Source organism: Megascapheus bottae, chromosome 30, assembly GCF_031878675.1.
Source record: "Megascapheus bottae isolate mThoBot1 chromosome 30, mThoBot2.hap1, whole genome shotgun sequence".
NCBI lineage: Eukaryota > Metazoa > Chordata > Mammalia > Rodentia > Geomyidae > Megascapheus > Megascapheus bottae.
In genome coordinates this window covers 13,015,485-13,084,021 of record NC_143538.1, presented here as the reverse complement: position 1 = coordinate 13,084,021, position 68,537 = coordinate 13,015,485, and the positions used below count along the sequence as shown (strand labels likewise).

The 68,537-nt window shown below is 56.9% G+C and overlaps 3 protein-coding genes across 4 annotated transcripts in view; 2 read left to right on the top strand and 1 right to left on the bottom strand.

Moving 5' to 3' along the window:
• Nucleotides 1–8,026: 8,026 nt before the first annotated feature.
• On the top strand, nt 8,027–17,189 carry Idh2 (isocitrate dehydrogenase (NADP(+)) 2). Its single transcript, XM_090321338.1, has 11 exons — nt 8,027–8,188; nt 12,854–12,945; nt 13,806–13,971; nt 14,129–14,289; nt 14,367–14,510; nt 15,027–15,163; nt 15,294–15,445; nt 16,024–16,136; nt 16,226–16,323; nt 16,409–16,501; nt 16,864–17,189. Exons 1-11 carry the CDS (start codon nt 8,074–8,076, stop codon nt 16,949–16,951), a joined length of 1,359 nt encoding a protein of 452 aa, XP_090177464.1. The 5' UTR covers nt 8,027–8,073; the 3' UTR covers nt 16,952–17,189.
• Nucleotides 17,190–19,092: 1,903 nt separating this feature from the next.
• Znf710 (zinc finger protein 710) lies at nt 19,093–53,701 on the bottom strand. 2 transcript variants are annotated; one of them, XM_090321844.1, is made up of 5 exons: nt 53,339–53,701; nt 25,625–27,098; nt 24,894–25,085; nt 23,681–23,855; nt 19,093–21,225 (listed from the first exon to the last, which is right to left on the bottom strand). In XM_090321844.1, exons 2-5 carry the CDS (start codon nt 27,068–27,070, stop codon nt 21,056–21,058), a joined length of 1,983 nt encoding a protein of 660 aa, XP_090177970.1. In that variant the 5' UTR covers nt 27,071–27,098; nt 53,339–53,701; the 3' UTR covers nt 19,093–21,055. The 2 variants fall into 2 exon arrangements, with proteins under 2 accessions (XP_090177970.1, XP_090177971.1); XM_090321845.1 differs by lacking the exon at nt 53,339–53,701 and adding an exon at nt 51,796–52,007.
• Nucleotides 53,702–66,957: 13,256 nt separating this feature from the next.
• Nucleotides 66,958–68,537, top strand: part of Arpin (actin related protein 2/3 complex inhibitor) — a 3,124-nt gene continuing 1,544 nt past the window's right edge. The window contains exons 1-3 of the mRNA XM_090321660.1: nt 66,958–67,154; nt 67,309–67,384; nt 67,764–67,896. Coding sequence (XP_090177786.1) covers nt 67,063–67,154; nt 67,309–67,384; nt 67,764–67,896 — 301 coding nt within the window. The 5' untranslated portion in view covers nt 66,958–67,062. The remainder of the gene's footprint in view (nt 67,155–67,308; nt 67,385–67,763; nt 67,897–68,537) is intronic.

Below are 68,537 nucleotides of genomic sequence, written 5' to 3'. Positions count from 1 at the left end.
AGAAAGAAAGAAAGAAAGAAAGAAAGAAAGAAAGAAAGAAAGAAAGAAAGAGAAAAAAAGAGACTACATGTATGAAAGCTGAGAACAGAGCACAGATCATTTAAGCTGAGGTGAGCCTCACCAGTAGAGTAAAGAGGCTCTAGCCTCATCCCCAGTCCTGGGGCTTGAAGTCAGGGTCTGGGCTCTGTTCCGGAGCTTCTTTTGCTCAAGCCTACCATGCTACTGCTTGAGCCACACAGCATTACTTCTGGCTCTTTCTGTGTACATGGTTGAGGAACCAAACCCAGGGTTTCATGCATGTTAGGCAAGCACTGTACCACTAAGCCACATTCCAAGCTCCAGAACCACATTTAAAGAAGGAAAAAAAAATAACCAGGTACAATGGTTCTTACCTTAATCCTAAGTACTCAGAAGGCTGAAGTCCAGAGGTCTGAAGTTCAGAGACAGCCAAAAGTCTCCATGATTCCAACTCCAAAATGACCAGCAAAAAGCTGGGATGGAGGCGTGGCTCAAGTGGTAGTGTCCCTGCCTATCAGGTTATAGCTTGACAGTGGAATGCTTGTCCAGCATATGCAAGGCCCTGGGGTTCCACTTCCACACTAAAAGTATAATGTGAGGGGGGCAAGTTCGTATCTCACAGTGAAGATGTGGAAAAAGATGTTTCGGTGTTTTCAACGCCACAGCAAGCATTTCAGGCTTTTGTTCCTTAAGACTTAACTTCTCAAGTCAGAAGGATGAGGTATCTGACTATTGTTATTCAAGTTCATTGCCAGCTCTGTACCAGCGCTGGTAAATGTTCCATAGAAGTTAGATCCCACCTTGTCCTTGCGTCTGATTCAAACTGCCTTGCCCACGGGCTTTGGACACTGTGCCACCACAAAATGCTTGTGCCAGGCCAAGGGTCTAACGTTGCCGATGGCAATCTATCTACTGGCATTGCTATTTGTCAGGCTATGACTGTATTTGCACCTTTGCAGTTGCTGCTGGCCTGGAGCTGGTATCAGAGGAGGAAGGGGAAGAGGAAGGGGAGGAGGAAGGGGAGGAGGAAGGGGAGGAGGAAGGGGAGGAGGAAGGGGAGGAGGAAGGGGAGGAGGAAGGGGAGGAGAAGACACCCAGGTAGAGGAGAAAGGAGATGACTGGGCTTCAAGACCCAGAGGCAGGTCCTTATCTCAGGGACTTTTCACACCTTGCACACAACATACACATAGGATACAACCTGCAAACCATTACAACACTGCTGCAGTCTGCAACTAAACCATCATGAAAACAACAGTGGTTGTTAGAGGTGGACAAGGGCTGCAGGCCTGAAGGGGGCTGCAGGCCTTCCGGAAGAAGCCCTCAGTCGAAGAGACACCAGAGCTGGGCATCAGTGTTCACGTCTGCAATTCCAGCTACTCGGGAGGCTGAGTTCTGAGGATCAAGGTTCAAAGCCAGACCAGGTAGAAAAGCTGTGATGATCTTATCTGTATCCAGACAAAAGCTGGAATTGGAGCTGTGGCTCACATGAGTGAAAAAGCTGAAGGATAGCATAGGCCCCGAGTTCAAGCTCCAGTGCCAGCACACGTACATGTACACGTACACACACACACACACACACAAGCAATGAAAGCCTGGGCAGGAAAACATAGAGACAATCCAGCAAGGGGAAGACAAGGTGAGGAAAACAGCATGTCACCCGCTAGCTGGCCTGCGTGCCGCGCTGGGAGCTGCTGCGGTGGCTCTTGTCATTTCCCTCTGGACACGAGCTGTGGGAGCAGCATCTTGTACAACTACAGAACTGACTCATACAGACCCCAACACAGGACACAAGACCCCATGCCCGGAGCACCGCCGCAGAGCCAGTCCAGCCATCCCCCCTCTCCACCAGGGTTGTTGGGGGTGGGGTGAGAACAGGGGAGCACTTGATGCATTTTAAAACACAAGTCAGGGGGTAGCATGGCCTCGCATGCATGAAGCCCAGGGTTTGGTTCCTCCGTGCCATAAACAGAGAAGTCAGAAGTGGCGCTGTGGCTCACGTGGCAGAGTACTAGCCTTGAGCAAAAAGTGTCCAAGGACAGTGCCCAGGCCCTGAGTTCAAGCTCCAGGACTGGCAAACACAAAAACATCCAGCAAAACAAACAAACAAACAAACAAAAACCAAGCTGCAGCCAGGCATCCGTGGCTCATGCCTGCCAGGCCGTCTGCTCAGGAGGCTGAGATCTGAAGACTGCAGTTCTGCAGTTCAAAGCCAGCCTGGGCAAGAAAGTCCACGAGACTCTAACTCTAATGAACCACCAGAAATCAGGTGTGGGACTGTGGTTCAAAGTGGTGGAGCCTTGAGTTAAACAGCTCAGGAGCCAGGCGCCATGGCTCACGCCTGCCATCCTCGCCAGTAAAGAATAAGACTCTTGGGCCGGGAGTGTGGCCTAGTGGTTAAAAGTGCTTGCCTAGCATGCACGAAGACCCGGGTTCAATTCCTTGGTACCACATACACAGAAAAAAGCCGGAAGTGGTGCTGAGGCTCAAGTGGTAGAGCTCTAGCCTTGAGAAAGTCCAAGGACAGTGCTAAGTCCCTGAGCTCAAGCACAGGACTGGCAAAAAAAAAAAAAAAAAAAGAATAAGACTCTTACCTCCAATTCACCACCAGAAAACGGGGAGTGGGGCTGTGGCTCCAGGGATAGGGTGGTGGCCTTGAGGGGAAGAGCTCAGGGACAGCACCCAGGCCCAAGTTCAAGCCCCAAAACTCACAATAAATAAATAATAAATAATAAATAAATAAACAAACACTGGACACACAGGCAGGCTTAGACTTGACCAGTCGACCCCAGAGCCACCCCGCCCTGGGCGCTGAGGACACCCGCCACCCTGGGCCCCAGCCAACCCGCGCCCGAGAAGAGCGGATCACCAAACGTGTGCCACCCCCCACCCCACACACACGTGTGCACACACCACACACGTCATACATACCACACACATGCACCCCACACCCCACACACGCACACACACAGCGTGCACACACATCATACACACCACGCACATGCACACATGCATACCACACATCACACTCGTCATACACATGCACACATGCATACCACACACCACCACCCTCCCCCACACATGTGTGCACACACCACACAGTACACACAGGCCATGCATGCACACATGGCACACACCATACACCACACACACATGTACATGCACACATGCATACTGCACAGTACACACATACCACCTACACACACACACACGGACGTGTGCATTACCACACGCGATGCAGACATGCCACACATGCATACACACATGCACACATGTATACCCCCCCACACACAGTGAGTGCCCGGGCTGGGGCTTGAATTCCGAGCCCTGGGCTCTTGCGTCACTCTGCCACTACACCACTCCAGCCACAAGTCCACTTCTGACTGCTTGCTGATTAATTACTCATGAGATCTTGTGGACTTTTCTGTCCAGGCTGGCCTCGAACCCTGATCTTCAGATTTCTGCCTGAGGTGCTAGAGTCACAGCCCCTGGTGCTCAGTGGATCCAGGGCTTTAAACTGCTGAGGGCAGCGGAGGGGTGGAGGGGTGGGGCCTGGAGACTGAGGTGCAGAGCAGGGGCAGCCCTTCCCCCCCGCCCCCCCACTGGCCATCGGGCTCGCTGACCTCCCTCGGCTTGTCCTCGGGACACCTGACAGGGTGGATGAGCCAGGGGCTGGCCACAATGAGCCACAAACTTGTCCAGCGCAGTCCAGGACAGGCTGCTCCGTGGGCACAGGTGCAGGTGGATCAGAGTTCAGGACGGCCTGGAGTTAGGCCCCTGCAGTGGCCCTGGGGTCGTCCTGCCAAGAGAGGGCCTGCGGGGCTATGGAGCACGGGGGCTCAAGAGAGACCAAGAACTTTGCAAACCAAGTGTTCGGTGCAGAACTGTGAGGCACTACGGGATGGCCTCACGTGGGCCAGGAGTGGGAGCTCACCTACAGCCCAGCGGCTCCAGCTGCCGAGACTCGGACGTGGCTGTGCAGGGCTCAATTGGAGATTCGGGTCCCATTCTCGGACTTTCCTGGGCTTCTGATCTTGAACCTCAGTCCTCAGAGCTCAGCCTTCTGAGTAGGTAGGATTACAGACAGCCTTGTTGCTGGGCTTGCAATAAGTAACCCCCCCCCCACGAGGAGGTATTTGTTGAATGAACCTTGGACACTGCTAAGTGAAATGATTCACTATGGCTTGGGTAAGGTGACAGGAAATCGGAAGAATACATCAAAAACAGTGTTCAGGAGCAGAGAGGAAACCAGGAAAGAATGCTGAAAAACTACTAATCACAGCCAGGAGTGTGGCCTAGTGGTAGAGTGCCTGCCTAGCATGCACGAAGCCCTGCACTGATTCCTCAGTACCACCTATATAGAAAAAGCCGGAAGTGGTGCTGAGGCTCAAGGGGTAGAGCTCCAGCCTTGAGAAAGTCCAAGGACAGTGCTCAGGCCCTGAGCTCAAGCCCAGGACTGGCAGAAAAAAGAAAAAAAAAAAAAAAGAAATGAAGTCACAATTCAAAAATGTAAGGACCTGCATAATCCTAACAGTCTCTTTCATGTGTTAAGTGAGATGTGCAGGACTGACTACAGAGAGCGGCCAGTTTCGCTAGTTGCTGGTGCCTCATCTCTGTAATCCTAGCTGCTCGGGAAGCTGAGATCTCAGGATTGAGGTGGGAAACCAACCGGCCCAGGGAGGACCATGTGAGACTCTTATCTCCAATTAACTGCCCAAAAGTTGGAAGTGGAATTGTGTTCCGCCACAGTTATACTTAAATTACACACAAGCTACCATCACTTCACCCCCCCAAAAAGACAGGCCAAGAGGATACTTTTTTTCTGTAACAAAATGTATAAGAGATGATAGTTTTCCTAGTTTTAATGTGGGAACTGAAACAGTATCAAAAAGCTTTTCAATCATGGTTACATTGAAATCTACTTTGTTGCTTTTCTGGTGCTAGGGCTCAAGTCCAAACTCTGAGAATAGAGCTCAAGCCAGGGTTTAAAGTTCCACCACCAAGCTACAAGGCCAGACTTCCTCAAATCTGGAGTGTGTGTGTGTGCGCGCACACATGCTTTTTCCCTTTAGACTGGCACTGCAGGCACAGAAATGGAAGGAAAAGGATGAACAAATCCAGTAACAGTACTCACTGGACACTGTTGAAAATAAACCACACTGACCCTGCTCTGGTGGCTCACGCCTGTATTCCCAGCTCTGGAGGAGGCTAGGATCTGAGGATCAGGGGTCAAAGTCAGCCCAAGCAGAAAAGTGCCCACGAGGCTCTAATCAACCACTCAAAACACTAAAATGGAACTGTGGTGCAAACTGGTAGCGCACTTGCCTTGAGCAAGACAGCTCAGGGACAGCACCCAGGCCCCGAGTTCAAGCCTCAGGACTGGCCAAAAAGAAAAAAAGGAAAAAGAAACGAAACGAAAATAAATAATACTGACCTGGAGCCTCACTACGTAGCCCAGCTGGCCTCGAACTTGCTGCTCTCGCCTTAGCCTCCCAAGTGTTAGGGTTAGGGTTGTACCCTCTCTCCCAACAAGGAAATACAAATCTGGACAGCACCCAGACCCTGAGTTCCTAATGCTGGCACCTGCGTGCGTGTGTGCGTGCATGCGTGTGCGTGCGCGTGCGTGTGCGAGCGTGTGTGTGTGCGCGCGTGCGCACACACACAAAAGCAAAATAAATCCAGAACCGAGACTCAGATCCCGGTCCATCAGAAAGTGGAGCTGCAGGGGGCGGCTCGGTGCAGGGTTCTTGAGGGAAATACAAGAGGACGGTGATAAGATGAGGCCATGGATGGCACATGGGACCCTGGTTTTCCAGTGCCACCCAGTGGGGAGCTGCTGGCCATGTCTGAGCTGCAGAGTGACTGTAGAGGACTCTGCTGTGGCAGGAAGAGGCTAAGGAAAGTGGCAGGGTGAATCAGGTTGGGGCCCGGGAGCAGTGAGCTGGCGGGAAGTCAGGAGGGAGATGCCCATAAATAGCTCTCCCGTTTTCCCATTTCTAATAATGGCATCGCCATTCTTCCAGCGCTGGGGTGAGGGCTGAGTCACTGCTCTCCGCTGTGCCTGTGTCCTGGCCGCTGCCACAGGACCTCTGCAGTCAGTCAGGCCCACAGGCTCTGTCCCCATCCCCTCACTGCCAAATTCCACTCTCTGCTTACAGACACTCCACAAAATGAACGTTTGAGTACTGGTGCACACACACACACACACGCACACACACACACACACACACACACGCACGCACGCACACACACACGCACACACACACACACGCACACACACACACACACGCACACACACACACACACTCCCCTTGAGTCCTTTCTCTACACATGTGAACACTGAGGTCTGTCTAATGGCCTCATATCACCATATTTCCAGGCCCGTGTGAAAGTCCAAGGTGAAGACTTTCCTGGTATCTACCAGTGCATCTTTGTTTTTATGGTGGGGCCTACACCCTGGTCCTAAACCCCTTTGTTCAAGGCTAATGCTCACCACTTCGAGCCACAATGCCTCTTCCAACTTCCTGGTGGCTCCTTGGAAGGTAAGTCTTGTGAACGTTCTGCCCAGGCTGCCTTTGAACTGCTATCCTTAGATCTCAGCCTCTGGAGCAGCTAGGATTACAGGCCCGAGCCCCCAGCCCCCAGCTCACCAGTGTGTTTGTCTGACTCTCTCCCCACCTGAACTCTGCCTCCCGCCCTTCCACAGTGTGTTGAGAGAGAGAATGGAGAAAAGAGTGAAAGGGAAAAGGCGTGGTGTAAAACACTGCTCCAGACCAGGACCTGGACGGACAGAAGGCTTTGGACCTGCAGGGTCCGAGCACAGCCTCCACTTATGTCCTCTGGACTCCAGAGCCAAAGCAGTAGTTCTGCCGGCCTGATGGATGTGGGGGAAGCTTTGAAGTTGGTAGTTCAAGGTCACCTTCCTGGGTCAGTTCCATCTGGCAGTGTGCAGTGCGAGGCTGTGTGTGTGTGTGCGCGTGTGCATGTGTGCCTGGGTGTGCATGTGCCTGTGTGTGTGTGTGTGTGCATGTGCGTGTGTGCGCCTGTGTGTGCGCGCCTGTATGTGTGCATGTGCATCTGTGTGCGCGCCTGTGTGTGTGTCCATGTGTGCGTGTCCATGTGCACGCCTGTGTGTGTGTCCATGTGCGCACCTGTGTGTGCACGCCTGTGTGTGTGTCCGTGTGTGCGCCTCTGTGTGCGCGCCTGTGTGTGTGTCCATGTGTGTGCCTGTGTGTGCGCGCCTGTGTGTGTGTCCATGTGTGCGCCTGTGTGTGCGCCTGTGTGTGTGCGCCTGTGTGTGTGCGCCTGTGTGTGCACGCCTGTGTGTGTGTCCATGTGTGCGTGTCCATGTGTGCGCCTGTGTGTGTGTCCATGTGTGTGCCTGTGTGTGCGCGCGCGCCTGCGTGTGGGGTCCGTGGCGCACAGGCAGAAAGGGTGCTCCCGTTTGGACTGAATCTGCAGCTGGGCGCGGGTCGGGTTGTCGGGTGTCTGTGTTTGGAGGCGGCAGGTCGGCCTCGCCTCGCCGGCGCTCGGGTCCGGCCCTTCAGGCCCTTCAAAGGCGCAGCCCTGAAGATGGACAGGGCAGCTGCGCGGGCCTCGCTGCCACGCGGAGCGGTGGCCCTGCCGCCCTCCCCTCCCTGCCACCCTGCCACCCTCCCCCCTCCTCCCCTCCCCCTTCCCCCCTCCATGCCGCCCTCCCCTCTCCTCCCTCCCCTGCCTCGGGGAGAATGTCCACAGGGCAGGCAGGATCTGGAGCTGACTTCCGCGGGCCCAGGCTCCAGGATGCGGACCCCGCAGCGGCCGCGGGGGTCCCCGGGGGCCCGGCTCCCGCGGAGGCGCGAACCCCGCGGCGGGCCGGAGGAGGGGGGCGGAGGGGGGGCGGGGCGGGCCGGGGCGGAGGATGGGGGGGCGGAGAACGGGGAGGGCGGGCCGGCCCCGCCTCCGCCGCTGAGGCCCAATGAGGCCGCGGCCCGGCCCCGCCCGGCCTCCGCGAGCGCGCGCTCGGCGCCCGGGTCCGGCTGTCGGATCTCGGCCCTCGCCTCGCGCTCGCCCGTCGGGATGGCCGGCTGCCTGCGCGTCCTCCGCTCCCTGCGCTGGGCCCCGGGCCCCGGGCCGGCCTGGGCGCCGGCGGCGCTGACCGCCCCCCGCCTGCCGGAGCCGCCGCGGCGCCACTGTGAGTGCCACGCGGGCGCGGGGACGGGCGGCGCGGGCGGGACGGGCGGGACGGGCCCCGGGCCCCTCGGCCCCGCTCTCCGCCCTCCCCGCCCGCCGTGCTGGAGCCCTCGCTGCACAGCTGGCCTGCGGTCCGCCCCGGTTTGGCGGCCACTCCCCCGGCCCGCTCCTGCCCGCGCCCCCTCCCCTCCCCGCCCCCTCGTCCTTCCGAGCTGGGTCCACCCCGGCCCCCGCCGGGTCCCCGGCCGCCCCGACCCCTCGCCCGGCCGCGCTGCCCTGCTGCCGGGCCCTGGGCCTCTCCCGTGCGTGTTCCTCCTTCCCGGGACTCCCGCCCGGCCCTGGCCGCGGGCCCTCGGTGGGGGGGGGGCGGGAAGCGGGTGGGGCCGGAGGAGGGGGGGCGGCCTCGCCAAGGAGAAAGGGACCTTGGATCGCGTCCCCGCGGTGGCACCCGGGCTTCACGTCCCGGTCCCCTTGGCACCAGCTCAATGACTTTCCTCCGCGTCCCCTGCTCATTTAGCGCGGTCCGGGCCTGACCCAGCGCCTTCCTCCTGCCTTTCTTTATTTATCTCTCGGGTCCAGGCTGGGACTCGCTGCCCCCGCGCCCTGTGCGCCCTGTGTGCCCTGTGCGCCCTGTGCGCTCGAGGCCAGCGCCCTGCCTTCCTCTGAGAGTTCCCTGGAGGCCAGAGTCCTCTTCCGCTCCCACTGGCTCCACACTGGGGTCCCGAGGCCTCAGCCTCCCGAGTGGCCAGGCCTGAGCCACAGCTTCCTCGGTGCAGCTCTTCCTCGCGCGGTGGCCACAGGGACAAAGAAACCACAGCTCACACGAACCGCAAAGCAAGGTCCTCCGAGCCGGGACTTGGGCTTCACAGGAGCCACGCAGTCAGCTGCAGCTTCTCCAAGTCCCCAGGGCTGTGATGGGCGCCGGGAGGGGGGTCACCGCTACTTGGCACTGCCGTCGCCGTGGAGACGGAATACTTGGCATTCCTCTCTCTGACGAGGAAAGACTATTTTTTTTGGCTAACCTAGTCCTGTGACTTTGCCGCAGGTCAAATTCCAGCCAGGTCTCTTTCTAACCATGCAGGAGTTTCTGATAAGCTCGAGCTCTGGGCTGTGAACCTCTGCTCAACTCCTTATGCTGCCCCTGCCTTTATCCTAGAGCAGAATAAAGCAGTGGCGGCGATGGCTTCCTGAAGGTTCAGATGCCTGCTCCCTGCTCTGTCTGAAGAGGAGCCCCCCCACCCCCCAGGCTGGTTGTGCTCTGGGTGAAGACTGTTCCCCAGGGGGCTAAACCTGGAAGACAAATCAGGAATGGGGTTCATACTACAGATGAGGCTGTATTAGGAATGAGCTCAGGGTCTGAGCACGGTCCCCGAGGTTCCTCAAGGCTAGCACCCTACTTAAGCCACAGTGCCACTTGTGGCTTTTTTAGTTTATGTGGTACTGACGAATTGAACTCGTGGCTTACTGGGCAGGCCCTCTGCCATTAAGCCACATTCCCAGCCCAGCCCTTTGGCACTTTGAGGCAGGGTCTCCTAAGTTGCTCAGGCAGGACTTTTAACCAGTGAGTAGCTGGGCTGGCACAGGCATGCATCTGGCTGCTTTTTCTGCTTTGGGAGCTGAAGATCCAGCCCAGACAGACCCTCTGGTATGCTGGGAAAACTCGAGCACAGAGTCACCCCCCCAGAGTAGACAGCAGAAGGGAATCCGCTAGGGCTGTCTCCTTCTCTGGGCAATGAGCCGTTTCCTGGCAGGGCCGTGCTGTCCCTCTGGTACATTCTGCTGGCCAGAATGCTCAGCCTCTGTGTGGTGATGGCCCCAGCAGGGACAGTTGGTAGGAGAGGTGGCAGCATGTTCAGTGGAAACCAATCGGGCATCGCTTCATTCATGCCTTTCACAGATGTTGTGCACCTCCCCCCCTTTTCCAGATGCTGTGCAAAATGCTGGGGCTAGAGCAGGGAACTTGTGCAGGCCTGATTCCACCCGTGGAGCTTCAGTTCTTACAGGAGAGGCGGCTGTGTGCTGCCCTGCAATCCCAGCTGCGCCAGCCTCTTGGCTGCTGGACGAGCCAGAGTTTGAGGCCAGCAGGAGTGAAAAGTTAGTGAAATCTTATATCAAAAAGGAAACACAAATGCTAACCAGTTGCCAGTGGCTCATACTCATCATCCTAGCTACTCAACGCCAGCCCAGGCGGGCTTTGGAAACTCCATGTGACTCTTTTTCCAATTGGTCACCAAAAAGCTGGAAGTGGCACTATGGCTCAAATGGTAGAGTGCTAGCCTTGAGTGATAAAGCTAAGGGATAGCGCCCAGGATCTGAGTTCAGCGCCATTACAGACTCACACAAAACAAAACCAACAAGAATGCAAGGGCTGGGGGTTGGGGGGGGAGAACGCTGGGGGAGGGGCTCTGATCAAGATGGAGAATATCCATAACTCCTGGAGGACTGTACAAATGCCAAGTACAAGCTCTACCCCTGCGCTGCCAGCCCGGGCTCCGGTTCTGAGGACTATGATCTCTATTCTGAGTAGGAAAGGAGGCTTTGCAGGGCTTGGGGAAGTGTGTGTGACTTACATTTGAACAAGTGTGTTCTGGTTTGGGGGGCGGGACTAGAGATGCTATCTGGCTCAGCAGGGAGGGGGCTGGCTTGGATCTGAGTGGCTGAGTTCTGTGTACGCTTTGAAAGGAGAGCCAATAGCTTTTGTCTGGTCTGGCTGTGGGAGGAGAGCCCCGCCCCCCCCAGCCTTAGTCCTTGGCTGGAATCTGTGCTGGAAAGAATGTGAGGCCTTTGGAGGAGGCCTGGGGCCTCTTGTGACTGGTGTCCTTCCGTCTTGCTGGTGGCTGTCCTCTTATAAGTTTCCAGGGCCCTGTCACCTTGGTCTTTTTTCTCTTTCTGTGCTACTGAGGAGTCAAATCCAGGGCTTCATGCATGCTAGGGAAGCACTCTACCACTATGCCACATTCCCAGCCTCTGCTATCCTTTTGAAAGGGGCCTAACACACACACACACACACACACGCACACACACACACACTGTTTTCTTGTGCCAGTGCTAAGGCTTGAACTCAAGATTAAGCCTCTTGCTTATTCTTGCTTCCCTCCCTCTCCCCAGCTCAAGTTCCTGTTTAAATTTTTACCCTTTCTCTACTGGCAGGAAATAACATTTACCATATTAACCTTTTTAAGTGTGTCATTCACTAGTTTAGTGTAGCCAGCAGCGCCAGCCATCTCCAGAGCTTTCTCATCTTACAAAATTGAAACTGTATCTGTCTATGCAGCAGTAACTCCCCACCCCACCCCTTCCGGCCTGCTGCCCCACAACCCTTCTTCTACTTCTCTTTGTGCATTTGCCTCCTCTAGGTGTCTTACTTAGTGGAATTGTATAACATTTGTCTTTGCACTGAGTCTGTGTAACAACTAATGCTCCATGGCTTTCCCCTCTACAAAAGACTTTGTTTAGTGTACAGGTACTGGGGCTTGAACTCAGGGCCTGGGTGCTGTCCCTTAAGCTTTTCTGCTCCAGGGTGGCACTTGGCCACTCGAGTCACACTTCCACTTCTGGCTTTTTTTTAGTGGTTAATGAAGATAACGAGTCTCATAGATTTTTTCTGCCCAGGTGAGCTTTCCCCCACAATCCTCAGATCTCAGCCATCTGAATAGCTGGGAGTCTAGGGACGTGGCTTTGTTTATGCTACAGTAGTAGGAATTGAACTCAGGGCCTCAGAACGCTAGACATGTCTTCCACCGTGGAGCTGAGCTGTGTCCCCAGCCCGAAGCCTGTGTGTCGTAGGCTTCCGTCCATCTGGCAGTTCCTCGTCAACATCTTCCGACTGCTTTCAACCCTTGTCTGGTCTGCGCTGTACCAGGGCATGCAGTCTCCGAGCCGTGGCTGCAGAGGTGCTGCTTTGGGAGAGGCCTGGTTCTCCACTGGGTGGTTCCTGGCTGGTGTCAGTGTGTGTGGCACTGCCCCATCTGAGGCTTGTTGTCGTGTTGTCCCAGGCCGTGAGCGGAGGACTGAGCTGCTTTCCTGTCTGTACTGATGCATTAACTAGATATTTCCCCTGGGTTTCCTTTGGAATTCTCTTCCTGGACTCAGTTTCCCTCACAAGTCAGACTTTGCTTGAGGGGTTCTTTGGTGCCTGGTCCCCTCTACTGTCTCTGGACCACCTGTTGGCCTTTGAGCTGTAGGACTGACTCATGCGAGGTGGCTTGAGTCAGGGCTCAGCTCCCAGGGGCCATGAGTCTGGTCCTGGCATCCCATTCATGCCATATTCAAGCTGTCACTTTCCAGTGACAAACTGAGTCTAATTTCTCTACCTGGAGAGAATTTTATCCGAAGGCTGCAGAGTCGCCGAGAGAATTAATTACAAGGAGGTAAAGTGAGGATTGGATAAGTAGGACTCTGGATCCGGAGGATCGGGGGGTGGGGGGCAGTGGAACCCTGGATTGACTTTCCCTAGTGTCGTCCTGGACAAGGACCCTGGCTAGGTCCTTTCCATCTCTACTGGTCACTGCATGCTCCTGGGGTGAGGACCTGAGGGTGCGGGCTTGTCTCTTTGGGGGCCTGGGGCACAAGCAGGCAGCTGCTTGTGTAGGAGAGGGGCCGCTCCAGCCCCTGGGACGAGAGCCTCCCCCCTCCTGCCCGTGTGACGTGCCGTGCCTGGTTCTAGATGCGGACAAGAGGATCAAGGTGGAGAAGCCAGTGGTGGAGATGGATGGTGACGAGATGACCCGAATCATCTGGCAGTTTATTAAGGAGAAGGTGCGGCTCTGTCGGAAGGGCTGAGGGCTCACTACCATGGGGTCCTCGGGCACCCAGGACTCCCCGCTTTCTGCTAGGCTGCAGTGCTTTTAACCTTCTGGCCATGCTTCTATTTTTTTGCCTGTCCTGGGGACTGAACTCAGGGCCTGAGCACTGTCCCTGGGCTTTCTCAAAGCTAACGCACTTCCACTTGAGCCACAGCACCACTTCCCACTTTTTCTATGAGTGTGGTGTTGAGGAATTGAACCCCAGTCTTTGTGCATGCTAGGCAAACACCCTCACCACTAGGCCACACTCCTGGCCAACGCGCTTCTTTCTTGTGCAGAGAATGAACTGGTGTGTGTGTGTGTGTGTGTGTGTGTGTGTGTGGCTTGAACTCAATGCTTATGCGCTTGCTCGGCTTGTCTGCCATGCCTGTACTTTGGCTTTTTGCTGGTTAGCTGGAGATAGAAAGTCTTTTTGAGACAGGGTAGCCAAGCCGTCGGATCCCCTCACACGGCTCGGGTGTGGAGACCTCCTCCTCTCACTGTGAAGGTCTCTGAGCACGTGGCAGATGCAGGCATCTCATGGCTTAGGGAAATCAGGGCGGGCCGACGCTGGGAGGTGACATGGCTGGCTTGTTGGGCCACAATGGATGGCCCAGGCAGGGGTTTGGCCTGTGCTAGGGCCAGCGTGATGCGCTCAGCTCTCCCTGGAGGCCAAACCTCTGCCGCACAAAGGAAGGGCAGTCTCATTCCTCTCCTGGGTCCCTCCAGGGGTCTTCCCTTGTCCTCGTCCTCAGCGGGTATTTCTGGCCAGGCCAGAGTTGGCGTCTGCCCCTCCTCAGAAGCCAGGACTAACGCGCCGCCCTGCCTCCCCAGCTCATCCTGCCCCACGTGGAGGTCCAGCTCAAGTATTTCGATCTCGGCCTCCCGAACCGCGACCAGACCAATGACCAGGTCACCATCGACTCTGCGCTGGCCACGCAGAAGTACAATGTTGCCGTCAAGTGTGCCACCATCACCCCCGATGAGGCCCGCGTGGAAGGTGCCAGGGCAGGGGAGGGGGGGTTGGGGTTCATCCGACAGCTGGCTCTTTACCTCGTGGTGACCTGGAGGCACCGGCCAGGCTGTGCTCCAGGCATGTCGGGCAAAGGCGCAGGCGTGAGCCTCACCATGACCCCACGTTGCCTCTGTCCCCGCAGAGTTCAAGCTGAAGAAGATGTGGAAGAGCCCAAATGGAACCATCCGGAACATCCTGGGCGGGACCGTGTTCCGGGAGCCCATCATTTGCAGCAACATCCCCCGCCTCGTGCCCGGCTGGACCAAGCCCATCACCATTGGCAGGCACGCCCACGGCGATCAGGTAGGCCGCCCGGGGTCGGGGTCTGGGGTCCGGCCCCGTGGGGGTCCCCCGGCCTGAGCCCTCTCTCTGCTCTGCAGTACAAGTGCACCGACTTCGTGGTGGACCGGGCTGGCACATTCAAGATGGTCTTCACCCCGAAGGATGGCAGCGGCGCCAAGGAGTGGGAGGTGTACAACTTCCCTGCGGGCGGTGTGGGCCTGGGCATGTACAACACGGACGAGGTGAGGCCGCCTCCCCCCACCCCTGCCCGCCTTTCCTCTCCTCTGTGCCCGCAGGGCCGCCCACCTGGCTACTTTTATCTGAGGAGAATGCCCACTTCTGGGCTTGGGTCCCTGAGCCTGGCTGGCTAAGTGGATTGGCTAGGACAGCAGGCAGGTGAACTGGCGGTGTGGCCCTACCCCCAGCTGCCTGGTCCAGGAGCCGAGGAGGAGAGAGCCTCCCAAAGCCAAGCTGATGTCTGTGGGGAGATCCTCGCCCAGCCGTGGCTGCAGGCCCCCACTCCCATGCTGGCCGTGGGGAGATCCTCGCCCAGCCGTGGCTGCAGGCCCCCACTCCCATGCTGGCCGTGGGGAGATCCTCGCCCAGCCGTGGCTGCAGGCCCCCACTCCCATGCTGGCCGTGGTTCTGGGAGGCAAGGATGGCTGCCGTGCTGTGGAGGCCTGGCGCGGGAACATGGAGGAAAGCGGGCAGTGGCCGGGCGGGGATGCCATGGCATCTTGTACCTGCTCTTCCTGCAGTCCATCTCGGGCTTCGCCCACAGCTGCTTCCAGTACGCCATCCAGAAGAAGTGGCCGCTGTACATGAGCACCAAGAACACCATCCTGAAGGCCTATGACGGGCGGTTCAAGGACCTCTTCCAGGAGATCTTTGACAAGTAACGGCCTCTCCCTTGGCTGCTTCCCGTGTGGGGAGGGCACTGCCCAGGCAGGTGGCTGAGGCTTGGAGAGGGCGCCCTCACCCGCCAGCCTCCCTGCTCCCCTCGCAACAGGCATTTTTGCTCCCAGGCACTATAAGACCGACTTTGACAAGAACAAGATCTGGTACGAGCACCGGCTCATCGACGACATGGTGGCTCAGGTGCTCAAGTCCTCGGGTGGCTTTGTGTGGGCCTGTAAGAACTACGACGGAGACGTGCAGTCCGACATCTTGGCGCAGGGTACGCCGGGAAGACCCCGGGCCCCCCATCCGCTCTAGCAAACCTGAGCTGCTGTGACCGCGGCTCCACTGAGAACCACGGCGCCAGACCCAGTCGCAGGACCAAGCAAACGCAGACATTCAAAGTGCAGTCATGTTCCTGTGCGCAGCCCGCGTGCCCTCGTGGGGTCTGCAGAGTCCTTGTTTCAGTGCCGAGGCCTCAGATTCCTTGCTTGCAGAAAAGGTCTTGTGAAGTGACCTCTGGGTTTGAGAAATTTTGGAAATGAATGGCAGAAACTTGCAGGTGGCCCCAAATCAGCCGAGATGTCAGGAATCAGACAATGTTCTGGGTTTTTTTTCTTCTTCTTCTTGAAATGGCCTTGTGGGAGCTACAGGAGGGTAGGGTCTAAGACCTTGGGGGTCTCAAGTTCTGGGGTGCTTAGATGTAGGGGTGTTAGCATGCTGGTGACAGCCACCTCAGAGGGGCGCTGGACAGCCTCTGTAGTCCCTTACGGCTACCCTGGGCTGGGGCGGGGCGCTGAGCTGAGCGAGGGGGGGTGGGGAGGTCTGGGCTGATCGAGGGGTCTTCCTGCTCGTCAGGCTTTGGCTCTCTTGGCCTGATGACGTCTGTGCTTGTCTGCCCGGATGGGAAAACAATCGAGGCCGAGGCTGCTCACGGGACGGTCACTCGCCACTATCGGGAGCACCAGAAGGTGAGTGGGGGCCACACGGGATGGCCGCCACCCCAGAGCCCAGTGCCCCTGGTCCCCAGGACGGCTGGTGACTCGTGACCCATCTCCAGGGCCGGCCTACCAGCACCAACCCCATCGCCAGCATCTTCGCCTGGACGCGGGGCCTGGAGCACCGGGGCAAGCTCGATGGGAACCCGGAGCTCATCAGGTTGGTGAGGCAGTGGAGGGCCAGGCCCGGGCGAGGGGTCTGCGCCCACCTCTGCAGGGTCTCAGCCTGCCCGCCGCCCCTACAGGTTTGCCCAGACCCTGGAGAAGGTGTGCGTGGAGACGGTGGAGGGCGGAGCCATGACCAAGGACCTGGCTGGCTGCATCCATGGCCTCAGCAAGTGCGTGGTGTGGGGCACGGGGCAGGCTGAGCTCAGCATGTGGGAGCAAGCTAGGGCCCCCGTTGGGGACAAGAGCAGCTGCCAGGGGCCTGGGGCAGAGCCAGCGTGACGGGCTGGGGTCTGGTGATGGGTTCCCTTTGGCCGCTGCACGGGTGCTCTTCCATCCCCACTGTAACTGTGGCCCAGCTTTTCTCAGGACAGCTGGCATCAGGTGCTGGTGGCCTAGAGAGAAGACACCTTCCCAGGTGCCTGTGAGTCAAGGCAGCGCCCCCTGCCCTTTGGTAGTGAGCCGCAGCTCCCCGTGGCCCAGGCTCTGCCCTGTGGGAAGATGTACTGACCATGTCCTGGCATTCCCTTGGCAGCGTGAAGCTGAACGAACACTACCTGAACACCACAGACTTCCTGGACGCCATCCAGAACAACCTGGACAGAGCTCTGGGACGGGCGTAGGCGAGGCCCTGCCCGGCTGCACATGAACCAGCCCCCGCCCGCCCTGGGCCCCCCTCGTGGGCTGGGCTGAGCCCCCCCCCCCCGCCTTCTCAGCCGAAGGCTCGTTTTTAATGAGATATTTTCCAAAATACGAGTGCCTTCCTCCCTGTGTACATTACCTCACCGGTCAGTGTGGCGCTTCGTTCTCACTGCCTTGAACACAGGGGTCCCTTCAGCAACTAAAAAGCTCTCCACAAAACCGGCTGATGTGTCTGTTCCTGAGGGGAGCGGGCAGCTGGGGCAGAGGCCCTCACGGGACAGATTAGGGCGCCCTGTCCACAGGGGTGACGGTGGGGACCAGGCAGCCCGAGGAGTGGGTGGGACTTTGGGGGCAAAGCTGTTCCCCCCCCTTCCTCCCAGCAAGGTCTCTTAACTTCTGGCTTTCCACTTAGGGACCCCACCTCCCAGTGATTTGGCCACAGTCTCTGTGGTGTGGCTGAAGCCTGATGCACTCAGGTAACCTTTCCACTCAAGGCCACCACTTGAGCCACAGCTCCACTTCTGGCCTTTTATTTTTTTGATGGTTGATTTGAGGTAAGAGTCACACGGACTTGCCTGCCCAGGCTGGCTTTGAACCATGATCCTCAGATCTCAGCCTCATGAGTTGCTAGGGTTACAATCCCGCACTGGTGCCCGGATCTGGGTACTGATGTTTCTCTGTGTTAATGCAAACCTAAATGTCTCTGGGCCTCTATTTGCCCATTTCTCTATACTGAAATCAGGTTCTCCCAGTGCCTGCTTTGCAAGGATACTGGGTTTGGCACTGCCTGGGTGAGAAGGGGAGGTGATAAAACAGTTGTTTCAAGCAGTGAATCCCAAACTTGGATTCAATTTCCACATGCTTCAGCAACACTAGCGAAGTAAGATGATAAAAAGTCATTCAAAGTCACATGCTGGCCTGGGAATGTGGCTTAGTGGTAGAGCATGCGTGAAGCCCTGGGTTCCATTCCTCACTACCACATAAAACTAAAACAAAAGTAGATGCTGAGTTAAAATGTCCTGGCAAGCAACACTAAGAGCCTTTGCACATCCCAGGCGGGTACTGTTCTACTGAGCTACTTCCAAGCCCAGCCATCTTTCCACACGCACACGCATGCACGCCCTGTGCCCTCAGGTCCACCGACTTCAGACTGAAAGGATTTGTAAAGAACCAGACGGGGGGCGGGGGGGGGGGGCGGGAGTTTGGCCTAGTGGTTAAAGTGCTTGCCTAGCATGCATGAAGACCCAGGTTCGATTCCTCGGTACCACATACATAGAAAAAAGCCAGAAGTGGTGCTGAGGCTCAAGTGGTAGAGCTCTAGCCTTGAGAAAGTCCAAGGACAGTGCTCAGGCCCTGAGCTCAAGCCCAGGACTGGCAAAAAAAAAAAAAAAAAGAACCAGACGGGGTGGCTGCGGTCTCCACACTTAGTAGACAGAGGCTCAAGTGATAGAGCACTCGTGTTGAGCTGAAGAGTTCAGGGACAGCGCCTAGGCCCAGAGTTCAAGCCCCACTACCAACAAAACAAAACACCCTAAGTGGAGCTGTGGCTCAGTAGGTAAAGTGCTAGCCTTGAGCACTTTAGCTCAAGAGACAGCACCTAGGCCTAGAGTTCAAGCCCCAGGATTGGCAAAATAACAAAACCTCCTCCTCCGGTGTCATTATTCCCAAGCAGTATGGGTTCCCACGAGCAGACAGGATGGCTGTGGGGTACAACTCCTGCCTACCAAACTTCAATCTGACTTCATTCTCCCAAGCCATAGGACAGCACACGCAGGTTCTATTCGGTTCTATTCTGCTGGGTACCTGGTCACCTGTGGGTTGTGGGGGGGTTAACAGCCAGTCTCCCCTAAATACTGAGGGACTACTTAGCAAGGCAAAGTGTACCGATGCTTCAGTGTTCTGGCACAGGCTCCTCTACTCCCTCAGGGCTGCAGGAAAAGCTGGGGCTTATTTGGGATGAAAGGCGTGGAGCATGGGGTCTTAAGTCTGTACCCTACTCTTGGGCTTGGAGTCAGTGCTTGCAGGGTTCTGCAGCTGCCACAGGGACCCCTTCCAATGACACAGAAACCTTCCTTCTGGGGCAGGGGCCCTCAAAAGTAGCAGAAAGGAGCACTCTCGCTAAAGAATATTCCATTTATTTATAATTATTGCTAAGTAAACTTCTCTTTTCAACAGGAACATAAAAACACAGTAGGGCTTTGCACAAGAGGAATCTAAACAGTTGGTTTGTATACACGTCAAAATAAGTTAGAATGGAATTCGTCCAGGAGTTTCCCTGGGGCCACGCCTCTCCCTCGGAGGCCAGGGAGGGAGGGCGGGAGCCTCACCAAGACCACCAGGCTCCAACTGTGCGTGTGCCATCTGCCCCTCTGCAATGCCCAGGTACCAGGCAAGGGGGCAGGGGGCCTTCAAGTGTGGAACCTCACGGAGGGCCGCTGCTGATTTTGGAGGTGACCCCAACCCCCACCTGGGCCAGATTTCCCCCTTCGGCTCCCAAGACCAAGGCCACTGTGCTGGCAGGAGGGGGGAGGAGTTTCGGGGTGCTTTTTGGTACCAGGGGGGAGAAAGATGCTGTGGGAAGAGGTAGTTTACAGGGGGGAGGCCTTCTGCTCAGCAGGGGAAAAATGTCTTGTGCAGGGACACCGGGGTCCCTGCCACCTGAGGGGCATCGTGGCAGGCACGGGGAGGGCCTTGGAGTCCAGGGGAGCCACTGTGCACGGCCACCCATGCCCGGCGGCCTGGCCCACTCCTTCACTTAAGGAGCTGGGGTGGAAGGGGGCAGCTACTGCATGCCAAGCTCGTCCTGGGGGCGAGGCCCCCCCGGGGCCCCATCCCCGATGGAAGCCTGCAGGGGCCTGGTGCCAGGAGTTCCTGAATATGCCATTTCCCTGCCCAGCCCGTCAGCAATGCTTCCCAGGCACAGGGCCGTCGCCAGTGGAGTGGCCAGCGCTCTCCTGCCAGCCTTCCGGCCCGGCTCCCCCAGGGCCCCTCGGCAGGCCAGGGACAGACAGACCGCACACAGCTTTCCCCAAAGAAACCGCATCTCGTCACACCTGTCATTCTAGCTACTCAGGAAGTGAGATCGGAGGAGCGTGGTTCAAAGCCAGCCTGGGCAGGGAACGTCCATGAGATTCTCATCTCCAATTATTTGCCAAAAATGCCGGAAGTGGAGCTGTGGCTCAAGTGGTAGAGCACCACCCTTGAGCAAAAAAGCTCAGGGATAGTGCCCAGGCCCTGAGTTCAAGCCCTAGCACTAGCAGGGAGGGGGGGGAATCATTTCCCACATGGGGGAGAGTGAGGAAGGGCGAGAGGGGAACAAATGACAACCGATTTGGAAAGGAAATAATAAATTATCTTCAAAATACCCTTTTGCAAAAAAAAAAGTTCTTCTATGGTCTTCATTTTAAGAAGGTCGCCCTTTTCTGGAAGCCTGCGGACCGACGGACCCCATCCCCCACGCCCCTACTTGCTTATGAGAAACTGAGGCAGGCCCTTCTCCCGGCAGGTGCCCTGGGCCTCCTGAGGGCACCCCCAGCGGTCCCCAGAGACGCTTCACGGAGTGACCGGAGAGCCTCAGAGCGGGGGCTGGGAGAACCAAGTGACATTCATCCCGCTCCACTTAAGGGGACTCTCCCAAATGGGGGGCCAGAGGGCAGGGCCCCAGGCTGATGGGAGGACGCTGGCTGGGGGCCGGGCAGGCCCAGGAGGTAGACGGCAGTGTCTGCCTGGTGTTCAGTGACGGGCGGAGAAGGGGCTTGTGGACCTGGGTGGGGGGCAGTGCTGGCCAGCACGGGAGTTCAGCCCCACTCCCCCCGCCCCCCGAGGCAGGGGTTGGCCTGGAGGAGAAACAAGGCTTGGCTCAATTGTGGGGACCCGTGGTTTGGGTCCTTGGCTCCACCAGCATTCCCACCCACAGCAGCAGGGCAGGAGGCCGCGGCCGGGCCTCTGGTCCGCACCCCACCAGGACGAGACCAGCGGCACAGTCTCCATTTGGTCTGAAGGTCCCTAGGAGGGCAAATGGCTCGGAGGGGGGCTGGGGACGTTGGGGCAGTAGCTTGTGCTCTGGGGTGGGGCCCCTCCACGCGCTATAGCACATTATAGTAAGCCATCTCCTTCATGGCCTGCTCCGTGAGCTCGCTGGCCTCGGTGCCGCCGTCCACGCCAGCAAAGGCATAGCCATTGTCCTCGAAGTCCTCCATCTCCTGCTGGCTGTCGAGCTCGGAGGGGTCGGGGCCCGTCAGCTCCATCATGGGGTCTGCAAGACAAGGGTGGAGTTAGGCTTGGCTAGAGGCTGGTCCCGAGGCCTGAACTCCCCGGTCTCGCATCCTTGCTTAGCTGTTTCACTCAAGGATGGAACTCTAGCTCTTGAGCCACGCCTCCTCCTGTCCAGTGTTTTCTTGGGGAGGGGGAGCGGTTAAGTGACTTCGAACCATGATCCATACACAGATCTCAGCTTTCGGAGCAGCTAGGATTACAGGTGTGAGCACTAAGGGGTCTGGGCCTGGACTTGGGGGAGGCCCACCCCCCCGCCCACTCCCCAAGTTCCGTACCCACTGTTTGCCAAACCCTTTCCATACCAGCATCCAGCAAGCAAGCAAACCCGTGGGGTAAATCAAAAGGCAGAGAGGTTAATCAGTTTGTCCAAGGCCACCCAGCCAGTGCTCGTTTCCAACCACGGCTGCTCCGCCAGAAGGTGCTGGGGGGGAGTGGTCTGTCCTCTGACCTCCTGCCAGCACTCAGTTCCACCCAGAGTCCATTCCCGGCCTCGCCCGGGACATGAGTACACAGCCAAGCCAGCTCCAGAGCCACTGGAGGCCGCCTGCCGTCTTATCAAACTGAAATCTGCTTTAAAGCTTTGACTGAACAACAGCCAAATGGAGGTGTTCCGGGGGGGCTGGGGACCTGGCTTGGGTGGCAGAGCACTTGCCTAGGAAGCTGGAGGCTCAGGAGGCCAGCAGGCAGAGGCTCACCCAGAGAGGTTGGTTGGCAGGGACTCCAGCGTACTCTGCCCTTCTACGGAGAATACGTGTGGGTCTGGCCCTGGTAAGTACCCGGGGCTGCTGACCTGGTAGGATTAGCACCCGGGCCATAATTCTTCCTCCTGTTTATTGCAAGGTGCTCTGGGGGTATTTCTGGTCTCTACCCAGTAGACTGCAGTTCTACCAGCCCAGGTACAACACCCAGGGGGCAAGCTCCCTGATCTAATCTGACTGGTCTTGAGAGGACTGCTTGTCAGTTTCTAGGACCTGCTGATGATTTTCAAAGCTCCAAAGGAAACAGGCTCTGCACTAGTTCACTCATATGAGCACTGGCAGCCATCCTGGGACCAGGAGGAAATTTGCAGCTGGTGCTGTGGGTGGAGAGAGGGACCTAATGGGTCACCGCAGACACGCTGCGACTGGCTTCCAGCTGTTTCCCGACGCTCAAGCCTGTCTCACTGTGTTAGCTAGACCTACAGCATCTGCCTCATGGGGCCTGCATGACCTGCAGGACTCGGCCAACGTTCCCAACTCCCACAGCCTGGCCTGGCTCCGTCCCCTGCCACCTGCTGGTTGTATGACAGCCACAAGTGCAGAGGCCACTGCACCTAGAATGTGCCAGTACCTGAGGTGACAGGTGACAGGCCAGCTGCCCCTCCCCAGTACCAGTGCAGTGCCCTCTGGTGGCTCTGGGGAGCTGTGGACCCTAAGGGTCGCTAGTGGTCGACATGGCGCGTGCAGACTGTGGTCTGGCCGTCGTGGCACCAGATGTGCAGGCAAGATGGCTCCAACCTCTCCCCTGGTGACTTGGTCAAGCGTTCTCAGAAAGTGAGGTCCTTAATTAGCAGTCTGGTGGGGGCCTGGCACTGTCGGAGATTCCCCTCCTCCCACTGGCCCCGTGCAGCCGAAGCCGTGGGGTACTGTATACAGACAGTCACCCCGCCATGTCAGAGGTGACAGATCAATGGCCCGCTGTGCAGGATGGGAGTCTCCTGACCTGGCTCAAGGGAGAGGCCACCGTGAATGCCAGGGGAGGTGCCATCACAGCCAGCCGTGGAAGGATGGTGTTCTCCGAGACGTTCTCCGATCTTAACGGCAGGCGCACGCATACCTCTTGTGAGCACAGGGCGCCTTCTTGGGCCGCCTCTGTGTGGAGCGCACTATGTGCCGCTCTTGGCCTCGGTGGCTGGGAAACTCAGCGCTGCCCTCCGCGTGCTCATCGCACACCCTGGGGTGTGGCCTCTCCCTTACCTTCCCCCTCTGGCCATCCTTCCCTACTCCTGTCCTTTCCAGTCTCTCCAGCGTCATCTTGCGATGACGAAGCGGCTCCTCACGGCCTCCTGGGAGCTGTGATTCTGCGTGAGTCCCCATCCCCTGGGCCCTTTCGTGTCTGCCTGTGTGAGGGGCGGCGGCAGAGCCAGGGCCAACCCCCTGTGCGAGCACCACCAGTCACACAGCACTCGAGATATATGTATACATATATATATACATGTAAGTTATTACTTTTATTATTATAATGATAATTATCGTGACCTCCCGTCACGCCCAGGAAGCAGACATAAATACCCTGCCGTTATCACCAGCACGTCCCCTGGGTCTCCCCCCTCCTCCAGCTTGAAGCCCACCCCACCGGGGCCTCGACCTTGGCCAGCCTCCCCGCTGGCCGGGTGGCTCCCGCCGGTGGCACGCCTCGGTCACTCGCGCTCTGTCCTCTGCGCACAGCCCACCCACCTTGGCTGTCCAGGCCGAGGTCCATGACGCCGTGCTTCACCTTCATGTGCCGGCTCAGGTTGCCCTTGAGGTTGAACTTGCTGGAGCAGTAGGGGCACTTGAAGGGCTTGCTGCCCGCGTGCAGGTGCATGTGGCCCAGCAGGTTGTACATGCGATTGAAGGACTTTCCGCACACCTGGAACACAGCGGCCGTGAGCCCTTGGCACCCAGCCCTGCCGTCCACGCCTCTCCCCCGGTACACTCAGGGTCTTGGGCTCCTGCTTAGCTTTAGAGCCACAGCTCCACTTCCAGCTTTTTTTTTTTTTTTTTTTTTTTTTTTTTTGCCAGTCCTGGGCTTGAGCTCCGGGCCTGAGCACTGTCCTTGGGCTTTCTCAAGGCTAGTGCTACTACCACTTGAGCCATAGCACCATTTCTAGCTTTTTTCTGTGTATGTGGTACTAGGGAATTGAACCTGGGTCTTTGTGCATGCTAGGCAAGCACTCTGCCACTAGGCCACACTCCCAGCCCCACTTCCAGGTTTTTTTTAACTAGGGACCTGGGCACTGCCCCTGAGCTCTTTTGCTCAAGGCTAGTGCTCTACCGCTTTGAGCCACAGTGCCACCTCTGGTTTTCTGGTGGTTCACTGGAGGCGAGTCTCATGGGACTTTTCTGCCCAGGAAGGCTGTGAATGGAGATCCTCAGATTTCAGCCTCCTGAGTCGCTAGGACGACAGGCGTGAGCCCCCAGTTTCTGGTTCACTTCTGGTTTTTTGCTGGTTAATTAAGGGTCTGTCCAGGCTGGCTTTGAACTGCAGCCCACAAGTCTCAGCCTCCTAAATAGCTAGGCTGACAGGCATCGGCCACTGGCAAGGAGCCAAAGTGCCTTCTTTCCCTCTACCGCTTGCGCCACAGCGCCACTTCTGGTTTTCTGGTGGTTCACTGGGGAGAAGAATTCATGGATTTCTGTGCCTGGGCTGGCTCTGAACCTCGATCCTCGGATCTCAGGGTCCTGAGGAGCTAGGATGGCAGGAGAAAGCCACGGGCGCCCGGCCCAAGGTCCCCCTGCTCTGTGGACTGCCCAGAGCCTGCCCCTGCTGTGGCTGCACCAGGACTTTCACCTGGGTCCCAGCTCTCCAAAAGCACAACTTCAGCTTCCATGATGTGGACCTCATTTGGCCACCCGACCTGTCCACCCCCCAAGCCAGGTGGGGCACCACCCAGGGCACCCCCAGCACCTTGCACTTGAACGGCTTCACGGGCGAGTGTACAATCATGTGTGTCTTGAGGGTCTGCTTTTGCACAAAGGTCTTGAAGCAGATGTGGCACTGGTAGGGCCGGACGCTGGTGTGGATCAGCATGTGCCGCTTCATGTTGGCCTGCAGCGTGAACTCGCGGCCGCACACCTCGCACTTGAACTCCTTCACGCCCTGTGCGGGAGACAAGGAGAAGCCCATCACGGTCCGGCCCCGCCTCCCACGGGCTCCCAATCTGGCCCATTGCTGAAGGAGCAAGAGCGCCCTTGGCACCTCCCCCGCCGTGTCCCTGCCCCAGGCTGTCCTGGTCTCACTCAGGCCTCAGCCTCCCCTTCACAAGAGAGAAGAGAGCGATTCTCAAACAGCGCTCTGCGGGTTCTGCAGGGGTCCTATAAGCATTTCATTCAAAAAATAATTTTCCTGGCTAGGAATGTGGCTGACAGGCTGGGGTTTGAAGATTGTGATTCAAAGCCAGCCTAGACAGAAAAGTCCATGAGACTCTGTCTCTCCAATCACCGCCCCCCCCCAAAAAAAAGCCAGAAGTGGAGCTTCTGGCTCCAGTGGAGATGAGAATCTCATGCTCTTACCTGGCCAGGCCGGCTTTGAACCGTGGCCCTCAGATCCAGCCACCCGAGTAGCTAGGATGGCAGGCACCCTCCCGAGGATAAACCCACGGGCGTCAGAGCCTCCGAGCCCCGCCCGCGGGGGCTCACCTTGTGCGTGAGGGAGTGCTGCTTGAGGTGGTGGACCTGGCTGAACTCCATGCCGCACTCGGTGCACACGAAGGGCCGCACGTTCTGGTGCTTGAGGACGTGGTTCTGCAGCTGGCTGCGGTAGTGGAAGGATTTGTCACACTCGAGGCACTGGTACAGCGTGGGGCCCTGGTGCGAGGCCAGGTGGCGCTTGAGCTGGGTGAGGGTGGAGAAGTCCAGGCCGCACTCCACGCACACGTGGCAGCGGCCGCTCTCGTGCTTCACCTCGTGGGCCTTGAGCTCGCTGGGGTAGGCGAAGCCGCGGCCGCAAAAGTGGCAGCTGTACGGCTTCACCTCGGAGTGCAGCAGCATGTGGCGCTTGAGGTGGCTGGTCTGCGTGAAGGCCTTGTGGCACACCTGGCACTTGTGCGGCCGCGTGCCCTGGTGCGTGAGCAGGTGCGTCTGCAGGTGGCTGGGCTGCTTGAAGAGCTTGCTGCAGTGCGGGCACGAGTGCGGCTTGATGCCGTTGTGGCCCAGGATGTGCGTCACCAGGTTGTACTTGGACGTGTACGACTTCTCGCACATGCGGCACTGCCAGCGCTTCTGCCGGTCGCCGGCCTCCACCAGGTAGCTGTCGTCGATCTGCACGTTGATGTCCAGCCGGTCCAGCTGCGCCTTCTTGTGCCGCTCGGCCGTCGAGCCGGCCGCGTCCGCCTCGAACTCCCCCGCCTCCTGCCACACGAAGCCGGGCTCGGGCTTCCCCGGTTCCGGGGACGCCAGGGCGGGGGCCTCGGGGTCGCTTAGTGGGGCCAAGTGGGCCGGTTCGAATCCGCACTCGGCAGGCAAGGCCTCGGGCCCCGGCAGCGCCAGGCCGGGCTGCGGCTCGGGGAAGGGGGGCTCGAAGGGGGCCGCGTCGGGCTCGGGCCGGGGCGTGCGGGGCCCGTGGCGCAGCGGCCGCAGCTTGCGGCTGAAGGCGCCCAGATCCATCATCCGAATGGCGCTGCTCTGCACCAGGGCCTCGCAGCCGCCGCCCGCCGCCTCAGCCGCCGCCTGGGCAGGGCCCACGTCCTTGTCGTCCCCGGGCACCGACACCTCGTACACCTCCTGCTCCTCGTCCTCCTCCTCCGCCTTCTCGAACTTCACCTTGGGCACCAGGCGGACGGGCGGCCGCGTCTTCCGCCTCGTGTGCTTCTCCAAGGCCGCCTCCACCTCCAGCACCTCCTCCTCCGCCGGCTCCTCCAGCGCCCGCCCGTTGCACGCCAGCGGGTACACGTCGGGGTCGGGCGGCCCCTGGTCCCCCATGGTGGCCGCGGACAGCTCCGGCCCTAGGTCAGGGTAGAAGGCCTCGGCGCTTATGGTGGCTCCGAAGAGCTCATTCTCGGAGACCAGGCCCAGGACGGCGGCCTGGGCCAGCGAGAGCACCACCACGGCATCCGTCTGTGTCCCTGAGTCCTTGAAACGCTCCATCCCGTGGTCGCGGCCTAGGAGGGCATTGCTGCAAGAAAGAGAAGAGGGGCACGCTGATTATTACTGCTGCCAGTTCCTAGCCAGGCACCGGTGGCTGAGAACCAACAAATAAATCAGAGACCATTAAGTTTCCAATTCACTAGCAAAACGCTGGAAGGGAGGGAAGAAAACCGAGGGAGAGGGGAGGCTGCTAGCCCTATAGAGCGTGGCTGACCTGAGGTCTCTGCCTGGAGAGGGATACGCTTGTAATTACAGTGCTAATGGATCTCCCTGTGGGCTCCTGGGTAAGCCACACCCACACCGGGCCTCTGGCTTTCCACCTGTAAAACAGGCAGGCTGCACTTCTGTGATTTGCCAACTGTGTACCCTGTTAAGTCCTTCCAGAAGTCTCCAGAAACTGGGACTCAGAAATGCAAAAATTAACAATCCCACTATGTGAAGAACCGGTCAAAACCACCATCAACTCAAATGCAGTATGGACCACGTCCCTAAGGCGCCTCCCCGCTGGCTCTGCCACTGGGGCAATTCATTTTACACGGCCCTGGAGACTACTGTGAGGTGTTGAACAACTGTCACCGTTTGCTGTGGCTCTGGCTGCAAGAACGGCGATTTATACACAGGATAAAAACAAGTCAACATACAAAAATAAATCTGGTCTTGAACATCGGCTGCCACCTCGTCAGCTCTGGTGTAAAATGTCTGTCCACGGAGAGGGCCGTTCCTTCTCTCCATTAAGGACACATTACATATTTAAATACCTAAATTTGGATGGGTGCCAGTGGCTCACATCTATAATCCTAGCTACTCAGGAGGAGATCTGAGGGTCAAAGTTCAAAGCCAGCCAGGGCAGTAAAATCCTTGAGACTCTTATCTCTAATTAGCTACCAAAAGTGGAGCTGAGGCTCGGGTAATAAGAGTGCTAGCCTTGAGTACAAAATCTTGAGAACACAGGCCCAGGACTGACATCCAAAGTAGGAGGGAAATATATTTACACACACACACACACACACACACACACATACACTATATATATATAATAAAATTCATGCTGATAAAAATAAAAGTTAGCTTCAGGTTTAAAGTCACCGTCTCTTATCTAACCAGTTCCTGTATACAAAGCCAAGCCACCCCGCTGCCTAACACACCCTGTGTCCTCCCTTCCTGGGGCTCTAGCAGCCTGGGCCATGCACCTGCTCAGCCAGCCCTGCCTGCCAGTGCCTTGCACACACCATATCCCCCACCCTGGAGTGCCAGCCCCAGCTGAGCTGTACTTTACTGCCCCCACTGGGGTTTCCCAGGACTAAGACGCACCCCTGTATGTTCCATGACCCGGCTGGGAGCTGACACACTAGAGGGAGGGCAGCGGGCACCCACCAGCTTGCCCTGCCTGATTTCTGCCCGGGGCTGTAGCCAGCTGACAGCTCTTCCTCAGGAAACAGGCCGAGGCCTGGGGCCACCCCCCCCCCACGCCTGGTACAGCTTCCTCTTCTTGTGTCTATAAATACCCCAGACAGGAACTGTCTTGAGACACTGGAGATTAAGCTTAGGGCTGCTCTGAGCACTGTGAGATCAGCAGGCTGCGTCTGTCCGGTTGGGGTCCATCTGGAATGGGGGGGGGGACTGGCAGCTTAGGAACCTCTCCCCAGCAGCTGTGCAGTCACTCCTATGCCTCAGTTTCCCCATGGAAACCTCCAGAGGGGAGATGTGACATCTCCAAGGTCATGGCAGGTGACAGGGCTCACTTCACACCCCTAAGCTCTCAGCCAATGTGAAGGAGAAGCCGGCCAGAGGTGGCTCCAGCCTGCAATGCTATGGAGGCTGTGACCTGGGGGTTCTGCGCATGCACACACCTGGCTGTGGCAGTTACCCTTGGCTTTCCGAGCAAACCAGGGATGTCTCTACCCTGCCCGCAGCCGGCCTGACGCACCACCCAGGGCCCGTGTCTGCTGTGGCTCTGGACACTCAGCAATTTCTCCACACTTCCCCACAACAGGACCTGCTGATTTTGGAAAAACCTGGGCTAGGAAGCCGGCAGTGTGTTCCGAGTTCAAATCTGAGTCTTGTGGCTTATGGGACAGTGCCCTGTGTTCCCGTTCACCCCCGCCCGGGGTGGTGAGGAGCCAGTCACACGGCTGATGCCCAGGCAGCGACGGGCGGTGCCAGATCGGAGCTACAAACCACCTAGGAGCACAGAGCCTCCTGCCCCACCCCCGCCTCGGCCCCTAGCTGACCTGTCCCTGACCTGCCCCTGCACGGCTCTGACTCGGCCTCCTGGGCTCTCGGAGGCTGCCTACTCACCAGGGGCCAGCGGGAGCCCCCACCTGGCCCGTGGGCCCAGCCTTCTTTCACACTGCGCTGCTGCCTGTCGTCTCCAGGAACCGAGGAGCCGCTGGGCAGCGCCCCCTGGCGGGCTCTTCTCTTCTAGACCGGCCCCTGTTCCCTGCCCAGGCCCGTGTCTGATGCCCAGAGAGGCAGGAGAGCCTCACAGGTCACACCTGTGGCCCATGGCCCCTCGTGGCATCTCCCTCCCAAGAGCAAGAACACAGAGCAAACGCCTCCATGTCCAAAACAGAGGGGCTCAGAGGGCCCTGGCCTCAGACAGGGCACCCATCAACAGGACCTCCATGCACTACCAGAGGGAGGGAGAGAGAGGGACAGACAGAGAGGCAGACGGATGAGAGGGAGAGAAAGAAAGAAGAAGCTGAGTGTCCTGGTGCTGTGAGTGGGGGAAGGGAAGGCGTGGAGGGAGAGGGGAAGGAGAGGAGAGAGAAAAATGGGGAGAGAGAAATGGAGGAGGGAGAGAGGAAGGACAGCATGGGGGAATGGAAGAAATTAAGACACAACGAAAGGAGGAGCTGCTGAGAGGGGGAGGGGGAGAGAGAGGGGGGGAGAGAGAGAGAGGGAGAGAGAGAGAGAGAGAGAGAGAGAGGGAGAGAGGGAGGGAGGGAGAGAGAGAGAGAGAGAAAGAGAGAGAGAGAGGGAGGGAGGGAGGGAGGGAGGGGGAGGGAGAGAGAGAGAGAGAGAGAGAGAGAGAGAGAGAGAGAGAGAGAGAGAGAGAGAGAGAACAGAAACAGAAAGAGGAAAGGAGGGGGCGAGAGAGGGAGGAGGGAGAGGGAGAGAACAGAAACGGAAAGAGGAAAGGAGGGGAGAGAGGAAAGGAGAGAGAGAGGAACGGAAAGAGAAATGGAGAGAGGAAAGGAGAGAATGAGAGTGTGGAAGCCAAGAAACAAAGCTCTTGAGGGGGAGGGGACCTGCTGTGACACTGGCATTTCCCCAGCTTGGTGTGGCCCCTGGGGAGGGAGCATCGGAACCCCTGACCCAGCAGGGTCCCCCAGCTACACTATGCCGTGCTCTGCTCTCACTCCTTTGTACCTCAGCCCAGCCCCTGTGACCCAGTGGCCCTGGGCAGGAGACTCAGTTTCCTCATACGCAAAAGCAGCACGGTGGGGGGGGGGCCCTGCCTGTCACGCAGCTCATCCCTGGCTGGAGACTCCCGGGTCTGGAGTGGAGGGAGGCTGGCAGGGCCAGCAGGCTCATATCATCTGGGACACAGACGACAAGGCAGAGCCCAGGCGAGGACAGACCCCTGAAGTCTGGTCTGACCCGGGGTTGGAAGGTCATTTTGAAGAAAGAACCAACCAGAATAATCTTGTTATCCAGCTATTCAGCATCTCAGAAACCAACTCAAGATCTGGGTATGGAGACACCCGTCTGCTACCCAGCCTCCTGAGGCAGGAGGATAAGAGTTAATTAAAGGTCAGCAGTTAAGCGCTGGTGGGTCCCAGGTCCAGGCCAGCCCTGGCAGGCCCGTTTGTGAGATTATCTCTAATAAACTACCAAAAAGCCAGATGTGGGGATGTGGTTCAAGTGGCAGACGACCAGCTTTGACCCCCATCAACCAAGACACAGGGAGCTCCAGGCCTTTGGGACCATCGGGCTTCCCTCCAGACAGGGGTGTTGTGACAGGCTTGCCCTAGGCCTCCTTCCTCTCCTTCCTCGGTCCACGCGCTCAGCACGTCACTGAGCACCTGTGAAGCTCATACCTGGGGACGATGGCCCACAGGGGCCCTAGCCCTGCCGGGCCGCATGGCGGTGGCTCTGGGCCCTCTGTCCCTAGACAAGAGAGGCCTAGCAGAACCCGGCAAAAGGGGAAATGCAAGTCCAGGGCTTCTCCAGGAAGCGAAACCTGGCTGGCATTTTCCGTCTCCACCCTGGTTGCACAGGTAAATCCCCTCGCCCCACCCCTGGAAGGGGAAGGGAAAGCCGAGTGCGAAGCCTCCGGCCTCTTCCTGACTGGACCCTCTCCAGGCCTCTGCTTCCCGTTTTCTTTGTAGACAGACTTGCTGAGCCCCAACTCCTGCCACCAACCCACAAGCCCCAAGGGGCAGCGGCTCCTCTGGTCAGCCCTCCCCTCCCCCACTTCCTTTTCCTGAGCTGTAGGCCCCGTTCCTCTCTCCAGGGCAAGGGACAGCAGCCCTTGTGTTTCTGGAGGATTCCTTGTCCTTCCTCCAAAAACATCTCTTCCTCAAACACTGGTGCTTTGGAGAATTCCAAAGTCACGAAATTCATACAGAGACAACACAACCACAACACAACACAACCCGTCCAAAGTTGGCTTCACAAGTCCAAGGACCACAGACAGAAACCTCAGAAGGAACAAGTATTTAAGAGAGCTTGAGCTTTGCCAGGCCCGGTAGACGGCAGGGAGAAACATTCTCATCTCACACATGTGGAAACTGAGGCAGGCGGCCTGCAGGCTGGGGTGGCGGGGTCCCCACTGGGCTGCCCTGTCAGCTTTCTTTTGGGGAATTTCTGTTCCCCTGTCTTCCTTCTCTAGGGCCGGCAAGCTTCTCTTCCTCTTCATCCAGCTCCCTCGCCCCTCCCACCCTCCCTCCCTCGCCTCCATCCTGTCTTCCTCTCCCTCCATTCCTCCCCTCTTCCGTTTCCATAGCAACCCCATCCTTCGCTCTGTCATTCGGCCTTGCGTTCCGCATCTCTCTCTCTCTCTCTCTCCTTCCATCTCCCCCACCCCCCTTCGCAGGGTGGAGTGCAACCCCTCCCCCTGGGCTTCCGGCCTGCCTCTCCCTCCCTTTACTTCCCTCTGGTCTCCTTCAGTGTCCTCGGAAGGGAAAGCCCCTATCCCATGGTGCTCTCTTCCAGTGGGCCCCTTTCCCTCTCCCCTCCGGCTCTGGCCGTGGCTTCTGCCCTCACTGGTGAGGGGAATGAAGACACACAGGTGGGGGTTGGAGGACAGCTCCACTGGGGGAGGCACCCCAGAAGGGCCCCTGCCCCCCAAAAGAAGCTGAACTCAGGATGGAGCCATGGCAGTGCCTGCAGCGAGGTGCAGTCAGCCAGGCCCCCACTCCAGGCCACCGAGGTGGGAAAGCCCCGGCCTTGTGCCTGTGCCCGGCTGAGCATGAAGCCTGCCCAGACCTGGGGCACAACCCAGGCTCCTGTGTCTTCCCGAGAGCCACTGCTGTCCTGTGGCCAGGAACCACAGAGTTACAGGACCGGCCACGCTCCACACCGGCCCCCTCCCCTTCTCCACGTCTCACAGCAGCAGTGGTTGGGCTGAGGGAGAAAGTGGGACCAGAAATGTCCCTTCCTCCTGGCCCGCCCTCTCAGCAGCTCCAGGACATGGCCCAGAACCCAGGTCTGCAGAGGTGACAATGACCCTTCCCCCTTAAAGCCTGCCTGGGCCTCTGGGCAGTCCAAGGAGGAAGAGGAAGAGCAGTATGAGGAAGAGGAAGCCAGGAGTGGCCCCGCCACCCCAGCAGGCCACTGCTGGCTGAACTCCCTCAGTTCCCCAACCTGGCAGGCCTCGGTCTCCAGAGGGGACAATGGCAGGAAGACACACAGGGAGCCTGTCCCCTAGGCCGGCTGAGATCCCGCGGGGGCCGTGAGCATGATCATGCGGACGTAGCATGTAGCATCTCAGTGACAAAGTGCATTGTACAGAGGGGAACCAAGCTGGGGGACAGAGGGACTTGCCCAAGTAAGTTTTCCAACAGGCCAGAGAATAAATAGAAAGAGTCCAACCTCACGTTTCCTTTAAGGTCCAGGTGGCGAGCCAGGCCAGTTGTTTATGCCTGCAACTCTACTACAAGAAGATTAAGATACCACGAGCCAGTTACACACACACACACACACACACACACACACTGCAAATGGAGGTGTGGCACAAGTAGGAGGGTATCAGATGAGCATAAGGCCTTGAGTTCAAATCCTAGTGCTGCCAAAACAAATAAAAATAGAAAACCAAGAAATGGAAACAGCACGTTTGGTGAGCTTTAGTAGAGAGACTGCATACAGAAGGTGCACAGTAGGGCTGCAGAGAAAGGGCTATCACTGCTCATAGGACCCCATGACCTGCTCCAGGGCAGGACTGGCCTTGGGTGGGGCCTGAAGACGCCAACCCCAAAATCCCTCTCCTAGGTTGAGACAAGATTAAGCGCCACGCCACGCCACGCCACGCTCGCCAGTGCAAAGCAGCAGGCAGGAAATACGCAAGGGCGGTGCCGAGGCCGGGAGCTGGTCTGGCTGCCAGTTCTGCCCTCCCTGCAGCCAGCCATCCTCCATGCCCGGCCTCCCCGCCCACTTCCCGGGCTGCGATCAACATTTGGTTGGCAGCTACCCACACACCCCAATCAGGTCCATGCTAGGAGCAGAGTGAGGCGGCCTCTCCTCCATTCCCAGAGGGCCTGGGCAGCCTGGGGAGGGCAGACAGCTCCGCCCAGTGTACACAGGAGGACATCACACGCACACCTGTCCCTGCGGGTGACACCTCCACACAGTGAACTGAGCAGAAGCCCCGTGCAAGGGGTACCCACACTCCATCGTGCAGTCCAGCTGGGGGTCATTCACACCAGCCACCACTGGCAAGGGTGGACAGACGGGAGGGTCAGAGGAACGGGCAGGTCTCTGGACAGGTCCTGAACCTTTGCCATGGACAACCCAAGTCTCACTCGAGGACCACGACGGTGGGCCAGGGCAGGGCTCTGGGCAGCAGTGTCCACGTCTGACGCAGATAGAGGTGACCGGAATGCCAACAAGCAGGACTCAGTGGAGACAACCAGAAAACCCAAGACACCCAGCATTCCCTGGAGGCTGCAAGGTGAGGGTTCCCTGCTGGGGCTGCCTGCACAGGCTCATGCCCGTAATTCCAGCCACTCGGGAGACCCACAGGCTCAAGTTCCAGTGCCAGCCTGCATAGAAACACCCCGGACTCCAGCTCCAAAATGACTGGCCAAAAGCTGGGCTGGAGGTAAGGCTCCACTGGCAACTTGGGCTAGCAGGAAGCCATGAGTTCAAACCTGAGTACTGCATGTGTGTGCATGCACACAGACAGACAGACAGACAGACAGACAGGCAGGCAGGCAGGCAGACACACACACACACACACACACACACACACACACACACACGAAAAGAAATGAGCAACCTGCCACCCATAAGAGCTACTTCTCCAAGGAGTCTGCCTGAGTGGAGCCACACTTGAGAAACCATGGCTCCCAGCTTGCTTGCTTTTTTTAGGTCTGAGATTGGGTCTCAAACTGGATACCTGAAGCACTCACTTACTGGTGACGCTCTACCAACTGAGCCATGCCTCCAACCCAGCTCCTGGCTCTCACCACTGCAAAAGGAGCGTGCACACAAGAAACATACAGTCTGGACCCCGTGTGTGCTATTCCCTCCAAATCCCAAAACCCATCGGAGGCAGAGGATGAACATGCAGAAAAGTCAACTTGACCAGGTTCAGGGACACGAATGGAGATGCTGGAAATGCACTCGTTTCTGGGTCTCCCTGAGGTCCAGGAAGGCAGAGGAAGCCTTGGAGCATGGCGGCTGAGAGCATGCACTGTGTAAGGTAACTGCAGACAGAGCAGCGGTGGCTCACGCCTGCAATCCCAGGTCCGCAGGAGGCTGAGATCTGAGGATCACAGTTCAAAGTCAACCTAGGCAGTTAAGTCCCCGAGACTAATGGATGGAACTGTGACTCAAGTGGTAGAGTGCTGGCCTTGAAGAACAGAGCTCTGGGACAGTGCAGCGCCCAGGCCTCCAGTTCAAGCCCCAGCGCTGGCACCAATAAGAATTTTAAAGTGTGTAAAACTGTGGGGGCACTTAAAAAAAAAAAAAGTGTTCCATGCCACCATTGATGACAGGTGACATCCAAGCAGGCTGACGCACACAGTAGCCACCTGGGACCTACAGATACACCGTGGTCTCTGCCTTCAGCATTCCATCCGCAGTGTCACCATGCAGGAACAGAAGTGTCGTAGTGTCATTCCCTTGTAACTCACCCATCTGGCTGCGCCTGTTCTGAACAATTTCCTCCCTCCCTCCCTCCCTCCCTCTGGACACAGTATGGACCTGGATAGCTCACACTGGCCTTAGACTCCAGCTCCTCCTGCCTCTGTCTCCTAAGGGCTGAGATTAGAGGCCATTCCTCTCTGCTTTGGAAACGTAACGCACTCTTCTTCTCATATTCCCTGCACTGAACGGTACAGTCTAAGGATATGGCCATTCCAGTCCAAGCCTCCAGCGACGGGTCGGGTGAGACACACAGGCCGAACGCGCTCAGGCCGTATGCAGACGCCACGCCACTCTGCCAGGCACTCAGGCATCCCAGATTAGGGCACACACCTTCAGTCCCGGGCAGCCAGCTGTCAGGACAATTTCCCCAGTGGGTGGACGTGAGCTGGAGTTCAGGTCTCCCCTGGGAAGCACTCACTGCAGGACCTGGCTGCTATTCTTAGCATGGGGCCACACGGCCAGGTCCTGATGCCAGTCCTTAAAGGGGAACGGCTGGCAGCCCTCCTGTCTACACTGGCATAACTGGGCCCCACCCTCAAGGCCCATGGAGGAGGGCACTGCTCCACACGGGTGGTGTCTCCATGTCGCCACCCCCTCCACAATGTCCCCAACAGGACCCCGTGTGTGGCTCACCCAGGCACTGAAAGGTCAGAGCCCATGTCATCCACAGGGCTGGCAAACAGTGGGTGCTGCCAGGATCCCTCCCCACCCCGTCCCGCCCTCCCCACCCTACCTGCTCCTGCCAGCCTCCCTCTAGCCCCCCATCTTCCTGGGGGAGCAGCGGGATTCGCACAGCCCCTGGCGCGCTCGCCGACTGTCAGCTCCGCAGCTGCCATGACAAATTGCACCCACGCTGCAACACTCGGGCGGCCCCCGCTCCCACTCCAGGCCAGCCACGGGCGCGGGAGGAGGGACGCAGGGGCTCAGGCCTGGTCCCCTCTGACCCCCAGGCCTCTGCTTCTGAGGTTCAAAACAGTGCAGGATGGGCGTCTGGCAATACTGTGTGCCAGGGAGCGTGGATGGCGCGGGTGGGGTGGGTGGGGCTGCATTCTCCAGGGAATGCCTGGGAGAATGACAACAGAGATGACAGCAGTCCCTGAAGTCAGGCTCACCAGAGGCTCCCGCCCGGCATCCTAGCTACTCAGGGGCTGAGATGTGAGGATCCAGGGACAAAGCCAGCCTGGCAGCAAAGTCCATGAGACTCTTATCTCCAGTTAGCCACCAGAAAACCACAAGTGACGCCGTGGTCCACGAGCACTAGCCTTGATGAGGACAGGGACTCAGGCACAGTGCCCAGGCCCTGCGTTCATGCCCCAGACATGCATATGCAGACAGGCAGGCAGGCAGGCAGGCAGGCAGGCAGACACACACACACACACACACACACACACAGAATAATAATAAAAATAAAGGTCTCTGACCTCAGAACCAGTGAGTCACAGCCACAGCATCAAAACATCCTGGGCATACAAAAGGAGCTGTGACTAAGTCTGCCTGGGGAAGCAGGTACCCAAGCAGGTTTTGTAGGTAGTGTAGGAGTCTGGGGGGAGGGGGGCATTTCTGATCCTGTGACACATGATGTCGGGACAGCTTCAGAGTTGGCAGGTCCTTCCTCTCATGAGGGCCTTTCTGGGGCCAACAGGGGCTCCACTACTCTACTCCTGCAGCGATGGACGAGTCAGCGGGCAGCTGGGAGGGTCCGTGACCAAGTCTTGTGAACCAGCTCTCTGGTGAACTCACCCAGCCATTTCTAACAAGCCCTTTCCTGGCACTGACAGAGGAGAGATTTGGGGATCCGCATTCACCTCTGACCTTCCCTCTATACTGGGCCCCATCCAGGCCAGGCAAAGAGCATCTCACGCCTGCCTCTTTCCACTTTTCCCAGCTATGGGGTTTGAGACTCCATTCTGGGATTCCCGGGTGCCTCTTGCCTGGCAGGGGGTCCTTCCCACATACAGAGACCCCTCAAAGCAGGGCTGACGGAAACCCACGAGCTCATGCACACTGGGGAGCAATGGAGGAAAAAAAAATACACCCATGGGTTCCTTTCTCGATGAAAGCACTTTCTACTGGTCCCTTCCCTTGAAAAAACACAAGCGCTATTCAAAAGGAAAAAGAAGAAAAGAATTTAAAAAAAAAAGGGGAGGCGAAAAGAAAAGAGAGGAACTGAATAGAAGAAGCAAAGGGAGGGAAAAAGAGGAGAAGAGAGCTGTGGAGGGCGGTGGGTAGAGCGGGAATGAAAGGAGAAGCCAGGGGAAGGAGGGCGCACACAAAGGGCGGGGGAGAGAAAGACAGAGGCTTTGAAAGAAAGAATGTTCCAGTGTGAATGCGGCCTGCCGGGGATGGAAAGGGCGCTTGAAAAGGAGCAACGATCCCCATTCACGCTCAGTGCCAATCACAGGACAATGCCAGCCCTTTCTCCTGTCCTTCTTCTCTCCTTTCTGGGAAGGGAGAGGCTGAAAACCACAAGTTCGCTGCTCAAAGTACGGAAAACACAGTTGGCTCGTGGTAGAGACATCAAAGAGCTATTGTAAAGATCCCCCAAACTCATGACACCCCAGAAGTGCTCCCTAGCAGCCATAAGCTCTGTTTCAGGGCCAGCTGCCCTGTCCCAGGCCTGGTGGCGCCCGAGAGCCCCCGAGCCCTGCAGCCCTGGGTGAGGCGGGGGGCAGCTCTGGGCCTGGGCATCTGAAGGCCCCCGGGTAGCCTGGTCCAGGTGCTCTCAGCTGCAGGTGACTAACTCATGGGGAAAATGCCCAGCTAGGGAGAACATTCCTGAACATGGGAGAGCAGCTAGCTATCCTCAAGAAGCGGAGTAGGAGGGGAAGGGTGGGTTTTCTTTTTGGGTGTGTGTGTGCGCTGGTCCAGAGGCTTGAGCTCAGGGCTGGGGCCTGGCTGCTGGCCCCTCAGCTCTTCAGCTCAAGGCTAAGACTCTACCACTCTGAGCCACTTTGTGATCACTCCTTTCTTGTCCGGGCTTAGTCTGAACTGCAATCCTCAGATCTCAGCCTCCTGAGTCACTAGAATGACAGGCGTGACCCACTGGGCACCTGGAGCTCTTTTTTTTGAGACAGGGTCAGTCTTGCTTTATAGACCAAGCTGGCTTTGAACTCATGGTCTTCCTGCCTCGGCCATTTTTCTGGTCCTTTTTTTTTTTTTTTTTTTTTTAGGAATTGGTTCTGGGGCTTGAACTCTAGGCCTGGGTGTCCCTGAGCTTTTCAGCTAGTGCTCTAGCACTTAAGCCACAACTGCTCTTTCTGTGATTTGTTCATTATCACTACTATTGAGTTTATGCTTTATCTTGCATGCATGCATTCATTCATCCATCCATCCATTCACTCCTTTGACAGCCCTGGGACCTAAGCTCAGGGCCTCATGCTGGCGGGCAGGTGCTCTCTCCTGTTGGAGCCACTCTCAGCAGCGCAGGGTTCACTCTGTGCCTTGGCTGTCTGCAGGGTCACTGTCCCTCTGTGGTATCGGGCTTGCACTCATCACTACATCGTCAGAGTCTCCTGTCACCCAGTCCAGCTTCACAACTGCTACGATTCCACCCGTGGCTGGCCGGCTTGCTTGCCTGCTTCCTTCCCTTTTTCTCTCCTTTCAGATGGCCATCTCACTATATTGCCCAGACGGGTTTCAAACTCCTGGACTCAAGCACTTTTCCACCTTAGCCTCCCAGCCTGAACGGCAGCTGTGTGCTGCTGCAGCTGGTCTGCAACCTCAGTGCCCTGACTCCCTGCTTCCCGCCTGGGACAAGGGGACTCACCAGCTACGGGCTGACAGGCACACACAGCCACAGCCCAGGAACGGGGGCTCCCAGATGCCCACCAGAGACAGAAGACAACCATCCAGGGCCCCTTCTTTGTTTGGCTTCCTCTCACCCCGTCTGGCTGTCAAGACAAACCTGAAATGGGGTCACCTTTACGCAGAGACTGCTTCTGCCTGATCATCAGACCTGGGTAATGAGAGCCGCCCGGGAGGAGAGGCTGTGGGAGGAGGACTGATTGGTTTATTGATTGATTGATTGACTGAGCAAGGCCCTGCCTTCCCTGTCTACTGAGCGCCTAGTCTAGGCTGGCTCAGGGGTGGAGGCTGCCTTTACAAAGCGATGAGGGCCAATGGGCCTCTGGAGGCCGTCTAATGGACATGCAGGTGGCAGGGGCACAGTGACTGCCATCTTTGTCACGAAGGCTGATGTTGGAACAGGTCCCAGAGACTCCAAAACCATCGAGGAAGCTGGACAGCGACCCCTAAAAAAGACACGGGAGCCCAGGAGCCCAAACTGAATACAACCACAAAGCAAAACCACCTGTGTGTCTCAGCGTGGTGTATGCAAATAGCAGTGACTGTTTACTGAGTGCCTACTTGGTGCCAGCCAGCTGTCCCATGGATTCCTAGGGTGGTGGCTGTGAATGAGCTGCGCGACCTCATAGTCAAAATTCTAGGGCGTAATAAGAGCAGCGGGGGGGGGGGGGGGGGGGGCCGGGAGTTTGGCCTAGTGGTTAAAGTGCTTGCCTAGTATGCATGAAGACCCGGGTTCGATTCCTTGGTACCACATACATAGAAAAAAGCCAGAAGTGGTGCTGAGGCTCAAGTGGTAGAGCTCTAGCCTTGAGAAAGTCCAAGGACAGTGCTCAGGCCCTGAGCTCAAGCCCAGGACTGGCAAAAAAAAAATAAATAAATAAAATAAAAAAAATAAGAGCAGCGGGCAGGAAGCTGGGTGGCTACAACTTGGAGACTAAGGGGCCTGGTTCTGACAGGTCCAGCAGAAGCTCAGACCTGGGCAGACCGGGATCAGGGAAGCTGCCGGAAGGCCATGTGGAGTTACTTAAGGTAACTGGCCAAACACTGGCAGCTCACCTGTAATCCTAAGAACGGGGAGGCTGAGGCATGAGGAGATGTGAAGCCAGCCCAGGCAGGAAAATCTATGAGGCTCTGACCTTCAATGAGCCATCAGAAAACTAGAAGAGGAGCTGTGGATCAAGTGGTAGAGACCCAGCGTTGAGCAAAAGCTAAGGGGCAGTAGGTAGGCCCCGAGTTCAAACCCCAGTACAGGGGCTTGAACGAACACACACACACACACACACACACACACACACACACACACACGACAGATGAGTAGAAATTCAAGTGCTCCTGCCAGGTCAGAGTGGAGAAGATACGGTGGGGAATGGCTGCAGAGCAGGAAAGGGGAGCAGACTCTCAGGAATTGGGGAGGGGAGGAGGCTGTTTCATGCCACGCAGGGCCACCCCCCACACCAGCCTGTACATCTAGACCCCTGCCACTCTCACACATGTCCTCTCAGCTGAAGAACTGCCCCTCCCAGCAGCCTGGAGGCCCAGGAAACACCAGGGGCTTAGGTAGACACCCCAAGGGTGGCCTGGGCCACAGCCTTTGCGCTGGGTCTTATAGGCCGTGGCTATCGGGATCTTTGGCTTTCCCAGATCCCAGATGCCAGCCAGCCAGGCCCAGGCTACAGATGACCTGCATAGCTCCAGAAGCAACCTGGATCTTGGTGACATAAGCTCAGAGCCACCACCTGGAGTCCCAAGGAAGGCTGGCCTGGATCCCATCACACTCAGCTCAGGGCAGGCTCACCCAGCACCTGATCCAGTCCCCCCAGTCCCTGTGCCCCAGTCCACTGGGCCAGGGCACACACCTGCCCAACCGGTCAGACTTGCTGCAGAGTGCACGCAATCATCTTTACAGTCAGCTGGAACACAGTAGAAATATAATATACAGTTACTCTCACTGAGGGGTGTTCTGACTCACGGCCAAGGACAAAGGGGGTGTTTCCCCGCTCTGCCTTGGGACCTCCGAGGAGGTGCAATGAAGCCACTTTCAGGCTAGTTCTGAAACCATGCACACAGAACCTGAACTTATCCAATCAGGCAAACGCACGTGCCATTTTAGAAGACAGCTGGCTGGCAAAGCCAGCGTCACACGGACCCACACCCCACACCTGGGCCATGCTGTTCTGGATTAAAAGACTCCAAGGAAACAAAACCAAATAAAAGGCTCCGAGCTTTTTGGGATAGGAAATAGATATAAAACCCATTTTGTGGAGGACCACTGGGGAAATCTGAACTGGACTGCCTGCAGTGTTGATTGGCTGGCTTTCAATGCTGTCACACAAGGTGGGGCTCTACCACTGAGCCCCGACCCCAGCCTCGCCACTGCAGGGCTGCTGGAACTTTGAACTCAGGGCCTGAGCACTGTCCTCGGGCTTTCTCAAGGCTAGAGCTCTACCGCTTGAGCCACAGCACCACTTCCAGCCTTTTCTGTGTAGGTGGCACTGAGGAATGGAACCTGGGGCTTCATACATGTTAATTGAGCACTCTTTCATTACTAGGCCACACTCCTAGCCCCTCTCTAAGCTCTTGAAACATACCTGGCTGAGGTACTGACACCCCACAATCATCTGTCTACGAGGGGGGCAAAAATGGACAATGGTAACAACAGGCAAGATAACACCTCTTCACTTTTCTGTCAAGCCTGGCAACATAGGCCGTGCAGAACCCAGGTGGCTCTGCCAATAACCCCAGCTACTCAGGAGCCTGAGATCTAAAGACCTGAAGGTCATGTGTGAAGGCAGTCTGCCAGGAAGCAGCCAGGAGACTCTGATCTCCCATGAACCACCACCAGAAAGCTGGGCATAGAGCCGTGGCTCGAGTGGTAGAACACAGCCAGCCTGGCCGGACCTGAGTTCAAGCCCTAGGCTAAGATGACACCAAATACTATTTGGCCAGAATGCCACAGCAGACAGAAAGGCAACAGGGAAGCCGGGAGCGGCGGCTCACGCCTGTCATCCCAGCTACTCAGCAGGCTGAGATCTGAGGATCAAGGTTCAAAGCCAGCCCAGGCACAAAACGACCTAAAACTCTTATCTCTAATTAACCTCTAGGAAACAGAAGCAGGGCTTGGCTCAAGGGTAGGGTGGTAGCCTAGAGCTGAAGAGCTCAGGGGCAGCGCCCAGGCCAAGATCAAGCCCCATGACCCACAAAAAAAAAAAAAGAAAGAAAAGAGGCAACAGGGACTGGTGTGGGTGCCAGCTGCCCCTGGCCACCCCTAACTAGCTCTGTGGGCAGCAGGAGGTGGGGAAATTGCCCAGTGGCTCAGCTCAATACTCTGGCTAGATAGCCAGGGCAGTGGGGGGACCCCAGGCCCCCAGGACACCTGAGTCTTCTCCCTGGGACTCGTTATGGCTCCCTTCCACCCACTCAGGACCACTGCGGTGCTTTAGCTCAGCTCTAGTCTTATGCTGCCAGGGTGGGGAGAACCCAAGCTTTCTTCCCAACAATGGTCCTGGCTGGTCAGCTGGCCTGTGTGCCTGCTCTGGGCTCCCCTGGTAGAGGAAATGTCCGTGTGTCCTCCCCAGAACTCCCAGGTGCACACATGGGCCCTGGCCACGCCAGACGCCAGGAAGGCTAAAAGCCAAATGAGGGCCCGGGAATGTGGCCTAGTGGTGGAGCGCTTGCCTAGCATGCATGAAGCCCTGGGTTCCATTCCTTGGTACCACATACACAGAAAAGGCTGGAAGTGGTGCTGAGGCTCAAGTAGTAGAGCTCTAGATTTGAGAAAGCCCAAGGACAGTGCTCAGATCCTGAGTTCAAGCCCCATGACCTGAGGGACAAATGAGGGGAGGGGGGAGTCAGCCGAATGAGCATCAGGGTCGCACCCCTCATTCCATCCCCAGGGGCTGCTGGTGGGAGCCAGACCCCCTCCATTTCTGACTACAGACCCCCTCACTCCCGACTCCTAACTTCTGTTATTTCCTCCCCTCCCCTTCCCAGAAGGCCTTGGTTAGAAGCTACTCAGGCATCACTCTAGGAGAGCCAAACTCCCTTCCAGAATGGAGTAGGAGACAGAGGCTAGGGATAGTCACAGACAGGCAGCACCATGAAGGCCACAGGCCACCGAGGGCCCCACGGCACTCACAGGTCCTAGGAAGCCAGGTTTTAGGCCAAGAAGTCACAGAACCCTGGAGATCTGTCACTGTTGTCAGAGGGGAGAGGAGGCCAGGCCTGGCCCTGCTCCTGTCTAACCTTTCACACATGAGGCACTGGGCCTCATGGGAGCTGCTGTCCCTGGATGGATGGCCAGGTCGGCTCTGTCATCCCAGCTCCTGGTGTGTCCCTGGGGAATAGAGGCTTTCTTTCCACTGTGGTCAGTAAGGCTGACAGCTGAATGTGGCGAGTGACAAATGCTAACAATGAGAACTCACTCCAGGCACCCGGGAGTCACTGACCATCTGGCCAGAGCCAGAGGGCCAGGAGGGCGGGGGGGGGGTGTCAGCCCTCAGCAGGGAGACACTGATCCAAGCCACTCTCAACGGCCTCCAGAGCCTCCGGGACCTCCCCGGTGCCAGGCCTCACCCTCGGTGGGAAAGGGCTTCCCCAGATAAGAGTCTAGGAGGGGGGGCAAGGAGGGAGGAAGGGAGTGTCGGAAAGTTTATAAAGAACATATAGATAAAGAACAAAAAAAAGGAAGCAGATGGCAGTGGTTCCCGCCTGTAATCCTAGCAACCCTGGAAGCTAAAATCTGAGGATCACAGTTCAAAGCTAGCCCCAGCAGGAAAGGCTTTGAGACTCTTATCTCCAAGGAACCACCAAAAAGCTGGGAGTGTAGCCGGGCACAGTGGCTCTTGCCTGCCATCCTAGCTACTCAGGAAGCTAGGATCTGAGGATCAATTCAAAGCCAGCCTGGGCACTAAAGTCCAAGAGACTCTTATCTTCAATTAATCACCAGAAAAGCAGAAGTGGCATGGTGGCTCCAGGGGTAGGGCGGTATAGCCTTGAGCTGCAGAGTTCAGGGACAGCAGGGCTCAGAGTTCAAGCCCCATGACCCACAAAAAAATAAAAAGCTGGGAATGGTAATTGTGGCTCAAGTGGTAGGGCGCTAGCCTTGGGCACAAAAGTTCTGGGACAATGCCCAGGCTCTGAGTTCAAGCCCCAGGACCTGCCAAAAACAAAACAGAGGAGAGGGGATGTTAATGCCCTGCCCTACCCTGCCCTGGCGCCTGGCCTGCCTAGAGAGCTCTGGAAACAGGCAGTGGACACACGAGGCACAGTGGACATGCATCACCACCAGTACAGGTAGGCCAGCTGGACGCCAGTCCCGGGCCCAGTCCTACCCACCTCCCACCACGCTCACCTCCTCTGCTGGGTCTCTCAGGCATGGATGCCATAGGGACCCCGCATTCTCACCCTGCACACACCTCCTCCCCTGCCAGCCAGCAGGGCCTCCTCCAAGAAGGCCCAGGCTCCCGGACACCAACAAATGGCATGCAACTCAAATGAAACGACCAGAGCTCTTAGGTCCAACTAGGGGATGGCTTGGCAGAGACTCCCAAGTCCCCGCCAGGCGCCAGGTGTGCAAATGAAACAGGCACACCTGCAGGCAAAACCCGAGGCGGCGAGAACCCCTGGCACCCCACCCAGGGAGGGAACAAAGCCGGCTCCAAAGGCGCCCAAGGGTGCGGGAACCTAGGCTGGCAGGAAGGGGCTCCAGAGTCAGCTGAGACCCCCAGGAGGTTTAACCAAGAGGCCACCAGGCCCTGCTGCCACTCCAGAGGCACAATGAACCAGGAGGAAACTGATGGCTGCCTCCCGATCACCCTGCTGTCACCAGCAGCTCTGCCATGCATGGAACCTCCTGGCACATGCACTCACAAGTGTGTACACACACACACACACACACACACACACACACACACACACACACACACACACACAGCTGGCTATTTCCTGTAATCCATTTCTCAGATCTCAGCCTACTGAGTAGCTAGATTTACGGGCATGAGCCACCAGTGCCCGCATATTTTTCTGTTTTTTCTAAACACTCCTATATTTCTACTCCAAGCATGAGGGCGCTAACATCCAAAGGCAGCATCCTGCACGACAGCCATGGCAGCTGCATTGTGTTTCCAGCATAATGGCGATGCCTCTGGTGTTTAATCGTTTTTTATAACACTGATATTCTCCATCGTGCTTAGAATGTACCCTTTGGTTGGTTCCCTTTACGGCATATTGATTAGGGAGAAACGGCTGTTTGATTTAATCAATTTCTCTCCTTACAGATAGTGGGTTTACCACAGTTGTACAGCATGGCACGGTTACTATATTAAACTTTCCTAATATTGAACTTCCTCCTTTTCTTAAAGCTCCTGGTTATGGTAGATGGCTTGTGTAAAATATTCCTGGGTTCTATAACACAGAATCTGCCATGTTCTGGCCTGTGTGACTTTGACTTTTTGGAATGAGCCTGAGAGCTCCCCTCTCTGACTAAAGCCACACGACAGCTCCTATCTACGGGCTTTATCCAATTTGAAATTAAGGGGCTGGGAATGTGGCCTAGTGGCAGAGTGCTTGCCTAGCCTGCACGAAGCCCTAGGTTCAGTTTGATTCCTGGGTACCACATACACTGAAAAGCCAGAAGTGGTGCTATGGCTCAAGTGGTAGAGAACTAGCACCTTGAGAAAGCTCAAGGACAGTGCCCAGGCCCTGAGTTAAGCCCCAGGACTGGAATAGATGGATGGATGGATGGATAGATAGATAGATAGGGACTGGGCACTGTCCCTGAGCTCTTTTGCTTAAGGAGAGTATTCTACCACTTTGAGCCGCAGTGCCACTTCTGGTTTTGGGGTGGCTAATTGGGGATAAGAATGTCACAGAGACTTTTCAACCTGGGCTTTGAACTGAGATCCTCAGAACTTAGCCTTCAGAGTAGCTAGGATCAAAGGTGTGAGGCACCAGCACACAGCTAAGAATACATTTCTTTGGGGGCAATTTCTCTCCTTCCCTCACTCTCTCTGTATCAATTTTCTATTTAAAAAATCTCTCCCAGGGCCGGGAGTTTGGCCTGGTGGTAGAGTGCTTGCCTAGCATGCACAAAGACCCAGGTTCAATTCCTTGGTACCACATATATAGAAAAAAGTGAGAAGTGGTGCTGTGGCTGCAGTGGTAGAGCTCTAGCCTTGAGAAAGTCCAAGGACAGGGCTCAGGCCCTGAGTTCAAGGCCCGGGACTGGCAAAAAACAATACAAAATAAAACAAAAAAACATAATCATCTCTAGGATTTATTTGCTAACTTCACTGTGTCTGTTTTTATTTCTGCCTTGACTTTTTCTCCCCTTCTTTTCCTTTAAGGGCTGTTTTTATTTTTCTCTAAGATCTCAGGATGAATGATCCATTTATCCTTTTTCTTCTATTTTAATACTGAAAGCATTTAAGGCTAAGAGAAGGGCCCCAGCTGTCTCCCATAGGTTTGGTGACATGGTGTCGTGGCTTTCAACATTTCTCTAAATATGTGTTACTCTGTTCTTTATTTCCTCCTCCACCCAATAACAATTTAGGAGAGTGCTTTACACTTTGTCAGTGGCTGGTTTGTAGCTGGAGTTTAAGTGTGCAACAGTTGTATGTGCCCATACTGGGGGACCTGAGCCCAGAGCCTGGGCAGGGGTCTTAGCTTTCCCACTCGAGGCTGGCACTCTACCATATGAACCACAGTTCTACTTCTGGCTTTTTCGTGTTCGTTAGAAATCAGTCTCCCAGACTTTCCTGCCCAGGTTGGCTTCAAACTGTGACCCTCAGATCTCAGCCTCCTGAGTAGCTGGGATTACAGGCGTGAGCCACAGGACCTGGCTTTTTAAATGTTTAGTACATACTTTGACTGGGCTTACTGGGGGGCGGTCAGGGGGCCCACCCTGGCACGCTCTCTGTCGTGGTGAGCATGGAGTTCCCGCAGCTGGCTACTGCGAGCTGACAAAAATGTTTTGCAAAGCATACATACACTTATAGTGTGTGGCGCTTTCCAAAGTTTTCCCTTGCTGTAATACTCCATTGAGAAAGAGAAAGCTAAAGGACACGGGGTTCGGATACAGCCCGATTCGCCCAGGCAGAAAGAAGATGAAGGGATTCACCATAAGAGGACCTTGCCGGGTCACCTCCACTCGGGATTATGAGCAACAGTTCCTGCTCTGACATTTGTCAGTGTTCACCAAATGTCCCTCTGCAACCTAAGGCTGGCTGCTTTCAATGTTTGTTTGCCTAAGGCCGGGTGACAGTGGAGAGAAGGACGGGAGAGGCACAGCCAAACATCTGAAGATGGAAGAGAGGACAGACGGCCCCTGGGGTATTAACTGCCCACCCTGGGCTAGCGGTGCTGGAGGCCTGCTCCGTGCTGTCCACCCAGGGGGGACAAGTGAGGGAACGGAGGGCCAGGGAGAAGACACCATGGGAGGAGCTGGTAAGGGAGCCCGGCTCTCATACACAGCCTGTGCAGGAGCGTGGGTGACTCGGCCCTGCCCGTGTGGGTGGGGCTGTCTCCTGTCCCTGCCCTGTATCCCACAGCCTGACACAGGTAGGTAGAGCAGAGGCTGGGAGGGTGACCAGGAGAAAGAACCCAGAGGGAGAAGGACTTAGGGAAGCGTCCTGACCACAGAGCTAGCCTTCCCCGTGGAGAAGGTTCACACGACACCAAGCCACCAGAGTCTCCGGGGAGTGCTCAGAGCACCTGTGCTACACAGGGGACCCGGTGCCTCTCACACATCATTAACTGCCACCAAGTGCTGGCAGCTCACACCTATATCCCGGCTACTTGCAGACCTGAGATCCGACGTGCACAGCCTGGACACAAGTCCATGAGATCCTGATCTTCAAGGAACCACCAAAAACCAGAAGTGGAACTGCAGCTCAAGTAGGGGACGCTAGCCGTGAGCACAAAACCTCAGGGATAGCAGCCAGGCTCCGAGTTCAAGCCCCGGACCAACATCGTCACCAAAACAGTGAACTCCTACCTTCTCCAAGTCTTACCTCGCCACAGCGGGCTCTGTGATGATGGGCTGGCGCAAACAGGAGGAAGGAAAGAGTGGGATGGAAAGGAGGACAGGACAGACCTCCCACCAGACACCTAACTAACCAGAGCAGAGGCAGAGGGAGCTGGGTGGCGTTGCTGGTGCTTCCAGAGAGAAAGAATGAAGGAAAATGTCAACAAAGCCCACCCAGGGGAGACGCAGCTCCTTTCCCCGCCTGCCCGCCTCTCCATCTTACAAGCCATCCCGGCTTCCTAGAAGCCCAGCTGTCGGCCCCCTTCATGAGCTGAGCCTTTGTGTTTTTGTTTTCTGATACCCATCCGGGCAGCAGCTGGCATGCTGGGTCTCTTAAAAGTAGGTAGTTGGGCCTCCAGGAGACCATGGCCTTGGCTGCACTGCGCCTGCCTGGACAGGAGGGCCCAGGTCCCCTCCAAAGGCAAGGCAGCTGGGAAGAGAAGGCCCCAGAGGCTCTGGGGTGGCGCCAGGCCAGCCAGGACTGGAGGAGGAAGAATGGGAAAGGAGGAAGCTGGCAGAAGGAACAGGAAGGCTCAAGTTAGCCTAGGCAATGTGACTTCCTCAGTAACTTCCCCCCCAGCCCCCCACACACACCCTGAAGAACTGGACTGACCAGAGCCTGAGGTGTCTGCTGGGCCAGGGGCTGGGTTGTTCAGGAAATGGGGGGGGGCAGTGGGGGGCAGTATGGTGGTCTCACACTGGGGCAGGATGTTTGTTCGATGGCTTCCTGGAGGAAAACACACCAGCTTGTTTCCTGACAGATGACTATCTCCACATTTCCATGCCTAGCATGGGGTCCTTGAGGATTTCCTGGGGAGCCCCAGGCCTGTCCCAGAGAACAAGGCAGACCACCACAAGCAGAGCGCAGGAAAGTTCCTCCCTGGCCCAGCCTGGCTGACATCTCCACAGCCTCTCCAAGACAACGCAAAAGCCCCAGGAGTATTTGTAAGGGCCAGGAGGTGTTTTCTGGAGCAGGGGGGATAAGGGCGCAGCCAGGGCCCCCAGGACCAACTCTACCGGTGACATTTTCTGAGTGGCCACAGGAACAATGGAGGGGTGAGAGGGGCAAGCAGGGGCATTACCCAGGCCAGGGTGTTCCTGAGCAACACATCAAGAAGAAAGAAGAACCGGGGGAGGAGGGGGCAGTTTTCCAGCCAAGACTCCAGCACCCCATCAGTGACAGGAAATGAATTGTTTTACAGCCAAGGTAGAAAAGCCCCCCACAATGCGGAGGGGGGGCAAACTTCCTTCCCTAGAGTCTGTAGAGGAAACAGAAGAACTCTACTTAAGTTACCAAGTTGCCCTGGGGAGGGGCAGAAGGCAAGCCAGGAATGGAGCAAAGAGGATACAGAGCCTACCGCTCAGCGGCTGGCACTGGCCGGGGCGGGTGGATGTCCCGAAGCAGGGGAAGGGAAGTTCTGCAGCCACTCAGCTCATCGTTAATTATTCAAGCACCAGAAGCTCCTGAGAAGCAGTCAGCAAGGCGGCTGAAAGTCTCGGGTCCTACGCAGGATCAAAAGCTAAAAGCTTTGCCGGAGGCCAGTGGCTCATGCCTGTAATCCTAACCACTAAGGAGGCTGAGACCTGAGGACGGCAGTTCGAAGCTAACCCAGGCAGGAAACTCCATGAGATTCTTACCTTCAATTAATCAGTAAACAGCCAAACGTGGAGCAGTGGGTCAAGTGGTGCAGTATTAGCTTGAAGTGAAAAAAACTAAGGGACAGCATCTAGGCCTCGAGTTCAAGCCCCAGGATGGTGGGCGGGTGCGCACCCACGCACGAGCACGCATTTGCACGCATGCACACGCATGCGCACAGGTACGCGCGCACACACACACATATACACACACACACACACACGTCATAAAAGCCTCTCAGATACTCCTATACTGTCACATATTCAGGTAACTGCTGCTGACACCGTGGTGTTCTAGACACTTTCACCTCACCATCCAAACATGCAAAGACAGGCAAGGGTGAGCCATCAGCATGGACCCCCGGGGAAACATGTCACCCTGGCAGAGCATCGGATATGCCAGCTGGGGAACACAGATCTGAAAACTTCCTGTCTGCCGGCCCCAGGGAGCAAACCCAGTAGAAAAAGATCTCATCTCCACCATAACAAGTGACCACTCCAGCCTGGAAAACAAATGTGACACCGTACATAGGAATGCATTTCTATCTCTTAAGGACATAAAATTCTCCCCTCTGGGGAAGCTGAATCCTATAAATTACAGGTTTGTATTACAGATGGGCCAACAACTTTAGCTTTGTCCCCTGTACAGCATTTTTTTCTTCAGCAAAGACAAAGCCAGCAGCCGTCAATACTCAACTTTGGAGTTAAGAGTCTCACGGACTTTGTGCCCAGGGTGGCTTTGAATTGTGATCCTCAGATCTCAGCCTCCTAAGTAGCTAAGATTACAGTTGTCAGCCACTGGGCCCGGCTAGAAAAATAACTCCTACCTCTGATGAACCACCCAGAAAACCAGAAGAGGCACTGTGGCTATAGTGGTAGAGTGACCAATTTGAGCAAAAGAGCTCAGGGATGGTGCCCAGACCAGCACACTCACACACAAATAAGACCCTGGCATCCTAGCAAAAGGCTCTTCCCCCAGCATGCTGTGTAAGTACCACCACTCAGGAAGGTGCTCCCCCCACCCTAATTATTGGCTCCTAAGCCTCTGAACTTCTTCCTTTGAAGCATTTATAACGACTGTAATTAAAAGAGTATTTATGTAATTATTAGTTTAATGTCTGTGTGAAAGCGAGGCTGCATGCTACAGGAGGAAGGGAACTGCAGAGTGGATATGGCACAGACTGCCGTGGTCCGCAGACGGCTGGTCCAGAGAAGTCGCACCCAGGAGCCTCAAGAAAAGTGACATTTCAGGGCTGGGAGCGTGGCCTGGTGGTTGAGTGCTCACCTAGCATGCACAAAGCCCTGGGTTCCAAAGTCCTTGGTACCACATACACAGAAAAAGTTGGAAGTGGTGCTGTGGCTCAAGTGCTAGAGCTCTAGCCTTGAAAAAGCTCAAGGACAGTGCCCAGGCCCTGAGTTCAAGCCCCAGGACTGGCCCCCCCCCCAAAAAAAGTGACATTTCTTCGCTGTACGAAGTCCTTTCAAAGACATGTCCTGTGGCACAGCGCTGGCTGGTGCCTGGAGACGAGCCACCTCCAGGCTCCGGGACCCCCTTCCCTCTGCTGCAGAGTGACAATGGCTTTCCTCCCGCTTCTGCCACCCTTCCAGAGGAACCCAAAGTGTCAAGGCCTGGCCCCTTGGCATAGCATTCCCAAGACACTGAGTCTGACATGGCCTGGGTTCAGGTACCAGCTCTGTGCCCTTGGACAAATGACTTAACTCCTCTGTGCTCCGTTCCCAGGCTATCAAGTGAGAATGGTAAAGGGGGACTAAAAGGGGGACTAAGGGAGATGATTTGTGGACTTACATAAAGCATTTAACACAATCCAGGCCCAGGATCTAAAATCCTATCATCCTCCCCAGGATTTGAATCCAATTCAAAACCTGTCTATTGTTTATGGGAGCCTCCACCCATTCTCCAGCCTCTCTTCCCAGCCCCCTCCCGTCTCACCTGTCTACAGCTTGTTTGAAACAATGAATCACCGTCCAACTCTGCAGCAGCCATCCATCACCGGCCTGTCCCTGCCCCTGCCCGTCTTCCTAGGCTGCTCAGGAGAGGACAACCTTGCTTCCAATGCGCGGTACATCCACTCCACAAGTACTTACAGAGGCCCCTGGCAGACCAGACCCAGAGAGGGCAGCCACGGACAGGGCCAAATGCGCACAAAAGAAAGCGAGCCCGAGCCTCGGGCAGGACCTGGACCTCCCCAAAACCTAACCCACGACTGGGGACGAGGGTGCAGCTCCCAGGTCGTGTCCCATCCGATCTCAAACAAGCCACGCGCAAGTGCCAAGCGTGAGGACAGCGAGGGGGTGAGGAGAGGGAAGGGGCGCGGGGGCGCCCGGAGGTGAGGCGCTGCCCGGCCAGCCCGAGGCGGCGGGGAGCCGGCGGCGGTGCGCCCCGTGGCCGCGGGGCTCTGAGTCGACGTCGAGGCGGCGGCTCTCCCGGCAAGGCCACCGTTTACCTGGCTCCGCTGCCACCCGGGGCCAGCCGAGCCGCCACGCACCGAGGTCTGGGCGCTCGGTCCCTCGACTCTACCAACTGGGTCCTGCTTGGCACCGGGCTCCGGGCAGGGTCAGCGCCCGGGCTGCGCCGCCTGGGCCGGGCCCCGGGGCGGGGGCCTCGCCGCGCCTGCACCCGAGCTGACGCTGCGGGCTGGGGTGGGGGTCGTCCACCGGTGCTCAGCCCGGGGCCGGGAGGGGGCGCGGGCCGGGGGGTCCAGGCCGGGCGGCACGGGAGAAGCCGGGCCTTGGCAAGAGCGGCCTGGTTTACCAGAGCTGCCGCGGAGCCCCTGGCCACAAGTTGTGCAAAACCTCCGGCGGGGCTGCCGCTCCTCCCCTTCCTCCCCTCCAGCTCCGCGCCCGGCCGGGAGCGCGGCGCCCCGAGCACAGCGCCCGCGGCCACACGCGGGGGACGGCGGAGGGGACCAGTCAGGGGCCCCCGCCGCGGCCCGCGGGGTCCGGGCGGCTGCGAACTCGCGTCCCGGCCGCAGCCCGCGCCTCCCCCTCCCCCGCCCCCGTGAACTTCGGCCGCTCGCGGCGGGCAGGGCCGGGGGCGGCTCCCCAGCGCACCTGCCGGGCCGCCCCGCGCGCCCCCGACGGCGCCGTCCCCGGAGCCTACGCCGGCCCGCCGGGCCCGCCCGCGCCCCGCCCCGGGCCGCCCAGCGCCTTCAACAGGTCCCCGCCGGGCCTGGGGCCGCCGGCACGGAAGTTTGCGGCCCGCGGACCCCACGCGGGGGCCCCGGCCGCCTCCCAGCCCGGCGCCGGCCGCCGCGCCCCCTCCCTGTCGGCGGCGTCGCCCTCGCGCGCTCGCCTCCCTCCGCCCCGCCTGCGGTTCGCGCGCTCGCCCGCCCTCCCCTCCCCCCCGACGCCATCGCCGCGCGGCCCGCTCTCGCCCTCCGGCCCCCGGCGGCGCGCGGGAGCGTGGGGCGCGGAGGCGACGGCGCGGGGCGCGGGCGCGGCTCCGGGGCCCCCGCCCTCCGCGGGACACTCACCCCGGGGCCGGCGCGGCTCCTGCGCGGGGTCCTCGGGCCGGGCCGGGGCTCCTGGCGCCGCCGCCGCCGCCGCTGCGCCGCCCTCCGCTCGGCGCCCGCTCGGCGCCCGCTCCTCCTCTCCGCTCCGCTCCGCTCTCTCCGCCCGCCCGCCGCCCCCCGCCCGCCGCGCGGCCCTGCGCCCGCCCCTCCCGGGAAGAAGGGAGCGAGGCAGGCGGACGCGGAGGGATGCGGCTCCTCCCCGCCCGCGCCAGCGCCGCCCTTTTATCTCTCTTTTGTTTCTCACTTCCTTCCCGGCGCCCTCCTCCTCCTCCTCCTCCTCCTCCTCCTCCCCCTCCCCCTTCTCCCCTCCCCCCCGGCCGGCAAGTTTTCTCCTCTTCCCCGCGGCCTGCGCCGGCCTCTCCTCCCCCCGCCCTCCTCCCCCGCCTCCCCTCCCCCTCCCCCGCCTCCCTCTTTCTTTCTCTCTCTCCCTCTCTCCCTCCCTCCCTCTCTCTCTCTCTCTCTCTCCCTCTCCCTCCCTCTCCCTCCCTCCTCCCCCGCCCTCGCTCGCTCTCCCCGGCCGGCGGGGGGAGGCGAGCCGGCCCCCTCCCCCTCCTTCCCTCCCTCCCTCTCCTCCTTCCTCCTTCCTCCTCTCTCGCTTCTCTAAAAGCGTTTTGTTTGCCGTGGGAGTTTCGTTTGAAAATCAAGTCACGCCTTTTTTTTTCCTCCTCCCTCTCCCTCCCTCCTTCCCTCCCTCCCTCTCTCCCTCCCCCTCTCCCTCTCTCTCTCCCTCTCTCTCTCCCTCTCTCTCTCTCTCTCCCTCTCTCTCTCCCTCTCTCTCTCTCTCTTTCCCTCCCTCCCTCTCTCTCCTCTCTCCTCTCTCCCTCCCTGTCGAATAGGGGAACAAAGCTCAGCCGGGGGGGGAGGGGGGGTCCGAGCCCGGAGCCCTGGGAGCTGAACCTGGACGGCCCGCTCAAGGGGGCGGCCGGGCCCCGGGGACGCACGGCCGGGGTCTGGGGTCCCGGGGACGCACGGCTGAGGTCTGGGGTCCCGGGGACGCACGGCCGGGGTCCTGGGGTCCCGGGGACGCACGGCTGAGGTCCTGGGGTCCCGGGGACGCACGGCTGAGGTCCTGGGGTCCCGGGGACGCACGGCTGAGGTCCTGGGGTCCCGGGGACCCACGGCTGGGGTCTGGGGTCCTGGGATCCCGGGGACGCACGGCCGGGGCCCTGGGGTCCCGGGGACGCACAGCTGGGGTCTGGGGTCCCGGGGACGCACGGCCGGGGTCTGGGGTCCTGGGATCTTGAGGTCCCGGGGACGCACGGCTGGGGTCCGGGGTTCGGGGTCCTGGAGACACACGCCCGGGGTCTGGGGTCCCGGGGACGCACGGCTGGGGTCTGGGGTCCCGGGGACGCACGGCCGGGGTCTGGGGTCCTGGGATCTTGAGGTCCCGGGGACGCACGGCTAGGGTCCGGGGTTCGGGGTCCTGGAGACACACGGCCGGGGTCTGGGGTCCCGGGGACGCACGGCTGGGGGCCGGGGTTCGGGGTCCCGGGCCGCCTCCCCGGTGATCCGCAGGGCGCCCGGGAAAGTTCCCAGGACGAAGTTTCTCGTCTCCCCACGTAAGTGCTGGGCACCTGCTGGACGCCCGCCCGGGGAGGGCGCTGAGGCCGACGCGGGACCCCGGGCTGCGGCGCCAAACAGCGAGGGGGGCTGCAGAGGGCCGTCGGGGAAGGAGGAAAGCCCGGGTCCTCCCCCCTCCCGCAGTGTCCGGGCCCCACCCCTTCTCGGTTCCGCTCACACTTCCCGCTTCCCCCTGGCATTTCTCGGGAGTGTCTCCTCCTGGTCTCCCCAGCCTGGCAGCCTAGGCCCCTGGCCTCCACCCCACCCTGTACCCCCCCCCCCCCGGTGCTGAAAGCTGGGGCTTCAGTCACTCTGGACACCGGGGGCTTTGCAGTGCACTCCCAGTGACACCAGGAAATTACCTGTCCCGCTGCTTCTCTTCTCCCTTCAGCCAAGCCAGACTCTCCTCGAAGCTAAACCCAGGGCTGACCAACCATTCCTTCAGCAAACCCTGGCTAAGTGTCCACTGCGTGCCAGCAGAGGTGCTGGCTGCTGACATGTTGCCTGACTTCTGGGCAGGGCAGAACCAAGCCAAGAAGAAGCAGCCACCAAGCCATTGACAAGCCCAAGAGAGGCCCAAGTGAGCTTTAGAAAGGTGTGCCAGCCAGACACGAACATGGGACCAGCCTGCCCCCCCCAGAGAGGACAGCCCCATGGGCTCTCCGAACCTTCTAGAATCCAAGTAGCTGTGGCCATTAGTCCAAGGTGGGACTGAGGAGGATATGGACTTGGATGAATCACACCTCAGTTTCCTGGTTCAAACAATGAGATTTGTGGGGTTTCAAAGACTGGGTCATACACTGCCAATCCCTGGGCAATCCAACCACACAGTCTGAATTTTGTACCCAGTCTACCTGGTCCTGAGGCTTAGAGGAGAGCCCCCGCCCAGCATGGCATTTGGTACCTGAACACCAGAGCTGAGTTTCTTCTATTCATCGGGCCCATAAAGAAGGGAGTGACGGGGAGGCCCCGCCAGCCTGGATGGGAGATGACCGGTTGAAGCCAGCGTGACCCGGGAGTGAAACACATTCCTCCAAAGGTGGCCACTTCGAGGACAGCCACACCAAATCAGGAGCCCTGGAACTACTAGAGCTAGAGGCAGTGAGGATCAGGAGAGGGTAAACTTTGGGAAGGAACAAGTGCACCCCAGATAGGAGTGAGTTATTGACTTCTCCAGGGCCCCAGTTCAGTTTTGGGGTTCTGGTCCCCCGCCTGGAGCTTGGTACTAGCACACAGGTCCCCGGGTTTGGAGACACGACTCGGGCATTCCCGTGCATTTCTTGAGACCACAACTTTCTTAGGAAGGAATCTGAAAACCCACTAAGCAAAACTGAAAGTGGGTGTTGGCTGTGTCTATTTTTATGCGTTAAGGGCACATAACGAAACTACACAAAATAAATATTACGGGACTGTACATGTAAAGTTTAGCTGTTGTTTTACAGAATCACCAAAACCCACCTCATTCTACACCTACCCAGTGCAATCCCTCTTGCCCAGTAATGTGTCAAATTGCTCTTCCTGTCTAGAGATGGAGGCGCCCACATTTTAGTCTGAACACACGGTAGTACTCTCAGACTCCTTCCTCTTAATTTCTTCCAACAACGTGCTGGGTTGGTGGGAGGTTTGCAGATTTCCACTTTTTATCAGAATGTCAGAGCCTCATATGGTCTCCCTGTCCCAGGCTCCTATAGCCTGTGATCATTTTACATATGAGGAAACTGAGGCCCAGGGAACACTGAAAATATCCTGAGAGCCAGACGTGGTGGTTCATGACTCTAATCCTAGCTACTCTGGAGGCTGATATCTGAGGATGGAGGGCATTAAAGAACTGAGACTCTTGGGGCGGGGAGTTTGGCCTAGTGGTGGAGTGCTTGATAGCATGCATGAAGACCCCGGTTCCATTCCTTGGTACCACATACAGAAGAAAAAAGCTGGAAGTGGTGCTGTAGCTCAAGTGGTAGAGCTCCAGCCTTGAAAAATGTCCAAGAACAGCGCTCAGGCCCTGAGTTCAAGCCCCACAACTGGCAAAAAAAAAAAAGAACTGAAACTCTTATCTCCAATTAATCACTAGAAAATGGGAAGTGGGTCTGTAGTTCCAGGGGAAGGGCTATAACCTTGAGCTGAAGAGCTCAGGGACAGCGCCCAGGCCCAGAGTTCAAGCCCCATCACCACCAAAGCAAAACAAAAACAAAAAACTTCCTGAGGTCATAACTGTGGAAGGAGGAACTTCCTCAGATTTAGCCACCCAGTTTACAGTTCTATATCTTGCTTCCTTCTTCCTCCCTCCCTCCCTCCTTGCTTCTCTTCCTTTTGTAATCCCAAGAGCTGGATTCCTAAGCAGATACTCCAACCCCATTTTTACTCCAGGCCTCCTGCTGACTCCTCTCTTCAGTGCTCCTTGCCCGGGGATGGTGGAGGGAGCACTCCCAGCCCTGAAACACAAACATGAGATACTGACAGAGTGTGGTGCTGTGTAAACTGGGGACCTGGACCAGAACAGGTCTCTGCCAGGGAATGACCTTTTCACTTTTTCTTGTTTTGTGCTGATCCCAGGGCTGGGACTCACAGCCTGGGTGTTGTCTCTGAGCTTTTTCCACTTCAGGCTGGCATAGCTCCACTTCTGGCCTTTTTGGTGGTTCACTGGAGAGTAGAATCTCACAGACTTTCTTGCCCTAGGCTGGCAATGAATCTCAGCCTCCTGATTATATATATATATATATGCATGCCACTCCTGGGGCTTGAACTCGGGGCTGGGCCCTGTCCCTGAACTTCTTTTTGCTCAAGGCTAGTGCTCTACCACTTGAGCCACAGGGCCACTTCTGGCTTTTTCTGTGTATGTGGTACTGAGTTATTGGACCAAGAGCTTCATGTCTGCTAGGCAAGCCCTCCACCACTTGGCCACATTCCCGGCCCGTATGTGTGTGTGTGTGTGTGTGTGTGTGTGTGTGTGTGTGTGTGTGTATTCTGTCAGTCCTGGTGGAACTAGCACTCAGGGCATGTCCCTGAGCCACAACGCCACTTCCAGTTTTCTTATGGTTAATTGAAGATAAGAATCTCACAGACTTAGCTGGGTATAGTGGTGCCTCACGCCTGTAATCCTAGCTACTCAGGAACCTGAGATCTGAGGATCTCCTTTCAAAGCCAGGCTGGCTCTAAAGCACTAGAGACTCCTTATCTCCACTAGGAAACCGGAAGTGGCTCTGTGGCTCCAGGGGTAGGGCGGTAGCCTTGAGCTGAAGAGCACCCAGGCCCACAACAACCAAAAAAAAAAAAGAATCTCATGCCCAAGCTGGCTTTGAACTACAATCTTCAGATCTTTGCCTCCTGAGTAGCTAGGGTCACAGGCCTGAGCCACTTGAGCCATACAGGATCCGATGGGTTTTTGTTGATGTTTAAGTCAACATCAAGCCTTTCCTTGGGGAGTCAATGAGGTGGGTGGAGCACAGGAAGAATGGTGACAGAGCTCAGAAGGGCTCCGATGGATGGGATGGGTGGAGTCACAGAATGTGGGACAGGACACTGACCTGCGGATCCCCTGGCCTAGGGAGAGAACACCCAAAGAAACCACAATGAGAGCATCTGATCCTTGCATGACTGAGATGTCCAATTTCAGATTGTTGGATTCATTCTTCCACTGATTCTCACAAACCATGCGTGTGTGCTGAGCCCCTGTGGACACACACAGCCCAGGTGTGGGGCCAGTCCCACACCAAGGCTGGGGGCAGGCTGGGAGGACAGGGCTCAGGGACCTTCACAAAATCCACCCACAGAAGGGTGTCAGCCAGGCCTCTCTCCAGGCATCTCCCAGTCCGCCCCTTCCCACCCTTTATCTTCCTTGACAAAAAGCTCTTTTCTCTGTGGAAACAATACCCTCCCACAATGGGCTCCATGCAATCCAGAACCCACATGAGGCACCAGAACTCTGGCTCCTCTTTCCTCCTGGCTCACCAAACTTCTCCAAGGGAAGAGAAATGACTGCTTCAGGCAGTACAAGCTCTGGGGGGGGGGGGGAGGAGGGAGTCTGGCCCCTTAATACACAAGGAAGCTTCTGGAAAACTGGGCTGAGTCTTTCACTCCAAATGAATGAGAAGTCAGAACTAGCTTTTGAAATATCTAAGCAACTGTTGTAAAACAATACAATCATTCTCACCACATAAAACAATTCTGGTGGGCCTAAGGAAACTTCTGGATACTTGAATTGCCCTGATGGGGTGATCTAACCTGTGGGCTTGAGTCTGAGCCCACTCAATTGTGCATGTTAATTAATTATATGCAGAGTGTGTGTGTGTGTGTGTGTGTGTGTGTATCTTACCAGTTATACTGGAATAAGATGGATGGGGGGAAGTCGGGGCTGGGAAGATGGCCCACTGGTACAGTGCTTGCCTAGCATGCTTGAAGCCCTGGGTTCCATTCCTCACTACCACATAGACAGAAAAAGCCAGAAGTGGTGCTGTGGCTTAAGTGGTAGAGCCCTAGCCTTGAGCAAAAGGCCCTTAGGGACAGTGCCCAGGCCCTGAGTTCAATCCCCAGGACAGTCAAAAAAAAAAAAAGTTCTAGAGACTTTCCTGCCTGGGTGAACTTAGAACCACAATTCGAAAATCTCAGCCTGCCCGTCTCCCTCCCTCCCTCTCTCGCTCTCTCTCTTTTTCCCTTTTCAGTCCTGCGGCTTGAACTCAGGGCCTGAGCCCTATCTCTGACCTTCTCTTGCTCAATGCTCGCACTTTACCACTTGAGCCAGTAGGAGAAATTCAGTTGTTTATTTGCCTTAGGTTTTCCCTCTCCTGAAAAGGAACTGACTTGCCAGGATTTAAGAGGAAGAAGGGGGAAAGGGGAAGAGAAGAAGCAGCAGCCGCTGCCGCCAACGTAGAGGACCGCAGAACTGAGAAGTGGGGACTTGGAGTCACTGCCGTTGCTTGATCAAGCCGCACCTGACCACGGACCCCACGACATTTTTCTGCTATGCCACTATAGCTACGTTTTGTTTAATGTGGCTTGGGTATTCTGTCACTTGTGATTTTAGAAAAAGGAAAGAGAAAAAAGCTCCCTCATTCACTCATTCATTTCCTCCCCCTCCATATCTATATGGGCGCATCTCGGAGCCAGTTTGGATTTCCGCTGTGGATTTCCCGCTCCTCTTTGGAGGACGTGTCTCTCTGCAGGAGAAGGAATGTTTTGAAACAGTCGGAGCTCCAGCTCCTCGGCACCCCAAATAGATGCGCCACATATGTTTCCGGGCTCCACAGGCACGGGGCTGTCATCTGGCTTCTGTCCTGAAACGCACAGCCATCCTCTCCTGGGAGAAGAGCCAGCCCCCCCCCCCCCCACACCCCGGCAGAGCCGCCCAGACCAGGAGGGGAATCCTGGGACGGTGAGCCTCCTGGCCAGTGTTAGCTGGACGGTTCTAGAACAGGGTGGACAAGAATGAGGGCCTCTGGTCTGGCCACTCATCAGCAGGAGATTGAGGGTCAAGTGTGGCTTTGACTTGGGCAAGCCATGGGAGAGCTTCACACGGGCCCTCTGACCCAGGCGAGGTCAAGAGCCAGTGCAGACACGGGCGGCCTGAGCAGCCGTGGAAGGCTCGGTGTGTGCCGGTGCGTGGCTCAAGGCCTTAGCACCTCAGCTACAGGAGGGGCACAGGGGGGAGGACCTTTGCATTTTCTTTTCTTTTTTCTCCGTGTGTGTGGCACTGAGGGATTGAACCCAGGACTGCAGCATGCTGGGTGAGCGAGCTCTCTCCCACTAAGCCACATCCCCAGTCCCAGTAGAAGAATCTTCTCCGTCCAGACACGCGTGTAAGCTGGAGGGTCACAGAAAACGTGTTTCAAGCTCGCAACAGCTTCGTGAGTTTTGGTGTTACCCAAAGAAGAGAACTGAGTCAGAAAAGCAGGAGCCCTGAGTCCAGCCACAAAGGGACACTGGGGCCCCTGAGGGAATGTCCCATATCACACGTGTCGCCCCAGCCCTGCCTGCCATGCAGAGACCCTGTGGTAGGGCTGGAATGGAGCTCAGCGGCAGCAGGCTGGCCCAGGGTGTGTGTCCACCTTCCACTTCTCTTTCTAGAATTTTCCATACGTGAGGAGCAGCTCCCAGAATAACTCACCAGGACCCCTGGGAGCTCCGGGGCTCTGCCTGCAGTCTCAGGAGAGGAGGGTGAGGAGGGGTCCAGAATCCTTGGAGAGGTCAACTAATTGGGGAGGAGGGGGGCTTACAGGACCCCCAAGCCTTTGAGAAAGTGAGCTCCTAGGCCAGACACCACGGGCCGTCTGGTTGGGTATTTGTTGGTTTTTGCCAGCCCTGGGGCTGGCACTCTGGGCCTGAGCACTGTCCCTGAGCTCCCTTTTGCTTAAGGCTAGAGTTCTACCACTTGAACCCCAGCTCCGCTTCTGGCTTTTTCTGAGATAAGAATCTCAGAGGCTTTCCTGCTTCTAGGCTGGCTTCCAACCTTGATCCTCAGATCTCAGCCTCCTGGATAGCTAGGATCCCACGGGCTCCTGGCTGTCTGGATGTTCTATTTCTTTCCCTTACAATATTTACACGAAATGTTAAAACCTAACACCAACAAATGTTTCAGAATTGGGAAAATGTTTGAAGTTACTTTCATTTCTTACTCCCCGTTCTCATTTCTCCTACTCAAAAACACCTTGTGTTAGTAGATTCTCTAGACTTTTTTGTAGCACTTTAAACAAAAATACTTTTTTTTTTTTTTTTGGTGCCAGTACTGGGACTTCAACTCAGGGCCCAGGCTCTGTTCTGTGCAGTTTTCCTCTGAAAGCTGGTGCCCTAATACTTGAGCCACAGCTCTATTTCCGGCTTTTAGGAGGAGCTCTGGAGTCTCAGGGACCTAACTTCTGTAGGCTGGCTTTGAATCTTGATCATCAGATCTCAGTCTCCTGAATAGCTGGGATTACAGGCATGAGCCACCTTGTCCAGCTTACATGGCTTTTCTTTGAGCTCATGGTCCTGGGCTTGCTAGGCAAATGCTCTATTTTTTGAGCCTGCCTCCAAGTCCAGAATTTCCATGTTTTTACTCTAAAACAACAACAAAAAATTCCAAGTTTTTGTTAGCTTTAAATAACATAATGGTTCATTTATCATGTGGTATGAGACAGCTCAACTTTATCTTCCAAATTGTTAGCCAGGAAAGCCAAAGAAATGGATGGGGACTGGGAATGTGGCCTAGTGGTAGAGTGCTTGCCTAGCATGCATGAAGCCCAGGGGTTCCATTCCTCAGAACCACATACACAGAGGGAGCTGGAAATGGCCCTGTGGCTCAAGTGGTAGAATGCTAGTCTTAAGAACAAAAGAAGCTCAGGGATAGTGCCCAGGCCTTGAGTTTGAGGCCCAGGACTGGCAAAAGATAAATATAAATAAATAAATGGATGCAACTTCCATTCTTTCCCATGGACCCCACTGACTGACGGTCAGATTTCTTATCTATCAAATCTTTCTTAGTTTCCCATTCTGTCCTTTTGATTTGTCAGTTTATTCTTCAGTCAATACCGGAAAATGATTTTATTTCTTAGTAGAAAAGGAATAAGGCCTTATTATAGAAAGATCAGAAAACACGGACGCATACTCACATACATACTCACATGCACACACACATACATGTGCTTGCACACACAAAACACACACATATACGCATTTGCCACTTCAGACAGGGACAGCCATTTATTTTGTTGTGTATCCTGCCAGAGTACTTAATTTATTTATTGTTGACCATAGTTAATTGGAGATAAGAGTCTCATAGCCTAGGCTGGCTTTGAACCATGATCCTCAGATCTCAGACTCCCGCTGAGTAGCTAGGATTACAGGTATGAGCCACGAGTGCCTAGCGAAGATGTATAAATACATATTTATAAAGTAAAATGAAGATTGTAACCCTCAGGTATATTCCTCTAACCCACAGTCTTTTCCACCATTCATTCATTCATTCATTCATTCAATCACTCCTTCTGTGGTCCTGAGACTGGCTTGAACTTTGAGTCACGGTGCCACTTCTAGTTTTCTGCTGTTAATTAGAGATGAGTCTCATGGACTTTAATGCCCAGGCTGGCTTTGAACCTCAATCCCCTACTTTTATATATAAAATCTATTAGTATATGCATATTTATTTATTTCCTGATCAATATTTAAAATTTCATTCCATTAAACTGGTTTTGATTTTTTTGCCAGTCCTGGGCTTGAGCTCAGGGCCTGAGCACTGTCCTTGGACTTTCTCAAGGCTAGAGCTCTACCACTTGAGCCTCAGCACCGTTTCCAACTTTTTTTCTATGTATGTGATACCAAGGAATGTAACCCGGGTCTTCGTGCATGCTAGGCAAGCACTCTACCACTAGGCCAAACTCCCGGCCCCCTGGTTTTGATTATTCTGAAATCAAAAATAAATTTAAGGCTCAGTGAAAGCTCTGGGTTAGTATGTTTGGTGGACACGTGCACATACAAACATGCACACAGACTGTGTACGTGCAAACTTATACATGCTCCAACTATGATTGGCAAAACTAGAAAACAAAGCTTGCTCTTGTTCTCCATGCAGCTGTCCCAGTTCAGGCTTCTAGAGAAAGAAGTCAGTGAAGAAAAGGGAGTGAGCCGAGTTCTTTAGGGAAAGTGGTTTCCAGGCAGAAGGCAGGTCAACTTTAGCCTCTAGGGCTTGAGTACTCTCTCTCATTGGCCCCCAAGGAATTCCTACCCTAAATTCAATCAAGTACCCAGGGTGGGAGAGGTCCCAGCTTTCCACTGTAGTTGGGCTGGGTTGGGGGATGGGCCGGGTGGCTCACTTCTGTAATCCTAGCTACCCGAGGCTGAGAGCTGAAGATCTTGGTTCCAAGCTAGCCTAGGATGAACAGTCCGGGAGGCTCGTAGCTCCAGTTCCCCACTGCAAAGCCAGAAGGGGAGCCGTGGCTCAAGTGGTTCAAGGTGCCTAGGCCCTAGGTTGGAGCCTGTAAATGAGCCCCAAAACAAACACCGGCTCTGTAAGCCCAGCTGACCCCGGCAGGGTAGAGTGGATGCGAGGAGGGTGGCTTTGTTTTGTTAAGTTAGTCTATTGTCCAGGCCTGGTTTGTTGAGCTCTCCCTGCAGGCTGAAGGTAGCCAATTTAATCCTTCAATACAGGGTGGAGTTCTAGGACCTCAGGCTTTGTCCCTGAAACAGTGGGATCACTTCCTCCATTCTGGTTCCCCAGGCTATATATGGGTGGTATTCACTTATCCCCCCCCCCCATCACTCCCCTAGGACCAAAGATTAAGTGGCCCAGTAAGCAGAAGTGGAGGTGTGGCTCAAATGGTAGTCTGGAGCAAAAAAGCTGACCCTAAATTCAAGTCCTAAAATAAGTGAAATATCCTGCTTTCTGTGGAAGAAATTTAACCTGTCATTTAAACACAAAATCTACACACACACACACACACACACACACACACACACACACACACACAGACTTCTCAGAAAGCAATCTATAGATGTACAACCATTTGTTACAGAAAATAGGAAATGTAGGGCTGGGAATGTGGCTTAGTGGTAGGGTGCTTCCCTAACACGCATGAAGCCCTGGGATGGATTCCTCAATATCACATACACAGAAAAAGCCAGAAGGGGCGCTGTGGCTTAAGTGGTAGAGTGCTAGCCTTGAGCAAAAGGCCCTGAAGTCAAGCCCCAGGACTGGCAAAAATTTAAAAGAAAGAAAATTCAGGGAAAACATTTTAAGAATTCAAAAAAGAAAAAGAATTTATAAGAATTCAAAATGAAGGGGGAAAAAAAAGGAAGGGCAAATTCAACTCATAAGTCATGAGTAAGAAGGAAATAAGAAAAGAGAACAAATCAATAAAATAGGAAACCAACAAGCATTAGAGGAAAATCAACAAGACAAAAGTTGGTTTTCTGACAAGATCAATAAAATTGATAAGCCTTTAGAATAAAAGAAGACACAAATTGTCAATAAACATTGATTTAAGTTTGTTTTCCTTTTAGGTTAAATGTACACATCTCTTTTCTTTTTTTGGTTCAAGAATGGTTCTCAATCTTGGTTCCTGATGCTTTCTTTCTGAGGAATGCCTCCAGCCCCTACATAACTTTCTTTCTGTCCTCCCTCCCTTCCTTCTTTCCCTACCTCCTCCTTCCCTCTCTTCCTCTCTTCTTTCTTTGCCATACTGGGACACATATCGTAACTGTCCTTTGTAAATGCTGATATGGTGCAAGTACTCCTAATGACGTCTTTTCTAGTCCTGAGGCTCCAATTCTGGGCATGGCTGGGCACTCTCTCTCCCTTTTTTTTCCCACCAGCTGGGGGCCTTGAGCTTGGGCTTTCTCAAGGCTAGAGCTCTAGCCCTTGAGTCACAGCACCATTTCTGGCTTTTTTCTATGTATGTGATACTGAGGAATCGAACCCAGGACCTCGTGCATGCTAGGCAAGCACTCTACCACTAGGCCAAACTCCTGATCTTGGGCACTCTCTCAAGGCTAGCACTCTACCACTTGAGCCACAGTGCCACTCCCAACTGTTTTTGTGATTAGGTAAGAGTCTCAAGGTTTTTCCTGCCAGGTCTGGCTTTGAACCATGTTCTTCAGATCTCAGCCTCCTGAGTAGCTAGAAATTACAGGCATCAGCCTCTGGTGCCCAGCTTATAGTATTTTTTTCCCCCTTTTGTTTTCTTCTTTTTTTTTTTTTGTGCAGACCATAGGGCTTGAACTCAGGAGGAGTGCAGTGCAGGGGTGTGGTGGTGGGGTAAAGAATTCACAGGGGGAGGGACGGTGTTTCTGCCAGTGTAGACAGGAATAGGAGACCAGCACACTGAGGTGACATTAAGAGATGTCTGATTCAAACCTCGTCATAGATCTTCTTTCCAAACCAGGTCCCACATTTGCATTTATTGATGGAGCATGATGGATGGCTTAGTCCTCCCCCCAGCATCTGATTTGACGGTCTGTGGTCTGTTCTCTCTCTCTCTCTCTCTCTCTCTCTCTCTCTCTCTCTCTCTCTCTCTCTCTCTCTCCCCCTCTCTCTCCCCCCTCCCTCCCTCCCTTCCTCCTTCCCTCTCCCTACTGCTGCCTTTGTTTGGTTTTTGCTCTGCAGTGTCTTTGTGTTTCTTTCAGACTATTTTGCTGCTGCTTCTAGGCTAGTTTTTCTGATGTTGTGCCAGTAGGGGGGCTTGAACTCAGGACCCAAACACTGTCCTTTAGTTTACAGGTTTGGGGGGGGGGTTGCTCAAGGCTGGTGCTCTATCACTTTAGTTATACCTCCACTTCTGAAATTTTGGTGGTTAATTGGAGGTCAGAGATTTTCCTGCCAGGGCTGGTTTTGAACCTAGATCTTCAGATCTCAGCTAGGGTTGCAGGTGGGAGCCACCGGGAAGGGCTTCTCCTATTCCTGGCTGCCTGGTCTGTAGTTTGTGCTGATGAGCTGAAGTTAAGATGCAGCCGTGGATTTTATCCCTCGGTTCCGCACACACAGAAAAGGTCAGAAGTCGCACGGTGACTGGAGTCACGGGCCTGCGCAAAGGAAGCTCAGGGACCGGGCCCTGGGCCTGGATTCAAGCCCCGGAACGGACAAAACAAACCACAGCCGAGCCCGATCCTCTGGGGAGACGGGCTGGAAGCCTTTGGTGAGGATCCAGGAGTTCCTTACTTACCGGGTGCCTTCAAAATGGTGTCCTCTAACCCAGCCTAACCCATCTGAGACTCTAGATACATCATCCCCTCTCCATCTTCATCCTTGAACGAAGGCTGGCGGCCTCGGGTCCAGGCTCTGAGGGACCCTCGCAGGCGCTGGGGGAGGCCGAGGGGGGCGGGTGACACCCCAGGGCTCCGGGCTGCTGTGGGGAGGTCCCATCTGACCCCCCATCTGCTCCCTGGCCTCGATTTCCCCTTGGTGCACCGGTGCACGACTTTCCCTCTGGTGGCACGGAGGGAGGGGGGGAGCTGGCGACCGGCGCCCCAGCCCCCTGCCCGCCGGCGGCCACGCGCGCAGCCCTGCGTCCCGGGCGTCGGTCCGGAGAGGACTCGGCGCCTTTAAGTCCCGCCCGGGGCACCGGGTCGCGCGGCGCTGTTCCGGGATCCGCCGGTCGGGGCCGGGCGCGGCCTCCGGGAGCCTCGGGACGGGATCGGGACGGAGGGCGGAGGACGCACGGACGATGAGCCGCATCTACGACGACCGCGCGCTCCGGAACCGGGCGGTGCGGAGCGCGCGGCTGCCCGGCGCCTGGGACCCCGCCGCCCACCAGGGGTAGGGACGCCAGGGCCGGGCCGAGCGGCGAGCGTGGGCCCGGGCCGCATCCCCGCCGCGGAGGCGCGGGGCGCGGGGAGGCCGCGGGGCGGAGGGCGCGGGGCGCGGCGTCTCTCGCTCCTCTCCCCGCAGCGGGTCTCCTTCTCCCCCGCAGCGGCCCCGGCGTCCTGCTGGAGGGGGAACTGGCCGACGTGTCCCGGCACAGCGTCTGCGATGCCCAGGGCCGGAAGGTGAGGCCGCCCCGCGCCCTCCCGGAGCAGCCCGGGGTCCCGCCGCCCCGCGCCCTCCCCGCCCAGCCCGGGGTCCCGCCGCCCCGCGCCCTCCCCGCCCAGCCCGGGGTCCCGCCGCCCCGCGCCCTCCCGGCCCAGCCCGGGGTCCCGCCGCCCCGCGCCCTCCCCGCCCAGCCCGGGGTCCCGCCGCCCCGCGCCCTCCCGGCCCAGCCCGGGGTCCCGCCTCGCCGCCGGGCGTCCCGGGTCACAGGACGGCACCTGGCCCGCGCCGGGCCCTCTCGGGGGTCTCGGGCGCGCGGGCGGGCGGCCCAGCCCGGGCCTCCCCGAGCCGGGTGGGCTTCCAGGACCCGCGACGAGCGGCCCCCTCGTCTGCCCCCAGGAACGCTACCGCGTCCTCTACGTCCGGCCCAGCCGCATCCACCGCAGGAAGTTCGACGCCAGGGGAAACGAAATGGAGCCCAACTTCAGCGACTCCCGGAAGGTGAACACCGGCTTCCTGCCGTCCTCCTACAGTAGGTGCCGCCCGGCGCCCCTCAGCCCTGACGCTGGGCCCCGCAGCACGCTGGGCCTCCACGCCCCGGTTTCCCGGCACATCCCTCCCTGCTCCCCTCTTGCTCGCAGTCGGGCCCGGCTGGCCTTCCCGACTCCGCTCCTCCCTACAGTGGAGCAGCCTCTCCCGAGCTCGGTGGTGGGGTCTCCTGGGCCCTGTCCCCACCACTTCGCCTGGGTCACTCATCCCTGCCTCTCAGGCCTGTCCTTCTGGAGCTTCAGGAGGCTGAGATCTGGGGACCAAGGGTTGAAGCCTGGGCAGAAAAGGCGGTGAGACTCTTGTTTCCAAGTAACCAACAAAAAGCCAGAAGTGGAGCTTTGGTTCGAGTGGTGGAGTTCAAGCCTTCAGCAGAAAGCAGCTCAGGGACAGTACCGAGGCCTTGAGTTCAAGCCCCAGGACTGGCCCAGAAAATACCAACCAAACAAAAACACACTGTCCCGGCTGGCTTGCTGTGTGGCAGACATGGAGCAAGCCCTAGGCAGGCCTTGCCCCCTCTCACCTCCGACCTGGTAGGGCCTGTGTCCATGCCTATTTCCCCAAGCCGAGAGGAAGGTTTGCTTCAGGCAGCAGGGTGGGTGATTGCAGCTCCTTGAGTGCTGGGGT

What these genes read in the sequence shown, in the direction of transcription:
- Znf710 (XM_090321844.1), bottom strand. Translation starts at nt 27,070, where the DNA reads ATGGAGCGTTTCAAGGACTCAGGGACACAGACGGATGCCGTGGTGGTG. An exon ending in AGCACTCCCTCACGCACAAG is followed by an intron (nt 25,086 to 25,624) that starts GTGAGCCCCCGC and finishes TCTCCCGCACAG; the next exon opens with GGCGTGAAGGAGTTCAAGTG. An exon ending in CCTCGGCCTGGACAGCCAAG is followed by an intron (nt 21,226 to 23,680) that starts GTGGGTGGGCTG and finishes CTTGTCTTGCAG; the next exon opens with ACCCCATGATGGAGCTGACG.
- Idh2 (XM_090321338.1), top strand. Translation starts at nt 8,074, where the DNA reads ATGGCCGGCTGCCTGCGCGTCCTCCGCTCCCTGCGCTGGGCCCCGGGC. An exon ending in GGAGCCGCCGCGGCGCCACT is followed by an intron (nt 8,189 to 12,853) that starts GTGAGTGCCACG and finishes GCCTGGTTCTAG; the next exon opens with ATGCGGACAAGAGGATCAAG. An exon ending in TTCCAGGAGATCTTTGACAA is followed by an intron (nt 15,164 to 15,293) that starts GTAACGGCCTCT and finishes TTTTGCTCCCAG; the next exon opens with GCACTATAAGACCGACTTTG.